At 32.0% G+C, this 72089-nt stretch overlaps 2 protein-coding genes and 1 long non-coding RNA gene across 4 annotated transcripts; 1 reads left to right on the top strand and 2 right to left on the bottom strand.

Annotated features, from left to right (window-relative positions):
* Nucleotides 1-14601: 14601 nt before the first annotated feature.
* LOC111701460 (uncharacterized) lies at nt 14602-26788 on the bottom strand. Of its 2 annotated transcripts, XM_023472750.1 has the most exons (11): nt 26493-26788; nt 24083-24130; nt 23593-23660; nt 21911-21997; nt 20434-20511; nt 19433-19506; nt 18713-18796; nt 18073-18132; nt 17449-17575; nt 16776-16859; nt 14602-16448 (listed from the first exon to the last, which is right to left on the bottom strand). In XM_023472750.1, exons 1-11 carry the CDS (start codon nt 26561-26563, stop codon nt 14809-14811), a joined length of 2421 nt encoding a protein of 806 aa, XP_023328518.1. In that variant the 5' UTR covers nt 26564-26788; the 3' UTR covers nt 14602-14808. The 2 variants fall into 2 exon arrangements, with proteins under 2 accessions (XP_023328518.1, XP_023328519.1); XM_023472751.1 differs by lacking the exons at nt 21911-21997; nt 23593-23660; nt 24083-24130; nt 26493-26788 and having other exon boundaries at nt 20405-20492.
* Nucleotides 26789-29188: 2400 nt separating this feature from the next.
* Nucleotides 29189-31669, top strand: LOC111701465 (prisilkin-39). The gene is made up of 3 exons (XM_023472757.1): nt 29189-29295; nt 30406-30722; nt 30783-31669. The coding sequence occupies exons 1-3, from the start codon at nt 29251-29253 to the stop codon at nt 31549-31551; spliced, it is 1131 nt and encodes a 376-aa protein (XP_023328525.1). The 5' UTR covers nt 29189-29250; the 3' UTR covers nt 31552-31669.
* Nucleotides 31670-41531: 9862 nt separating this feature from the next.
* On the bottom strand, nt 41532-51978 carry LOC111701462 (uncharacterized). The gene is made up of 5 exons (XR_002765196.1): nt 51766-51978; nt 48036-48105; nt 44470-44572; nt 42765-42822; nt 41532-41645 (listed from the first exon to the last, which is right to left on the bottom strand). It is a non-coding gene; the product is annotated as an uncharacterized LOC111701462 (long non-coding RNA).
* Between the last annotated feature and the right edge of the window lie 20111 nt (nt 51979-72089).

The raw sequence follows: 72089 nt of genomic DNA, 5'->3' as shown, positions 1-72089 counted from the left end.
AGCAAACAAATATCCATAGTCATACTTTTATTGCCGATTTATAATAAATTAAATAAATCATATTAATGTTACAAATTCTAAAATATGGCCATAAGGGGCCCCTTGATCAAAAGCGGTAAAATTCGAAAAATGGTTAAATTAATTAAATTTTTGATTTCATCGGCCAAGTTTTTAAAACCAATTTTCAGCTATAAAAATGAAAAAAAGATTTTTAAAAATCTGAAAAAAAATATTTTCTTGTGATTGTTGATTTCTGAAATTGACGTTGTTTATGTGTGATAAATGATTAAGCATACCAAATAGAAATCCTGTACAAATTCAAGCCATTTCTCAGCCATATAACAATTCTTCAGTCCCACCTATACAACTAGCTTTCTGTCTATCTATCTATCTATCTATAGCCAAGTTAGTTTATTTCAATTCAGCAAGATATCAAACGGATCTCAAATGGCAAATTCACTGGTCATTTTTTAAATCTCTTTGTAAAAAAAAACTGAGACTTGTTTTAATCCCTTTATTTTTCAAACTTTGGATATTTTTAACATAAAGATCTAAGGACTGTGACATCAAATATAGAGGGATAGAAAATAAGAGTAAGGAGCGAGTTTTATGTTACTTTAGATGGATCTGTTTACTATCCTCATTTACATAGTTTTCCTGATCATTTCTTATTTCTTCGTTTGTCGTTTGGATCTGCAATTCCACTGCATTTTGTTGATTTTTCTATTTTGAAATAGGCTGTATATTATTACTATATTTTCTGCCCTATAGTCCAATTCTTTAACTGCTTATTTATCCTTTCAGCCTTTTGATGTGTTTAAGTTTTTGGAATAATATTTTCATAAAGAATTGGCATATTAAACCGCAGCTCTTTCTTTTGTATACTTAATTCATTAGCACATTTTCATTACACTGCATAATAAGGTTGAGTATTTTTAAAGGTGAAGCAGACAGTTTTGTAAACATGCAAAACATGTGAACTAAGATTTACACATTGTACATTCTAACTTCTTTCGCGAAAATCTATCAATATTTTGAAAATTACACATTTAAAACTTAAGCTAAAAACAACCCCTTTACTTCTCAAATACTAGGCTTCCAGGATAATTTACGCTCATCTTTTATTTTAACTTATAAATTGTTTTTTTTTTTTTTTAATTCTGGACATTCATAAACCTTCCCTGGGGTCATGTGAGGTCCCACAACAAATTTTGGTCGGATTGGTTGAGTCGCTATGTCGTTTATTAGATACAAACACCCTGACGCCCAGACAGACAAGTGAGTCGAACGGATGAAAATCAGATACTTAGAGTTCCACCCGGTCTTAACAATTGATGAATAATTTGTATTTCTGTGTAGAACACTGTGCAAAACATGCTAGAACAGTTTTTGTCTAAGCCGGAATTACATTTCAATTCAAAATGAAAAATAATGTTCATAAAAGAATACTATAAACTATCATACCTTCTAACGGTTGTCTAATATCTATCGACTATTATGTTTCTCTTTTATTGTTCTTTTGTCTGTTTGTGAGTTGTTTGTGTGTCTATATTTCCTATTAAAGATTAGCTCCCCTCCTGGCTAAGTATAAGTTTAAAGCATAAAATGAATATGTACCCTGAGTTGAAAATTACCCTCGTCTCTTGACACTTTTCATCAAATTTTCTAAATTTTATTTTTTGACTGTTTGGATTTTATTGAAAGGTCAAAATCTTTGTTTTCTGAATAAAGGAGGGAACGGGTTAAAACAGGATAATCCAAGAAGAAGAAACAAGTTAGAAAAGAACAACTGTAAAAGAAACAGCACTGAGATCCACGCTGAAAACTTTAGAATGGGATATCCTTAATCCCAATCGGTTAATTAATCTGGAGATTAATAACAAGAGGAGAACAAGCATTATTTTATCTGGAGCTGTAGGAAAAGAGAAGATCAAGCATTGATCTCTATATCCACCATTCAAAAGTTCCCAGCTCCAGACAACTCTGAAACTAAGTCATCAAATGTTTTGACAGCCTCGACTTTAAAGTGTCGCAAACTCACTAGCCCTAGACAAATACATTTTAAAATATTGATATTTCTGGCGCCAAGATATCAAATTAAAGAATAGTATGAATCAGAAATATGTGTCAAAATGAATTTGTCCCTTGTCAAAAAAAAATCAGATGCAAGAGTATACAGAGTTCAGAAAAAAAAAGAAAGCAAGATACTCAGCAATTTCAAATTCATGGCTCAGAAAAAAAGCAAGATCATTTAAAAATAGTTCTTACTTGTAACACGGCAAACTACAAAGACATCCAACAAAATTCTTTCTTTTTATTTTCAAAATTAGCCGCAGTATGATTGAAGGATGGACCAACAAGAAAAAAATAAAGAACAAGAAATATAGAAATCTCAAAATATTTCCATCTGATATCATATAAATATTTAAAAGTATTGTATAATTTAAAAAAAAATTATTAAGGTTTTAAAAACATTTTAAAATTCATCGTTACTAGCTTAAAATTGAAATAAATAAATGCCAAAAAAAAACTGTCCGATTTGTGCGTAGATCTTGCATCTATAGATTTAAAAGACGAGGGCAAATTTAAGCAAGATTATATATTGGTTAGACATTCTGACCTCGAAAAATTAATTTTATTATGAGACACGATTAATTGGTTAAATACTAGAAATTCAAAACATTTTTTTTCTTCACAATATCTTTACAATAAGACGAGTTGTTAATATGTCTTATTTATTGCAAGACGGTGTTTAATGTGTAATATATTCAAATTTTATAAACAAAATAGAGTCAATCAATTAATTTTAACCCTTTGGTCTAAAAACAATATGAAATCTCCAGGAAATCCTTGTCAAAATTATTTCTTAGAAAAATATCCAAATCATTTTTCGAAAAAAATACAGCAGATTCTGTACAGGTGAAACATAAATATTATCCGGGGGGAGGGGGGCACCCCCACGGCAGCCTCACGTAAAACTACAACAAAGTCCATCTGTCTGTATCGGCATAGTTCTAATTATATTTTCATCTCTTACTAAAAAAAACCGTCGAAAACTGCGAAAAAGGCTTTATTTACTTTCACATGAATTTTTAATCTAGAACAATCTAGGATTGGTTTCAAAGTTTAGTCTTTAATACTTTTTGAAAAGAAACTTAAAGTTTTTCAATTTTATAGAAATTATAAAGACGTATTAAGCTAAACATGGGATATTTTAGTTTAAGAGGTTTTGTGATTTTATTTAAAAATAAACTAAGACCTGGATAACACACAAAGGATATATGGATACCACACAAAATATAATGGAGACCATAAACTAATATTGTTTATCAGAAAATTTCCGTATAAAAGGTTTCGTGATTTCTTTCACAATACATTTATTGAATATCCACAAAGAATAAGATTATAATGAAGACCTTAATATGTAATAAATACCGTAGCAAATCCCATATTTATAAACTGGAACACACTTAAATAAATTACGTTTTACATTGTCTGTAAACCTAAATGCGCTTGTAAATAACTACGTAAAACCTTTACTATGATTAGCTTAACTACTCTTGTATATAACAACGAATAACTTCATTAACTTAACCTGTAACATAGAACTCAAAATAAATGTTAGTTGGAATAATACTCCGCTTTGTTTACGGTGTGAGAGTAATTGTTTCTTGGTTAGCAAACAAGAAGCATCCTGAATCATTTTCTTAAAAGATAGATTTTTAGATTGGGAATTGTATTCGTGATGAACCTTTAGTTCTAGACTGAGTTGTAACTTTATTGATACTGGTCAAGAGTATTTTTCAGAGTAGGGCATTTACTACAAATATGGTAACTGTTATGTAAAGCTAGTGAGATGGAGAACCAGGAAACCCTGAATACAAGATTTAGGAAACCCTGGATACAAGATTTAGGAAACCATGGATACAATATTTTAAAAACCATGGTAAAGATTCAGTAAACCCTGGATACAAGATGTAGGACACCCTGAAAACCAGATTTAGGAAGTTCTATTTCAAATGTGATTCAGGAATCATATTTAAGATATTTAAAGATCTATGCAAACGATGAAAACCTGAACTGATTGATTTTTAAGCTGTCAGTAAAACAATTTGGTTTGTAGCAACATCAAATAAGCTCTAAATATGGCTTTAATGTCGTTTTCCTATTCCACATTTTTTTTGTTTTCACTTTAGAAACCCTGTTATATATATTTATATATATAATATATATATATAAGTATGCAAGATTCTTTGCGTGAACATATTTTTAGAATATGATGATGATAGAATAAGTGTTGGTTTAAGAAAACAGGGTTTAAGATGGACCAGACTTTAGGCTTTTTTGGTAGATAACCGAGGGGTTTGAGTTGAAAATACCCATGTTTACTTAGCAGTCTGAGCATGCAAATTCAACCTAGCCATATATTTTCAATTTTTACTTTTCTGCAATTTTAACACTCGAGGTATAGATCTTTAACAGCCAGCATTTAGAATAAAGAATTAGATTATTTAATTCAAATAGGGAGGGGGGGATACGGGTGAAGGGATTACAAGAGTTTGCTGTTTTCTAACGAAAATCTACGGTGAAAAATCAAAGTCCGTATTCAAGTGCAAATGTTATTTTGTAAAATTGCAAAGTAGAAGATTTTTTGGTAAAATTCGACATTAAGAAATGAAGAAAACTAATATTAATTCAAGTTCATCTGCAAAAGTGTTGGCATTGGTCAAGAACAAAACACCATTTACCTAAAGTGTGATATACTTTGTGTACTTCAGTTTCTGGGTTGAATGTAAACAAACAAACGTTAGCAGGTTTGCAGTACCTACTTTTCTAAACAATCTTGTGTGACTTTCTTGACACCAAGCACCCTGAATTGTTGACAGACAGACAGGGAAACAGACAAACAAGCTTAAGCTCCCATTATATCCGGTAGTTTCACATCACGGCTCAGGAATCCTTTCCTTGGAATAGTTTCATAGAGAAGAAATAGAAATAGAGATGGTTTCATGAAGAAGGAATATAAATAGAGAAAGTCTACTAGAGAAGTAATAGACATAGAGATAGTTTCATAGAGGAGGAACATAAATAGTGATAGTTTCAAAAAGAGAAAAAATTGAAATATGAATAGTTTAATGGTGAAGTAATATAAAAAGAGATTGTTGCAAAGAGAAGGAATAGAGGAAGGGATAGAAGAAAAAGAAATAGAGATTGTTGTATAGTGAAGGAATAGAAGAAGGGATAGTTTCTTAGAGAAGAAATATAAATAGATATAGTTGCATAGAGAAGGAACACAAATAGTGATAGTTTCGAAGAGAAAGAATTTAAGTATTAATAGTTTAATGGTGAAGTAATATAGAATAGAGATTGTTGCAAAGAGAAGGAATAGAGGAAGAGAAAAAAAAAATAAAAATAGAGATAGTTTCATAAAAAGAAATAGAAATAGATATAGTTTCATAGAAAAAATTAGAAATAGAGATAGTTTTATAGATAAGGAATTCAAACAAACACAGTTTTATAGAGAAGGTATAGAAATAGAAACAGTTGCATAGAAAAGACATATAGAAATAAGGATAATTTTATAGAGAAGAAATAGAAATAGAGATAGTTTCACAGAGAAGGAATAGAAATAGAGATAGTTTCACAAAGAAGGAATAGAAATAGAGATAGTTTTAAAAAGAAGGAATAGAAAAAAGATAGCTTCAAAAAGTGGGAAAAGAAAAAGAGAAAATTTCACAAAGAAGGAATAGTAATAGAGATAGTTTCAAAAAGAAGGAATAGAAAAAGAGATTGTTTTATAGATAAGAAATATAAATAGGGAAAGTTTTAAAAAGAAGGAATTGAAATAGAGATAATTGCAACCCTATGAATTCAAACAGTACTGAAATCATTGAGGAAATGTGAGTGAAAATAAAGTGTAAGAATAGAAGCAGTTGTTTTGATTGAAATTCATAATAATTTGCAGCATTCTATGCGTAAAAGGGCTCCTACAGACTGATCGTTTTTGGAGCATATTAATATTTTCTCAGATTTCAAATTTGTAAGCGAAAATTTAATATCTCATCTATTCCCTATGGTAGACAGATTTTTAAAAAAAATATTCTTATCTTCAAGGATTGAATATGGATACTGAAAAAAATATTTTTGATAGGACGAGGATTTCGAGGTGGCTCGGACCAGAAAATGAGGATAATGTGGCTCGGACATAGTTATGGTTGGCCTTACTCCCCTCCTTTAAATGACACCTACAGTTCCTTTAACTTTTCTTCTCTTAACATTATTTATAAATACTCCAAGAATCCCTTGGAAGAATTTGGCATTTGCGATCCATTTAACATTGTAATATTCAGGGGTCAGGGAGCACACACACTTCACATACAAACAAATGAGGGGGGGAGGGGTAAAATGTAAAAAGTTTATCACAAAAAAAAATAACAGAACACTTAATTATGACTGTGGAGCTAAATGTCTGTAAAATATCTCAAACTTTTTGTTCTATCAGAATGTTCTTGATTTACAGTTGCTTAACCTTGTTTCTCGAAATTACTAACAATGGTAGGATTTCTTCAGACAGTAAAGAATAATATTAAAGGGACTGAAAGCTTAATTTCAATTGACCCTCCATGCAGAGATGTCAACGCTCTATTCACAACAATCCCATTAAAAGCTGTGTCTAATCAAGTATGAAAAAAATCGATGTTTGTTATTTGGAAAACTATTTATTTTCAAATGTGGTTTCTTCCCATTTTTACTGCAGGAAAATATATTGGAATTATCAGAATTAAACACCTTTAATCCTAGAAAAACGACAATATCATCCACATTATTGATAAAATAAAGGTTTCCGTACCGTTAAGAATCCGGAATTACAATCTTAGCATGCAGGGTCACCTAGAAAAGCTTTAGAGCACTCAAAAATCCCTAAATATCTGTCACCAATGAAAAACGATCCAATAAACACGATTTATGGACAAATCATGTAATTTCTATTATTATACAAAATAATATTTATTCTTCATGAACACTTATGAAAAATAGTTTTGATTAAACAGAGGTGTAAAATATATAATAACAGGAAAGCGTAATATCTTTAGGATGTTCAGGGGTCCATTTTGGAAAGGGGTGCAGGGGGGGGGGAGGTTGGGGGGTAAACATTTGGAAAGTGTTTCTTGTGATTCATTTATGAAATACTTAATTTATTTCTAAGATTCTAGAAACCTGAACTGTTAACAACCCCCCCCCCTCCCCCCACCTCCCCTAAGAAAATTATGTCCTGGAAGTTAAAGTGGTGGTTGTCTATTTATCTTGTAGACACTAGACACGGTGTCCAACAAATACAGACAATAAGCATGTGTTCTGCTAATTAAAAAGGGGGGGGGGGGGTTGCTTACTATGTCATAAATAATGTCAAAAAAGATATTTTCTCTATGATTTCTCCATTGCATTTTTTTTGGACACCCTGTCTAAAAGACAGTAAACGAGATAATAAATCATAAGAATAAATATGAAATGGCAACCATGAATTGAATTCTAACAATAGACATTTTTAAAATGTGTTTAAACCAAAGAAATGGTGTGAACACGATTTTCAGACATATTTTATTATTTTTTAGCTGACAAATTATCCGAGACAGAAGCCACCGGCCATTTTCTTTCTTTTTAATAATAATAATACTAACGGCATTTAGGAATAAAGAATAGAATAGTAGTTAAGATTATTGCCGATTGGAAGGTGGGGGGGGGGGGGACTCGAGGATTTAAATATTAACATTTTGAAAATGTAATACAGATAGAATTTTAAAAAAATAATCAAAGTCATATAATTTGTAATTTAAAGTACAAATGATACATACTTCATAATGAAAAGTCACAGAGACAAATATTATAAATAATAGAATAATACGATAATACAAGGCAAAATAATTGCAAACTTTGGAACTATTTTTATGGCATCATTTTTTTAATAAGCTTGTTAAAAATAGGTTTTCATTCAGTAAAATGACATAATTAACTTAGGACAAAACTATTGATCAAGGGTGAAACTGATACAAGATACAATGAATAATGATCATGAAATGTCGCTATAACGATTTTTTTAAATTTATGAGGCTATTGAAGCAAGTTCTAAGCTTTGCATTAAATTTCTTTCTAATTTGTGTAAAATTGACCTCAACACAGATCTTGACAGAAATTTATTTTCTATTGCAAATGATTGTTTTGTAAATCCTGTGGATCTTAGTAAAATGTTAGTTAAGAAACAAATGAAATATTTTGATGTCCCATTGGAACATGGAAAGTTCCGGTTTTACAAGAACTTTTAAGTACAAGAATGAATAATTTATATGTTGAAGGATTCGATGATTACGTAACAACTAAAATGATAAATATGTTATGTAATGAGTAATAATCAATGTTGTCTATTTGTGCATAATTTTGCATATTTTTCTCTTTTCTTTATTTAAACAAGTTTAAACTACACCATTTATATATGTATTTATATCTTTGTGTGTGAATAAATCTTTATAATATAATAATATATGCAACTGACGTATTTAGAAAAATATGACCTGAACTATTTTAGAGATCCATCAGTCAGAACAATTGCATATTTCAAAATATAAGTGAAAGTAAAAATGATTATGTTTATTCTAAAATTTTATGGTTCTTTCTCACTGTGATCTTGCAAGGCTGCATTTGTTGCATAAAAAGGTATTGGGTCGACTCTCCACGGGGTAGCCAATCTGAGCTCAAAGCTTAAGACAGGTAGTTTTGTTGAATATTTTTGTGATGATATATTATTTTATTTTTTTTCTTCATATTCTCCATTTTTAAAATCTCTTAAATCAAAATCTGCACAAATGTTGAGACCCCAAAAAGGAAACTCGGGAGTTTCGTTCAAAGATACTCTTTAAACTTCCGGGCTCTGGACATAACCTCGTTGGTCTGGACGGTACAACCATAGAGAATAGAATATATATTAGAGGGGAATTTAGAGAATCTCTCGGTATGATTTTTTTCAGTCCCTTTCAGTCTGAAAGGGAGTTCAAAGTGTACAAATCATGCAAATGTTCTCAAATTATATGCAGTAGAGTACAACAGTATGTTCCCTACACTATCCATTTCAATTTCGAATTTTTTAAAGCTGTTAAATAAACTTTATAATGAATTAGGTAAATAAAAACATCATTTGAATTATAGTTATAACGAGAAATCATCGTTTGTAAAGTGGAAGGCATAGAGTCTATGTGAAATGATCATTGGTCAATTATGAAATCAGCCTATTTCGTAATTTGGTTTTCTTTTAACATTAATTTTAGATTTTCTATAAAATGGTATTCCAGGGCCCACCAGGTTATATTGCATGAATATGTGAAGTACACCTGCAGTATGGAAACAGTACAACAAAATGGCCGTTTTACACTTTTTTCTACAGTGAAACCCTTAATAACGAATACATCGAAAGAATTCATCAAATGTCGTATTCTTCACTTTCTGATAATGGAATGTTTCAGATATTTAGTTTTTTAATTAAATGACTATATGGAACTATTTAAAACTGTTCCCGCATACGCATGGGCTATTTATTTATTTTCGAAAATACTGAAATTTACGTAATATAGTATAAAACTCATTGAAAAATTGTCAAGACGACATTTGATAAATTCTTCCGATGTATTCGTTATTAAGGGTTTCACTGTAGTAAATTCACCTCTAATATATATTCTATTCTCTTTGGGTACAACTGAGTGCATATAAACTGTAAAGTTTTAGTACGTGCTGTACCGGAGAATTTATAATTTCTTAGATCAAATGAAATATTATTTTCTATCAGAAGGACTACTGAACTTTAAAATTAATTACCATGGAGAATACTTATAAAACAACATATTTTTTTCAATTTTCTGCCACGAAACCTCACACCAACTTTTTCTTGAGAGGTTTGGTGAGAGTAAGACGACAAACACATGGCGTCCCATATCATACAGGGTGTCACACGAAACATGACAGTTGCTAAATAATTCGGAAAGTCTTTTTCCCTAAACTGTAATAAATATTAAAGTTTTTTTTGCATATTTTTTTATTCAATAAAATCTTTTACTAAAATGTGTTTAATTTGAAACCAATTTTATTATCATACAGGGTGTCCCAAAAAACATGGGAATTCAGTGACGAAAGCGATATCGTCTTTGTTATGAATTAGTATTGTAATACCTAATTTCAAAAGCCATAATATTATTATGTCTGCTTGAGTTTATTTTATGAAAAGGGTAAAAGACTGTAAAGATGTGTCTATAATGTCTCCGCAAGATGAACAGTGAAGACGGACTCTGTTAATGTATACTGAAATTTTCTTGTTTTACAACCGTATGCATCAAAAAATAAACAAAAAATGTAAACATAGCAGACGAAACTCTTACAGATTACAGCTTTCTCAGTAGGTATCACTATCCTAAATCAAAGAATTATTTATGAAGACGATATCGAATTCGTCACTGAATTCCCATGTTTATTGGGACACCCTGTACATAATATATATAATACCATAATACATTGAATATTCTTACAATGTTCTTTTGTATTAAACAACTAAAGTAATAATGGAAGAAGACATTTTAAATTATTCACCAACTGTCATGTTTCGTGGGACACCCTGCATTATCATATTGTAATCTTTCCAAGCTAATTCAAAGATTATACATAGATAAACATCTTCAAGCGGTAGAGTAGGCTAATAGTTGTGCTACAAAGTTGAATTACAGGGTGTCCCAAAAAGCATGGGAATTCAGTGACGAATTAGATATCGTCTTTGTTATGAATTAGCATTGTAATACCTAATTTCAAAAGCCATAATATTATTATGTCTGGTAGAGTTTATTTTATGAAAAGGGTAAAAGACTGTAAATTTCTGTCGATAGTGTCTCCGCAAGATGAACAGTAAATACGGACAAGTTTACTCTTTTTGTATACTGCAATTTTCTTGTTTTACTAAGTACAACCGTATGCAGTCAAAACATAAACAAACAAATTGTAAACATAGCAGACGAAACTCTTACAGATTACAACTTTCTCAGTAGGTATCACTATCCTAAATCAAAGAATTATTTAAAAAAACAATATCGAATTCGTCACTGAATTCCCATGTTTATTGGGACACCCTGTAGTTAATTATATGTTTCTAATTGGTGAAATCTTTCTAAAAACGAACATTTTTAATTAATTTAACTTACAGTGTGTCCCACATTATATCAGATCGTTCGTTGGTCTAAATTGATCATTTAAAAGACTAATCAGAAAAAAGAATCATTTAAAAAAGTGTATATGGCTAATAACAATATTGTCCTGAAGAATTGACCAGGTTTTTCTTGTATTTTGTGCGTATTTTGGCGATACAGTCATTATTTGAGCCAAAATGTCGTCTTCCAAATATAGAATTTCCTGATTTTCACTGTATGCGTTTGAATTCTGATTTACAGAAGACATGTTCCTTTCTTGCAATGTTCGCAAAAAAATATTTGTTTAGCGCATTTTTGAACATATGTAAATTTAATATATCTTATCATCCCCAAACGTTGCAACGTAACCGTTTGTAAATGTATCTACGAAACCATCGAGGATAAAAGACGACATAGATGGTTCTTGTTTGTCTATATAAACCTCTACTTGAAGGGTGGACTAGTCATTTATTTTTTAACCATTGTAAACCTTCACCGTCCTGTATTTTATTGCACTACCCTCTTATTTAATATTAATATTATTATTTCCTTTAAAGTCCTGTCTTGAATCCCATGTTTGCTGATGGTGCCTGCCTCTTTAAGAAATAAAAATGTCAACTTGTTACCCTGTTCCTGTGTAGCTGAAGCAATTTCTTCCTCATTTCGTATCAATGGAAAAGAAATCAAAACTTTCAAATAATTTCCTTTGTTATCGAATATTGCTTAGCCCAGCACTATGGAATAATAGAATACAGAAAATCCGCAAAATTACAGAAATATTAGAACTCCACAGTACAGATTTATTGGAAATATTAGAACTCCACGGTACAGATTTATTGGAAATAATAAAACTCCTCAGTACAGATTTATTGGAAATATTAGAACTCCACAGTACAGATTTATTGGAAATAATAAAACTCCTCAGTACAGATTTATTGGAAATATTAGAACTCCACAGTACAGATTTATTGGAAATATTAGAACTCCACAGTACAGATTTATTGGAAATTATGTTCTTTAAGCTAGGTGGTTTTGAGTTGGATACTCATAACCTCAATCACTTGACTTCGATATCCATTGTGAGCACTTTTAATTTGAGAATCATTGCTTAGTCTCTTCATGTCAAATTTCCGTGTTCATTTAAAGAAAGAGTGATATCATTCATATTGTCAAAACAAGTTAATATTTTGAGGTTCTCTGCAGGTTTTAAAAATTTACAAAAATTATGGTACATGAAAGAAAAAAATGAGGTAGGGTGCCACACGAAGGGATTTAAGCAATATTTTTTGGATGCAACAGGTTCTTTGGGTAATGTGGCCCACTTTGAGCAATTTGTGAACATTTTAGGCATCTGGTGCAAGTCATTTTCGGTTTTTCAGAAAACCCTGGTCCTAAATTTTCTTTGTGATCCGTGTAGAGGACCACATTTAGAGTCTATCAAGTTGGATAAAAAAAATGTTTTTTTTCTTCATTTTAATACAAAGGTTTGACACCGGCCATCGAACCTGCAGTGGACCTTTCGATTTTATGAATTTCCCTTTTTTGTGTGTTTCCCTGTCAATGTTTAGTTTAGATAATCAACCTTTCCATAAAAAGTTATTTTTTACCCGTTGCCTAAAATATTAAAAAGGGTTTTTGCTATTTTTAAGTATTTTGATAATTGTAACATGTGCAATGAGAATGTTCCTTCATCATCTAAAGGGGTTAAACAAATCTAGTTAGAAAAAAATTATAAAACAATAAATCTGAATTCTGGATTATGGCGGCCATTAAAAAAGCAAGAATCCTGGAAATTGAGTTGAAGTATCAAAGAAGCAAAGAATGGGAGAATTATTGCGGGTCTCAGCTAAAAAATCCTCCAGTTTTCATCCTATTCCAACATTAACAATAATCTTCTTCTAGATCTTGTAGAAAAACTAACTTTTAACCTTTTAATCGTATCCCGATTGGGCTATTTTTTTTCTTATGTTGATTGGGGTGGGGGTGTATTACCCCCCCCCCACCCAATAATTTTGCCCTTGGAGTTGAGTATAGGGGAGTGTGAAACATGTCCGTAGTCCAACTTTTCAAGGCCTGCTCATTAAACACAATTAGACCTTTATCTTCAATAATTAGAATGCAAGGTAGGATTTTAAAAAAAGTTCAAAAAGTACATCGGAAAAATATCAAAAATAAATATTTTTACTTTTTAATATGTGATGAAACCCATGTTATTAAATCCATTTTTCAAGGGATTTCTAAATATATAAATTTTAGGCCTGTAGCTTGATTGATAAAAAAGTTATTAACCTTTTCTGATTTTCTTCAATCACTGACCCGCCTTTTGACTGTCCAACATTCCACCCTTCCCTATGCATCAAAAAAAATTTGTTACGCAAAATTTGTTCACAACTTTGAAGTAAAAAAGGTGAAGAAGTTTTAACGTGAGAATGTCTGCCGTTTTTAAATTTAGAAACAACGACAGAGGGACGGTAGACCCCCCCCCCCCCCCCATCTTGATAGGGTTAAATAAACATCTTATCACTTACCTCTACTCAGATTTTCTAATCTGAAAGTGTAGACCTTTGATATTTATAACTACAAAGGAATTGAGATTTTGCCATAAACTTTTATAATCCTTTGCCACATAATGTTTACAATATCGAGTTGCAAAGTTATAGGGATTGGAAAATAAAAGTTAGAAATTATAAATATTTTTTTGTCTCGATATTGTTTCTATGAACTTGACTTTTGATGCTTTAATATTTTCAAAAAGGGTAAATTGTATTTTTAAGAAAGTTAAACTTTATTTAAGAAATGTCCAAGGGATGGGTTACACAACGCACCAAAACCTGCACATCAAAGAACCTACCTTGTCCAAATTGAAAATGTAAAATAGGTAGGATGGTTCAGAAAAATCAAACATTATTAGACTTAAAATGAAATACCCTTCAAAGATATTTTTCACTTAACATAAATTATTCAGTCCTTAACTATCAATTTGCATCAATTATTTAATCCCCATCTCTCTCATTTCATATGGATTTTAATCCTTAAACTGATAATTTATATAAATACGTCTATCTAAACAATAAATATAATTTAATAGAATCTAGGAAATAGTCCTAATAGCGGACAGGATTGGATCGAAAAATACATCGCATTTAACACTACCGAGGTCGGCAGCTCACTTCATGGCTCACAACTGGCTCATCAACCCTTTCACCCCACTAGACATAAAAAAGACTCTATTAATTTTCTAATACAATCATTAGGTTTGGTGCGCTCAAGACTTCAATTAGATTGGTAAAGGAAATGAACCAGCTACAGTCCATTATCCCTTTGGTAGCTTAAGTTTAAATAATAGTTTGATGAGGTTCAGTCTAGTCGCTAGATATGAAAACTGAGCTAAGTAATGGTTAAAATCTTTATTTTAAAATAACGTTCGTAATATTAAAGATTTGACACTTTACCCAGCAGGCTGGTTGGCTCATTCTTAAAATTGTGTAACTAGAAATGTGTCTATGTGAGCTAGAAGAAGCCTAACACAACACTACAGGAAAGGCATAAAAACATTGAATATTGTAAATAAATACTAATCGACACATGTTCTGTTTTAAATCTTTTGATAAAAATCCAATTCATCATAGGACTTGATTGCAACTTTGCTTGAGTCACTTTTCAGTATTTTCTTGGGTGAATTCAAGCATGAAATCACAGTTGAGATTGAAACAGATCTATTCCTAGATATCCTTGTTTCATCCTCCGGGGGCAAAGAGCTTCCAGAAATTGAGGCAAATCTGAGTCGCTTAACTCCAATACGTGAGGTGTCGGTTTCATTAGATTCTTTGCTACACATTCCTTCTGTATCAGGTTCTACAGTTGTATTTGAATGTGTTTCAGGAAGCTCATTTCCAAAGACATCAGACAATACAGAAGGATATTTAAACCGTTTGAACCGAGGATCTAGCTCAGTAGTTTCTTTGCTAATCATATCATCGCCTTGATAAAACGTACTTGATGATCCTAAGCCCGATAAATCACTGCGTTTCAGCTCATTGATAGATCCTATGCTAGCAAAATCCCCTCGTTGCAGCTTTTTAATGGATCCTACGCTAGCGCCATCACCACTAATCAACTCATTTAATGAGTCTATGCTAGCTATATCCCGGCCTTTTAACTCATTAATGGATCCTTTGCGAGCCACAGCATCTCGTTTTAGCTCATTAATTGAGCCTATTCTGACCTTATCACCACGAATCAGCTCATTTAATGATCCTGTGCTATCCACATCACCGCCTCTTAACTCATTGATTGATCCTATGCTGATCTTTTCACGACGAATCAGCTTATTTAATGATCCTGTGTTAGCCTTATCACTGCTTCTTAGCTCATTAGTTGATCCTATGTTAGTCTTATCACCGCATTTCAGCTCGTTTAATGATCCTATGCTAGCTGTATCCCCAGATGTAATCTCATTTATTGATCCATCATCATGTTTAGTCGTCAATGACTCCAGGTGTCCTTTCCAAGCAGAAGACCTATTACTTAATGACTGCTGGATTACGGTTGCAGGATGAGGCATCTTCAAAAGGGCCTGTCTTCTTAGGGATTCAGAGGCTGAAATTTTCTTCTTGTTGGACGTTGAGGTTTCATCCTCAATATGAGAAAGAGAGAACCTCCGGAGGGAACGGTGAGCCATGCGGGGAGATATTTCTGAAGCTGAGCAGTTCCTGGTTAATCTTGGGATTTCTGTGTCAACAAAGCTCGGATTGTCACAACCATGAGCATCTTTCTTACAGGATTCTCTTTTATCACAGCTAGTTTTTTTGTGCTTTTTGGAGCAAACCTGTTTAGGAGTGTAAAGAGTTTTTTTCAAGGACTTGTCACAGGTTTCAGTAGTTGGATGTTTAACTTTAACTCCAGTGCATTCAACAGCTCCTCCAATAGGATTATCTGGTCTAACCTTTATCGGAGTCAATAGGGAAGAAAAAGGTAGATTTTTCCTTGACTCAAACATGTCATTGTCGAGATCTTCCCTCGGTTGGTTTATAGGGGTTAAATTCATTAAAATATCACTTTTTGTGCTAGTGCTAGCATTTGTACTTTGTGTACTGTTTGAACCCGGGGAACCGTTTGCACGCATAGTGGAAGTGGATTGAAGCCTCTGCTTCGACATCTCAGCAATGGCATCCTTATCCCAAGGAGTACCAAAATCCACTTCAAATGAGGTTCTAGGATAGGCTCCCAGCAAAACTAAACATACATGTCTATTATAAAGTAGTAATCTTTTGTACAGACTTTCATTAATATGTACACATGTATAAAATATATTTGGACAAATGCAGATAATAAATTCAAAATTCTCAATTTCAAATCTTTAGGGTTCCCAAAACATGGCAATCAATCAAGTGAAATAGTTAATTTTATTAGTTTTCTATAGTTACTTTAGAACCTTTTTGTTAAACCTAGACCATAAAGATATCCATGTGTGGGCCACGTCTCATATTTTAGACACGGCTCAAATTCTTAAATTCGGCTTCTGGTTTGTTTTAAATCTTAAAAATATCCAATCATGCTTACCTAGAACTTGAGGAATAGTCTGTAAGAATGCGGATACCATCACAAAATAGATTGATCTGCCCAGAGTGACCTCCACTTTTCGCCCTGAAAAATATAAATATGAAAAAAAACCATGACAATGCTGTGAGAAATGATTATTTAATCCTATTTTTAGCCAATCAAGCATTTTAATTGTTGCAAATTAAAAGTTGGAACAGCGCTAATATACACAGCATTAACCTTAATATCCACTATGGTAACTTTAATTTGAGTTTGAGAAGTAAGTGTTTTAATCCTGAAGTTTTGTGATATTTATATAAGAATTAATCTAGTCCTGAGAAAGTAACATGACGAACCTTCTATTCTTATCTTTATAATAAAACAAGACCTTCGTATATATGTTCCCCATGGCCGGCCAAACGGCTGGATCGAATGGGCTGAAGTATTTTTGTGGACATCATGGGTAGCCTGGTAGTGATAGGCTGATAAAATAAGAATTTTTTTCTTCAAAAATTTATTTTTGTTTAAAATTTTTTTCTTTTTCGGGGGCAACTTTTTAGTAAACATTTTCCATTCAACCTGTTAACAACTACCGTCTTCTTTGCTTCTGAACCCCTGAAGGACAGGGGGGGGGGTCGGTAAAGTTAAGATACCCCCCCTCCACGCAGGCATAGGGTTAACCATGAAAAATTACCTTCAACATGAATACAAAAGGTTGTAGATTCCAGTAGGAAAGCATAGAAGAAGACAGTTAAAGCAATAACAATTGCATTAATGAAGGAAACTTTAGCAGATAGTTCTGGAACCATCAGGAAAACTATCTAAGAACAATTTTTATAATTTTGTTTGTCAGTTAATGAATATATGGAATATGGAAAGAAATCTGCAAACACTTATCAAGAAAAAGAAGTTTGATCATCAAATACAATTCAAGCTGTCGAGCAGTGTTAAAACTCGAAAAAAAAAGTTTAAGTAAATAAAATGAAAAATTAATCTGTTATTAACTATTAAAAATAATTATATGAATGCTTATTTTAGATCAAATGATATTTTTGAATGAAATAAAAACAGGCAAAGAAACCAAAAAACTAGTAAATTTAGAAAATAAGACAAAAATGTTCTAAATAATTATAGAGACACTGTAAAGTTAAATTTCAAAAATTATTTTTGATGATCTGGAGAAAAAAAGAAAAATTTTATATCAAAGAGCAAGTTTTTTAATCCTTTTACATACAGAACATATGGGGATTTTCAAGGAGAGGGGGGGGGATTAACAAGTAATGACTTGACAAAAAAAAATTAGCAAAATATATTTTCCCTGATTGATAAACCAGACCACTAGGGCAGCATGCAGGAAATAGGAACTGTAATAACCAACCTAAACGAATAATTAAAAAAAGTTATTGTTCGATCATGTTTAAAAGAGTACACACTTTAAATGTTGAAGAAAAAATCGCTAAATTTTGCAGAACAAATCTCTATTTTTTTGCTGAAAAAAATCGCTAACTTTTGCAAAAAAAAATGTTGTTGAATATATGCAATTTTTTTCTTTTGAAATTTAGAGTTCACATGATTTACACTTTTGAACCTCGATGTAAAAAAACCTTCAATGAAAAAAATGAGCCCACAAAAAAAAACTCAGCTCATCTCTAAATAAGGTAATAGCCAGGCATTTTTAACATTTGATATCTATTTTCACTCTTTTTATAAATAATGATGAACTTTTATCAACTTGTTTTCAGTCTTACTCTGTCCTGCTTCACTTTGAATAAAAATAAAATAAAAAATGATCATTTCGTAATGAGAAACTGAGTCTTCAAGTTGCGACTTTTCGAATACAGTATCCATGAACGTTTCCAAAATTTGGAGTTTTACAGAATGTTGATATAAGAGAATAGGACAAGTTGAAAATTGGTCGACCCGACTTTTGAAATTCCTAAACACAGTGCCATCAATACCTCCTCCAGTGTTCGACTGCTTTTATTCTCCAGAAAGAATTCCATTAGAGACAAGATAGGGTTTGGGAGACCACGTCCTAAAGCCTAAAATCCAACCTAATTCTTCATAGAACAAAAAATTATTTTAAATTTTAAATTTGCAATTTTGGCCTTTGATTCAGGTGAAATGCTATATTGAGTCGGGTTGTTTATCTTTTACTTTTATGTAATATCAAGATTTACTCAAGTGTGATTATTGTAAAAAGTAAGAATTTTACAAATAAAAATCCAAAACCTTGCAACAACAATAAATTAAAATAAACCTAGAAACGGAGGTAACTTTAATTGCGTTGATTCTCAATTTTATTTAAAAATCCTTTATTGGATATCGAGATCAAACTTTCACAAAATTTCTGGCTTCAGCAGTTAAGGGGCCAATAGGAACATTGGGTGACAAATTGTAAAACCTATTTATTTCACTTGTCAGACCAGCCGGAAGCCGAAATTAAAGAATTCGAGCCTCGGCTTAAATTTAAGCCAAGGCTTTTTCAAGGATTTAAGCTGGTGCTCAATTGAACCCGGTTTTGGAGGAATTTGAGACTCGGCTTAAATTCATTAAATTCGGACACGGGAAAATATAATTGGTTTTGAAAACTGTTAACGGAATAAGTCAAAAATGAGAGGATAAGTAACGGAAATAATTTAACCATGGATATAAAAGAATTAAGTTTATAATCCTGCCTCTAACAGCTGACTTTTTTCTTGAACTAGTTTAGGAACTAGAACTATGATCTCATTATAGCTAAACTCCATTCCTAAAATAAATATCTAACAATCATTGTCATGGTCATTTTTTTTGGAGGGTTTCCAATTAGAATTTCGTCCCGCGAAATTGCGTGGGTATCCCAGAATTGCTTAAAATTACTTGGAATTGCGTGGAATCAAATGGCTCGCACTTGAGTTGGAAATCTTACTTTTTAGTAAATCCACATCATTCCATTATTTTCTCGAAACTAAGCCCAACTTACTACTAAAATTGAAACTGGGATCCCTTGATTTGATTTGCTACTTTTTTCCAATATTTTGTCCAGTATTCCATGTTATTACATTTTTTCAAAGACGTTTCATATAAATAAAGTTAACCATGTACAGGCTGACGGAAGAGGGGGGGTCCCTGAGAACCCCCCCCCCTCACCTCTAAGACTAATTCCTTATTGTGATAAAAATGTATATCACTTAATACATTTTTGGAAAGCCTTTGGACGAGGAAGGGGTGGCTACTCTCAGGGTTATGGAATTGGAGTTTTGGAGTGCTCCCAGGATTTTGGAGTTGCTCCCAGGGTTTGGGAGTAAAATGTGAAAATTTATCTGACCTTTTATAAAAAATCCTTTAAAAAGGGTACTTGAAAACCGAAAATTAAAAAAGGTATGCTACCTTTTTTTACCTCCTTTGGCTCTACTTTGATGATCTGCAAAATTTGTTTTAAAATTTGCAAAATTTCAAACATTTATTGCAATTTTAAGTTTTGAAGCAAAAAGTGCGCGAAATATGATACATTTTTGAAAAGCCCTTATCACAGCATATTCAAAATAATATGCAAAATCTTCAAAAGCGATTTTTAATCTAGGAAAATTGAAAATATTTTTTATCAAAAAATCCCATTCCGAAGCAAAGTAAAAGAAGAAAAGAATATTATTTCTTAGAATTACTACCTATTGTAGAAAAAGACGACTTTACCAACCTTCTCCTCTGGACTGCAGGGTTATGTTAATCTGACGGAGGCCAATATGAACAGTTAGATCGGTGGATACAAGCATATCTAGTTACATATATTTACTGCAAGCATATCAATAGATAGAAATATTCATCATACAAGCATATCTAGGTAAATATATTTACTGCAAGCATATCTATAGATACAAATATTCACTATACAAACATATCTAAGCACATATATTTACTGCACGCATATCTATAGATACAAATATTCACTATACAAGCATATCTAGGCACATATATTTACTGCAAGCATATCTTTAGATACAAATATTTATCATACAAGCATATCTAGACACATATATTTACTGCAACATATCTATAGATACAAATATTCATCATACAAGCATATCTAGGTACATATATTTACTGCAAGCATATCTTTAGATACAAATATTCACTATACCAGCACATCTAGGTACATATATTTACTGCAAGCATATCTAAAGATACAAATATTTACCATACAAGCATATCTAGGTACATATATTTACTGCAAGCATATATATAGATACAAATATTCACCATACAAGCATATCTAAAGTACAATTACTTATTTAAACGGCCTGAAGACGTAATTTGCTGTAACCCTATAATTACAGAATAACGTGATGGATTCACAACAGTTTTCTTTAAATATTTGTCTGAGTAAAATGGGCATGGATTTATCCCTATTTTTCTGTCATAAAGTCGACTTTTTTCTATTGCAGTTCTCTAAACCGAGATGGAATTTAGAGAATTTGAGCCGCGGTTTAAATTCGACAAAATCCGCCAAAACCCGGTTTAAATTTAGCGCCGGCTTAAATCTTGAAACATTTGATATGGAACCAACCATAATTAAGCCGCGGCTTAAATTTAAACCGCCGCTCAAATTCTTTAAATTCGGCCACAGTTGTTGTAAGAATTAAACAATTTTCACTCAAGAAAAAGTGAAGATTTTTTTGTAATTTTAAAAAAGGTTAGCGTTGTGAATTTTTGTTGTTAGATCTACAGTCACCATTAATTTGTTAAATATTAAGACAAAGACTAAAGCAAAAGGAAAACTAAAACTAACAAAAGCTTGACAACAATTTGCAAAAAGAACACAGGACATTGCTAAAAGACTGGAATTGGCATTAAACAATTTATAATTTTACGTCTTTATGCAAAAATGATGTAAAGCAAAAGGCAAATTGTCAACAAAATTGACAACAAATTTAAAAATATCTTCATGCTCGTGAATTAGTCTTGTCCATAAATATAGAACAAAGGAAATCATACAAAGACAATGACTGATGACACTGACAAAAGACAAACATGACGGTTAAAAAGTTTAAAAATATACCTTCATGCTCGTGAATTAGTCTTGTCCATAAGTATAGAATAAAGGACATCATACAAAGACAATGACTGATGACACTGACAAAAGACAAACATGACGGGTAAAACGTTTAGAAATATACCTTCATGTCCGTGAATAAGTTTGGTCCACCTTGAATAGCTCCCTAGAAGGTTTCCATATCCGGTCATCCAATTTATATCCGCTATACCTGGAAATAATACAGGGTGTCCCATATCATATTGGATCGTTCATGGTTCCAATTTGCGATTTTCGGGAGATATTGGAACTAATCAGAAAGTTTAAGAAGATACGAATCATTTAAAAACAACTGTACAGGGGCAACGTAAAGTTTGCTTACTAGGTTTTTAGAGTATTATATGAGTATTTTGGCGTTAAAGCTTGGAGATAATCCAATAGGATATGGGACTCTCGGTGCGAAAAGATGAGAAAATTGAACAAGGTTTTCGATCATCATGTAGTCAAAGGAACTGAGTTCTCACCACAAACTCAGATTTTCTAATCTTTTTTTTGCAACCGAATGTCGTAACTCGTGGACCTTTGATAACTCAAACTATGTTTTTTTAGATCCGTTTCTGCTCGAGTTTAAAATCTCAAAGGTTTAAACTATCAGGTTGCAAATATATGTAATTTGTCCATTAATTGTTTATCTTGTATATAAATCTATTTTCGTAATACGTTATCCGTATCCTAACAATGTTAGTTAATTCTTAGAAAACCTTTCGGTCCATAAACTATAAAATACCCATCATTACTTTATAAATAGTTGAACAAGATCCTTTGTCTCATGTTAGAGAACAGAGTGTCAGCTCGAATTGTACCTTGAAAGTATAGATACAGATTATTCAGGAACCTTTGTAGTAAATGCCCTACTCCATAAGGTAGTATCAAACCTGTATCTATCCAGGTACAACTCAATTTCAATTTACTGAAAATGTCGAAACCGGACACGATCTCGTAAACTATCAATTCCAAACCAATGTACAACGTAATTTATCTAGATTACTATGGGGCCTCTGTACTATTACACATTGAGAGAACTTGATGGAGTAAGGTATTTTCAACTTTATATATATAACACAGCTTCTTTAAGAAATATTTTTGTAAAGAATAATATATAAATATATTAATAACCAGTCCCCCTCTATTAAATACAGTACCCTTAAACTTTTTTTCTGAGTAATAATGAATAGTATTTAAAAGTGGTTTTATACATATCAATTCCAGTTTTTCTTACTTACATGGATCATGGATGTAATAAATTTGATCCAGGTTTGCAAGTTTTTTTATCGCAGATTTTTCTGGATTGACAAAAACATGAATGTTGGCCTTTTTTCAACTTCGACCTGGGTCCATGTGAATGTCACTTGCCACCAACATTTTGGATCTGCTCGGTTCAGCCGTTTTACGTTTATTAAATACAAACACACAGAAAAGCGAAGCAAAGTAAAAATATAGAACATTTCATAGAAAAAAAACATGTCACTTAATTGCTTAAAGTAAGCTACAGATACATTTTAAGTAAGCTTTACGTGTAAATTATAATTTACGCGTAAAGTTTACAGTTTTCAATTGCAGAATTTCAATTGAGTGTTTTTTAGATAAGTGACATCACGCTGTAATAACAAGACAGGACATCAACAATATAGGAGGAGAACATATCCTCCTTTTTGTTATCTCATTTGAAGGTTCGGAATGATACCGTTGTAAATTTGACATGATGACTCTAAAATGTTAGGTCCCTTAAAATTATGCCTACAGTCCCTTTAACTAAATAATATTTACCTATTGATAATAAAGCTCCTGAGAACAGAGTTAGGTTTCCCAACCAAAAAGTTTGCTTCTTTTTCCTCCTGTCATCAATTCAAGAATAAAATACCAAACTATTTTTAAATCTCGATTATTATCTAAATAAAGTTTCCACAGAATCAATATGATACAGTGAATCCCAGATATATGAATACATAGACCGTCATAAGTTTTTTGATATTCTAAAGAAACTTCCTTTTTTATTTTAATTCCAGGTAAATTAATAGCCCTGAAATATGAACGCAATTCATATATTAATATTAAACTCATTTTTCCGAGGCATTTGATCTTAAATATGTAATATGACATTACAAAAAAATCTTTTTATGTATTCATATATCTGGAATTCACTGTAACAAATTTGAATTACAAGAAATATCTATGAAACAATTTATACTTCGTGAGGTTTAAGTTATGTAAAAAATGTTATGATATAAGTGAATGTTTATGGGGTTTCTTAGAATTCCTTGATGTTAAGATGAACCACAAGAAGACGATATATACGAGCAGCCAACTAGAAATAAAATAAAAAAATTAAAACAAATCACTAAAGGACTGTAGGCATTATTTTAACTGACGCTCTACAGCACCATGCAAAGAAAGCAATACCTGATTCACAACGATACCTTTGTAACATTAATCGAATAAAAAATTGGGAAAATAACGTTGTTTATCTGACTATTTCTGTAAATTTATTCATTGTTTCTTACAATGTTTGTTTACCCCTATAATCATATTTATAGCCCCCCCCCTTAAAATATTTCTAAGGGGGGCAAGAAAAATGTGTATTATACTTAACCCTATTCCTGCTGGGGGGTCCCCAGCATATCCTGGTTTTCAAGTACCCCAGCAGAGATAGGGTTAACCTGAAAATTCAATTTTTGTGGGGCAATTTTATTTTTCAGCTAGGGGAAATCATCAATCTTTGTTTTCGGGACAAATTTTGATGAAGGGGGCTTTTTTCATTTTGACAAATTTGTGTATCTTAAATATTTATTTGAGGTAAAATTTTATTATCTAAGGGCATTTTCAAAGTATATAAAGTTATTTTTTTAATCAAAGGTTTATTTTTTTGTTTGGCGTAAAAATTCTTTATTTTGGAGTAATTACCTTAAAGTTGGGTGTATTTATAAAACTTTTAGGGATAAAAATAAATTAAATTTAGATGCAAATTATAAATATTTGGTGGCATTCTAAAACAGGGGGCAAATTTATGTCTGGTGGGGCATTTTGAATAAGAATGTGTGAGTATAATTTAAAAATCCAATCTAGGGGCATTTTTTAAGAAAGGGGCAAAATAAAAAAAATCTCGAGCTTATATTGAAAATGAAATCGAACTTCTTGCCCTCCCTAAAGAGGAGGGAAAGCTTTCTTTGGGGGGAAGCCCCCCCCTTAATCAGGCTAAGGGGGGGGGGCTGCCCCCAACCTAATTGCGCGCCTGTGCGTGGGCAATCCCTTTCTGAATTTAAAACAAGGTTTTAAATTTACGTTATCATTTAATTAACTTAATAATTGTAGATAATGATGATTGACCATTTTATGTTTATCGACAAGGGTGGGGAATTTTTGCACTAATGACCCTACATTAAACCCCCCCCCCGCACTAAAAACAATCTCTAATACCTTCACCAATTTTGACCGCCGTTTTTTGGATTATAGTTTTACAACCCGGTTTCATTTCATGTTAGAAAATAAACTCCTGTAATGATAGGTCTGCTATCAGGGGCGTAAACAAAATTGTTCAGGGGGGAGGTCAGCGCCCGTTGGCAGCTAAATCCCACCTGGAAATCATATTTTTTTTAATGAAAGGTATAACCCCCCCCCTGTATATGCCCCAGTTAGCTATAATAAATATGTAGGCTCTAGTCACAGCTAGAAACCATCATCGATCTTTATTGTTGAAAATAGACGGTTAGGGTAATATGGGGGGGGGGGGTGGAGACACTTGGGAGAGATGGGGGGTGGATATCAATCTGTCTTGGTTATTTAAACCCCAAGGGATACCTTGACAGGTATTTATATAAAGAATGTTTATGAAGAGGTAGGAGAGGGTTTCTATAAATATTCAAACACCTGGATTAAAAGATATCCCCCGGGAAATGCCCGGGAATCAATAAGCGGCCGGCTATAGGTCAAGTTTAATAGGCTATTTCCGAACATTCTAATCTACCCGGCCATGTTCCAAAAAATCAACAAAAGTTCTGGTTTATTTGATACTTTTGGAAATGAGAAGTAATTTCTAGAAACTTCATTTAGAATATTTGCAACGGTACCCTTTAAACCCTTTAAACATTCAAACCCATTGGAACTTTTTTATTTTTTATTATTGTAATTGTGGTTTTTGTGGTTTCTCGATAACAGTGGCTTGCGGATTTAAGAAGCATACATTTCAGAATAAGGTCAAAATTTAACATTAATTCCAGAATCAGGCCCTTTTATATTACTGCTTAAATAAAGACTAAGGAGTACCGTTGTGAATGAGACAAATCTATACAAATGAAGGCTAACTTAAAACCTATACAATTTCAATTAAAAATCCGGATGGTTTCCTAGAGAACGATTTTTGGACCCTCCCCCCCCCTATCAATTTTGTCTGTCCTAGCCGCGGCGCTCGGCCCCCGAGTCTGTCCTAGACGCAGCGCTCAGCCCCCTAGACTGTTCTAGCCGCAGCGCTCAGCCTAGAAATATGTCTTGACCTAACCTAACAATGAAATAATAGAAAAATAAATAAAAATAATTTTGCTGAAAAATAAGTGGTCATGTACAAAATTGATAAAGGGACGTGGGGGGGGGGGGTCCAAAAATCGTTCTCTAGGACAGGCCCAAAATCCGTTTTAAATAATCTAGAATTAGAAATAAATTTAAAATATAGTTACCAGGCTACAATCCAGACCAGCTGAATATCAACAGTTGCACAAGTAGTATTATGATATCCAAACCACTGCATGGTAAATTAAATACTTTTACTCACTTTTAAACTTATATTTCACGTAGATTATTCACTGATATTTTGTATCACTTGTTGTTCAGCACAAAGTACACATATAATGGCAGTACGATTGTACACAGTACATATTAAGTAGAACTGTACAGTGTACACAAGAACAGGCGTTTACAGAAAAATGTATTCACTAATATTACAATGTTTTCATTGCACTGTCCAAGATGAGAATGAGATCATCCCCCCCTCTACCACCACCGACTCAAGAGCCCCTTTCTTTGCAAATACGTATTTATACATTTAAAAGTGTAAATATTGCATTGAATCAAAGACACTTAAATTATCCTTTGGCATTTTAGAAGAAATGAAACATTACAAACACGTGTACAAAACTTTTCTAAAACTATATATTTATATTTTCCGTTTCTTTAAATGTTTACAATTGTATTACATAATCAATATTAAATATATATAACATTAGATGGGTTACAGAAATAGGTTTTAAATATTTTTTAAAAAGAATTAATTATTGTTAAATTGGAGTAGAAAATAATAAACAGTTCATCAGTGAATATAACATGTTACAGTTGGATCAGGGTGACATGTATCGAAAATGCTTATAAAAAACATTCCGAGAATTCTCTAAATTATATTTAGGACATTTTTAAGAATAGTAAAATAAGTCGCATATGTTATAGACACATCTTTAGAGAGACATGATAATTTGTAATATGAGGAAGAATATCGCATGTAAATATTTTTGAAAGACGCTAATATTTTTCCTTCAGGAAGAATATCAAAAATGTTTTAAAAAATCATTTCGAAAATGCTATACTTTATATTTAGGACGACATTTTTGAAGAATACCATGAGATTAAGATTATCGCATGTAACAGAACCACATTTTAAGCGAAAATTCCGTAAAAAATATGGCCGGAGCTAAAATACTTCCACTTTTGATCGTCTCATCGATCTCCATGGATAGGGGAGGATGGCAATCGATCGGTATTCTAATAGTCGTTATCGCCGATCATTAGAGAAAAGAAACTTTATCAAAAGTTTCTCAAATAAAACTCATGTACAAAACTCCTGCAATCTGTTTTCTTACATTTTTGCATTTGTAGACCTGTCAGTTGTTAGTTCTTAATAATTACTGATTTTACCAACTTCAGATTTTGGTCTTCATTTAAGTCTCATCCTTTGTGGGTATCCTGTACTAGTTGGCAATGCCGATTTACAAAGGTACTCTTGAAACCTAAATCTGATCAAAAATCTGAAAGATACCGTCAATGATCTGACTCAACAGTGTTCATTTCTGTGAATTTCTCCTTTGCTTCATATTAACAAGAAATACAAAATTCTCATTCGTAGAGAAACCGCAAATGAAAACAAACAGTTTAAAGAAAAAAAATGTTGATGTCTAATTCATTCTTTATTAGCAGAAAAAGCTTCAAGGGTACCGTTGTAAATCGGGCATTGCAATCTTAGCATGGAGGGTTGATGAAGGGCTACATGAAATTACACTTACAGTTCCTTTAATATGCAATATATAGAGCTAGAAATAGAGTTTACATTTTAAGAAAAATAGATGATTTAGTAAAAAACTCAATCTGAGAATTCTCACTCGATCAGCGTGATGAATAACTTAGTAAATTTCGGAAATCCATTCATTAACAAAGTTAACAGTAAAAATACAAAAATTGAAAACATGAGTTAAAAACGGGATATTATTTTGTTGAATTTCTACTTTTTGTTTGTGAAATTTGCACTAGTTTACATAAAACTATGAATATTATTTACATGTTGATATGTTTACCACTATATCCATCTACAGATCTATATCTAAACTGAATGATGAAGATGAATTTGGTCCGAATTCAAATTATCTTTACATGTAAATAGATGGCTCATATCTAATTAATGGGACTGTAAGCGTAATTTCAAATTACCTTTTATTTAAAGAAATGCCCCATATCCGTTGTTTTACATTTTTTAATTCACATACTATCAATTTATTTGAGCCCAAGACAAGTCTTCTCAACTTTTCAGGGGGAGGAGATGTATCTTTTTCTTCTAATACAGTGATAACCACAAAACTCTGAGATAGGAAGACGGCTTTATAGCAATACAAGTGTAATTCATGTTGTTACGAAGCAAATAGTTTTATAAATAACTTGTTGTAAATTCGGGTTATATATGTTTTCCTACAGTAGAATTTTCTAGAGAAACCACAAATGAAAGAAAAATCTGTTTTTAAAATTACAAAAATTGATATTGAAATCATACTTGATATGAAACAAAGCTTTTAAGGGTACTGTTTAAGGGTACTGTTTAAGGGACCATCTGAACGATAAATTCATTTGATTTAATCTTATTTTTAACAATAAGCGAAAATCACAGAAAAGTTTCAAAATGTCTAAAGCCCCCCCCATATTTAATAAAAAAAACAGCTTTCAATAATAAAAAATTCAAAAATATTAAAAAAGCAAAAAATTGATCCTCTTATCTTGCTAGATTAGTGCTACTTTTAAATTATTGCAGTACACTAATATTTAATTCCTTGCAGTACACTTTATTTATTATCCTTGCAGTACACTTTAACTATTTTCTTTGTTTACAAATATATGTTTACAACGTAAAACCTGGGTATCTTATTAGATAGTAATAAAAGCAGTTTGAGTAAGTTTATAACCATGCATTACTTTGTTCTTGGGTTAGCACTTGTTGTTGGTTGTCAGGTAATTTATTTATTTTATTGTGAAGTTCTCTTCATTCTTGGATTTGTGAAATCATCTACGGAATAAGAATTTAAAACCTTCACTTGGATTTCCTTTTCTTAAACTTACTTGGAATTCAGTTTTTTATCCTCAATTTGATTTCAGTTACTTATCCTCAATTTCAATTCAGTTACAAATCCTTAATTGGAATTCTTATCCTCTATTGGAACCAAATTAATTATTCTTATTTGGAATTCAGTGACTTATCCAATTAGAATTCCGTTACTCCGTTGCTTGCTTTTATTATAAATCCATTACTAATCCCCAATTAGAATTCCGTTACTCCGTTACTTGCTTTTATTAGAAATCAATTACTACTCATCCTCAATTGGAATTGAGATACCGTCCTCAAATGAATTTCACCTACTTATTCTCAATTTGAACTTGTTCATGTAGCCTGATTTTGCAAAAAATTGCGTTAATTTGATAAATTATACATTTTTTAAAAGCCCTTGACCCAGCGAATTCTAAACATCTGCAAAATTCGTAAAACCTAATTGTGTTAAGAAAAATTGAATGCGCAGATTCCCTTTAAAGGTGCAAACTTTCTCTGCAAAAATTGCACAATATAGATTTAGTCTGGTATAGGTAAAATAAGGCATTTAGGCAGTTTGCCTGAGGACTCAGACAGTAGGGATAAAAGCCCAGCTTTCAGCCTTAAGTGGGGAGGCAAGAAAATTTGAGCTTCCTAGCTAATATACCTTTTGTATACTCGCAATAAAACTAAAAGGGAGGGGGTCAAAAAAAAAACCCCATACCAAATAGGTTTAATATATGTGAGGCAGAAAACTTAATTTTACCTTTGGACCGTCTTATTATTTATGAATTTAAGGTCACTTTTACAGTCTCAACCTTTGACGGTTACCCTATATTTTCTCCCAACTTCTTTTTTTTCTTTGAGAATTATATTTAGTAACTCAAAAAAAGGCAAAATTACATTTTTAATTTGAGCTTTTCTGCTTGTTTTGATTGAACTGTAATCATTTTCTACACCTTAATAACATTTTCCTATGGGAAAGTTTGTATAGCTTAATGCGTATTGGTTTTAAACTAATGCTTTGATTTGTACAGGCAAGTGGATACAGTGGATATAATGGATACGGATCCTCAGTAGGATATGGAAGTTATGGAACAATTCCAAAAGGATATGGAGGATATGGTTATGGAGGAAATTCTGGATATGGGTATAACACTGGTGACCATAACATTGGTGGGTATGGATACAACCAAGGATATGGATCTGTTGGTTATGGACAAAAGCAAGGATATGGATCTGTTGGTTATGGACACAATCAAGGATATGGATCTGTTGGTTATGGACACAACCAAGGATATGGATCTGTTGGTTATGGAAACAACCAAGGATATGGATCTTCTAAAAAGGGATAGTAAGTATCCTTCATTATATAATAATCATTATATTATATAATAATTAATTTCTGTTTCAGTAGGAAGAGACGTGATGTTTCTAGTGTAAATATAAGCGGATATAATGCTTATCCTAAGGTCTACAGGCCACCCTATGGGTCTATTGGTACTGGAGGATTAGGTGGTAGCTATGGAAGATATGTTCCAAGTGTTTCAACAAGTCCCTACGAGCAGATATACAACAAATACTCGTATGGTAAAGGGGCTAGGCCTTATGGTCCTGTTCTTGTACATGCTTCTCATTCCTCTGCCTCTTATGGCCCTGCTCCTTACGCCCCTACTCCTTATGCTCCTCCTTCCTATGATCCAGCTCCATATGCCCCTACTTCCTATGAACCAGTTCCATATGTTCCAGAACCATATACTCCAGCCCCCCATACCCCTGCTTCCTATGAACCAGCTCCATATGCCCCTTCTTCCTATGAACCATCTTCCTATCTCTCAGAGCCATATGTTCAATCCTATGATGGACCTTATTCCAATGAACCAGCTACCTATGCTCTTGGATTATATTCACCTGCTGCTTATTCTCCAAGCCACTCTACTCCTGTGCTCTATAGACCAGCTGCTTATTTTCCTCGTTCAAGATATTTTCCAGCTCTTGCATATGAACAGGAGTATGTCACTCCACCACAGGATTATGTCACTCCACCACAGGATTATGTCACTCCTCCACAAGATTATATCACTCCTTCAAAGGATTATGTTACTTCACCTCAGGATTATCTCACTCCACCACATAATTATCCTATTTCCCCACCGAAATATGTTACTCCACCTAAACGCTAAGATTCTCTGCCATGGTGTATTATAACTGCAAAACAAACTTTAAGAGGGAGTTTTATTAACCTATTTACTTATTATTTTACATGGTTTATTTATGTATGAAAATAAATTTGAAATTGAAGTTTTCGTTTACAAAACTAGTTATTTGCACTGTTAGAAGAAACTCTTATATAGTGTTTGCAATAAAAAATGAACTGCTGTAAGCTGTTAAAATTATATTATAGGTTTTAAATTAAAGTAGTACCATTGCACAAGTAAGCAAATTGAATGAAAATATTCCAGTGGTGAACTGTTAAACAATTGACCGTGCTAGGAAAAAAAAATAATCTTTCCCCTTTATCTAACTATTAAAAATTCCAAAATTGATAATATTTATACCATTTTTCTTTAATTATGACATTTCTGTATCAGTAAGACAGTCTTGTATCACTTTCTCTGTTTAATTCAAGGAAAATGAATAGAAAGTTGATATAAGGAAGGGTCTATATAAGTTTATCTTGCCATGGGATCCGGGGTATAAAGTACATTTCAGGATGTGAAAATACACTCTGTTTAATTATTGAATTTGGAAAGAGAGAGAGCAATTAATGATTTAATCCTTTTCCTGCTGGGGGGGGGGGGTAATTTGCCCCCCCCCCATGACTCAAAGGATTGGTCTGTGACTGTTGAAATTTATGACTTTTTCTTAATACCCATAGGCCTCCTTTAGATCTAAAACGGGGCTTTTATACAAACTGAGTCCTATATTAACATCAAATAAAAACGAGACATTTGATAAATTTAGCATCTCTAAAAGGCCCATAGCAATGCCAGTTTTAAATATGAAAATATGAAATAATATTTGTGAAAATTTTAAAAACTCGGTGTAAAATCAAATATGATGTAAAATCAAGTATGATGATGTAGAGATTCACTATGAATGAAGAGAACATCGTGGTTGGTTTACAAAGGGTACAAAAGCTCTAAAAGTGTTAATTTCAGATTTTAGTCCCCACGCTTTAGTTTGTATAAACCTCATGTGAGGGGGGGGGGGGTATATTTGTTTGAAAATATGTTTGTATATTTAATTGTTTATCTGTTTCTGTATCTCTTTTTTGTCTGTTTTTGTATTTGTTTGTGTATCTGTGTGTTCATGTATTTGTTTGTGTATCATGATGTGTATTTGTTTGTGTATCTTGGTGTACATGTATTTGTTTGTTTGTGTATCTTGATGTGTATTTGTTTGTGTATCTGGGTGTAGATGTATTTGTTTGTGTATCATGATGTGTGTTTGTTTGTGTATCTGTGTGTATATATTTGTTTGTATATTTGTTTGTGTATCTGTGTGTATGTATTTGTTTGTATATTTGTTTATGTATCTGATGTATATATTTGTTTGTATATTTGTTTGTGTATCTGTGTGTATATATTTGTTTGTATATTTGTTTGTGTATCTGTATGTATATATTTGTTTGTATATTTGTTTGTGTATCTGTGTGTATATATTTGTTTGTATATTTGTTTGTGTATCTGTGTGTATATATTTGTTTGTATATTTGTTTGTGTATCTGTTGACATGTTTGGACAAATCTGGGAATAGTTTAGTATAATACAATAGTTTTGTGACAGATAAAACTTTAAAGTTCTGACCGCTGCCATTGGAAGAAGAAAATTTTACACTTATAATTATTCATTGGAGTCCAATCTGTATTTATGAAATTTATCTTATTGTGACCCTCTATGCAAAAATGGTGATGTCAAATTTCAAACGGGTACCCTTAACGGGTACCATTTGCAGTTTCTCTGCTAAAGAGGAAAACGACCTTATTTTCCAAAACTTTGATCAGATTAAGGTTGCAAGGGTAGCGTTGTATATTGGGCAGTATACTATCTTTGCCTGAAGGATTACTTGCGCTTACAGTCCCTTTAGTACTAAACTACTAAATTCTATGCTACTCTGTGCACATAATACACCAAAAATACACATAAAACTTTGCATTTTGTTCATACAAATTTTAAGTTAGCTTTACATATTTTTTTTAATTTTACTTAATTTTGCTATTCACTCTCGTAAATCCCAATTTAGAAATATGCCACGATTGATAGGAGATAATGTGACACACCCTGTTTTAGAAATTAGAGTCTACAAAGAAGCCAAAGGAAGGTTGATTTTCTTTTTTGCCTTAATCTTAACAAAAAAAAATTTATCAAAGTTAAAACTTTCAGATATGCATTGACTTATAAATGTGAGTCAACTCTGATAACTCATTTAAAAAAAAATTAATTCTTAAAAACTTAAGCTTAGTGCTAATTTAAGTACATTTTTTTCTAAAACATCCATGTCTCGGGCTAGAAAAAATCCTGAGTTTATTAAGTTAAGTCAGGGGGGATGATAGTTCTCTACCTGTGTGCACAGTTATCTGTACTGTACACTTACAACTGTTTACTTATAATGATTTACTATAGGTAAGGTCAGAATCTCCTTATAATAAACAAATATTCAGTACGCTCTCGGTATAGTTCATGGCCTATACAGTTAATAAAAGATTAGCGTACATAACCACTCTATACGCTATAATCTCGTTGGGTAAAGTCAAAGATCAGGGCACTTAGTGACATTTTAAAGTCAATCACGTCTTGAAAATCGATGCAAATTTGTCACATAGCTTTTTGGATCCATGTCTCCGGTTAGTAAATGAAAACTTCCAGCACCAAATAATTCCTCGAACTTTAAGACAGGGGAAATATTAGAAAGCTGTCTAAGAATAGTAGTTTGGTTTTGTTAGGTTTGGTTTGGTGTGATTTGGTTTGGTTTGGTTTGGTTTGACATTGGGTCGTGGTACGTTTGGGGGGGGGGGGTTAAGGTTGTTATATTTATCAATACACAGCAACCTAAATAATTCTGGGAGGTGTGGAGTATTCGCCGACTACCACCCCCCCCCCCCCCCCCCCCCGATCCTCACTTTCTTATTTTTGACGCTATCGCAGTACAACTTTTAATCAAGAAGGATTTTATGAAAAACTGTTTTTTCTGTACAGTACGGCTTTAGAGGTCCAGAAAATAATTATATTAACTTTAACTTTTCCCGTCTTTAAAGATTGGTATTCAAACTATTTAAGATCTTGTCTGAAATAAACAATGAAAATTCTAAAAATATATATATTTTTGAACCCTTTCCCGATTCGGCTATTGTTTGTAATATTGATGGGGGGATGATCCCCCCACACCGGACTAACCAGAGTGAGCAGCATTCGGTTTCTTCTATTTGAAATCAAACGTGTTTAGGTCTTCAACTCAACAATCATTTACTTTACGGATTTGTTATCCATTTTCATTCAAAATGTATATGCAAACAAAAAAGTATTTAATAAAAAAGGCTTACAAATTATGTTTAATGATTCAAATTGTGATCGAAAGTCACAGCTTTCTGGAATATTGACAGAACCGTTAAATCCACGTGCCTCATGATTTTGCCCTTAGTGTTGAGATAGGGGAGCGTTATACATGTCCCTTCCCAATCTTTACAGACCAACTCATTAACCAAAATTGGACTATAACTTCAATGGTTAAGGTACTTTTGACAAATATTAATCCTATCCCGGTTGGGGTACTTGAAAACCAGGCTGGGGAGGTCCATTTGACCCCCCCCCCCTAAATCCCATGTTTGATGTCCAAATATGACAAATGATACATCATTGGTAAGCTTTTATTCTCTACTTTAAGAATCTGCAAAAAAAATAGCAAAAATCAGTTACGCAGTAAAAATGATAGCAAAAAATGTCCAAAAATGATATAAAAAGCATCTTTGAAAAGCCATTTCAAATTTGCAAAAATTTATGCAAATTTTTAAATAGCCTAATGTGTAACTAAAAAAACTACTTACTTGTTACTTGAAAAGTTATCCTCAGAGCTCTGGTAGGAACATAGACGAGGATGTCTTTAGGATCATCACGGAGTATTGATCAGTCTTCCTGGTTGGGCTCCACAGTACTCTCTATACTCAAATACTCCTTGCACAGTTTACAGTCAATAGAGTCCAGCAGAGTCCGAAATATGTTTAAAGTTCTTGTCTCTTTAACTTCTACTGGAAGTTTATTCCATTTAGGAACAACACGATTTGAGAAAAAGTTTTGCCTGACATCTGATCTTGATCTTTTTGATATCAGATTGTCATGATATGCTGTGTGCCTGGTTAACCTGGTGGCATCAGCTCCAACCTTACTGAACCAAGTGTCGTGATCTACTCTGTCTATTCCCTTCAAAATTTTGTAAGTTTGGATTAGGTCTAGTTTGGTTCGTCTGTCCTTCAGTGACAATAAACCTAGTTCATCAAGCTTTTCCTCATAGGCCCTGCCGTTTAAACCAGTGATCAGGTTGACCGCCCTGCGCTGCACTTTCTCTAATATTTCAATATCCTGTCCAGTCCAGGGTGACCATGCCAGGACCGCAAACTCTAAGTGGCAGCGGACAAATTGAGTATATAACCTCAAAAAAGTGGATCTGTCCCAGTAAAGAAATGTCCTGGTTATTAGACCAAGATGTGTAGATGCCCTCCTCGAGGCCTCTGCACATTGCAGAGAGGGTTTAAGGTCTTGGTTTACCATCCATCCTATGTCTCTTTCTTTGCTTTACTGTCTGTAGTACTGTCATTGCCATAATGTATTCACAATTTGGGTTGTTCCTACCGACATGCATAACTTTGCATTTTTTAACGTTAAACTCCATACACCAGTCTTCTACCCAAATTAATAGATTGTCTATACAACTCTAAAGTGTTTCCCTGTCTTGGTCAGACTCTATCTTATGTCTTAGTTTTGTGTCGTCGGCAAACTTGTTTACAATTGTCAGTTGCTTTATACAATCATCTAGGTCGTTTATAAAAATGACAAAGGCTGAGGGTCCAAGAATCGACCCTTGGGGAACTCCTGACTCAACCTTGGACCATTCTGAGTAAGATCCATTAAGTACAACGCGTTGGTAACGGTTAGTTAACCAATTTTCAATCCATTTGAGCAGTCGTCCATTGATACTGTGTGCCTTTACATATGAACTCCTCTGTCTAGGTTTTCTGTCACATTCTCCAAAAACTCCAATAAGTTTGTAGTGCAGGACTTTTTTTTGCATAAAACCATGTTGATAATTCTGGATAAGTTTGTTTTCTAACAGATGTTCAACCATTTCGTCCCTCATGATACACTCCGTGATTTTATACGTTAACCGAGGTTAAAGAAATGGGTCGATAATTATCTGTGCTACTTTTCGCACCTTTTTTTTAAAGATAGGAGTTACATTTGCGTCCTTCCAGTCTTTAGATGGACAGAGGAAGGGACAATATATCAGAATCTTGGCGTAATCCCATCCGGACCCGGGGCGCTGTTTGATAATAATTTGCAAAAATTTCTTTGCAAAACTTGTGCAATCCGTTTCCATATGTAATTGGTTTTCAAAAAAGCTAAAATTTATTAAAATCTTACAACTGAAAGTGGGTCAAAACAAAGATTTAGTTTGCAGCAGGAAAAAGTAGTCATTCAGGCAGTGTGCCTGGGACTCAGACAGTTAGTATAAAAGTCCGGCTTTAGACCTAATGGGAGGGCAATGGGTATTTAAGAAAAGTCAGAAAAGTTCAACAGCCTCAGACCAATACTTTTTGATTTATCTAAAAAAAACTGCAGGGGGGGTCAAATTGACCCCCCCCCCCCAGCAGGAAAAGGGTTAACATGTGACTCAGGTTGTAAAATTTATTTTTCAAGGGCTTACCAAAATACATGAACCTTGTGTCTGTATTCTGTATCTTATCGACATTTTCGTAACAAGTTAAGAAATATATTTTGTTTAAATGAAGAAGTTTGAGCGTTCGTGATTGGTTGAAGCAGAAGAAATAAGACATTTAGAAAAAAAATCTTGAATTTTATTACCAATATTGCAAAAAATGATAGATCACAAAGGGAGGCTAATCAAAGTTTGAAATGTAAAATGTTTATTGTATTAGGCTACAAAGATAGGGGAACTAGCAAATTTAAGTTTGTGGCAAATACTCAATTCCTGTCCATTATTCAATCAGTTTTTTGTCTGTAATTCGTTCACATTATAATTCTGATTTTTACGATTTTAACATTTTTGAATTCAGTGGTTCAAGACGAACGTTTTATACCCATTTTTTATATATCATGAAGAAACAAAATGTAACCTAGACCAAAAAAATTAATTTTTGCAAAAACGTGATTTGTTAAATAAAGTCAGACAAAATATATAGTTTTTGTCTCACTTCATTATTACAGAAACCTTTAAGAGGCGTGCCGACCCGAAAGGATCTGACCTAGGGATGTTAACGTTTTCATTTTGAAAACAATCGTTTCGTTATGAAAAGACGACGAAAAATCGAAAACTAAACGATCGTTTTTGGAAAAACATCGTTACTTAAAATTTATAGCTTTTATAAAACTCGTTGTTTCGTTAACGACGACCCTTCTTTTACGATCGTTAACTACCCACCCTTGTGATTCTTAATTTAGAACAATGAACATGAAACTTTATAATCTCTTCTTCCAAAAAAAAACATTTAACATTTATTTTCAACAGTTGTTACGTATAGACAAAAAGTTTATCCAATATTAGTTTTTTATTTCATAAATGCAATTTATGTGTTTCTCAAAGGAATAAAAAGTATTACAAAAAAAGTTTATATCTTAACTGAAATATTTTTTTTAAATCATTGGAAATAATATAATTAAGTAAATTTTTAGGAGAACTTAGCACGGTTCATGCAATTTGAGATTTTACAATTTTTATTTTAACAATATCTTTAATCAATACAAAGTTTAGTCTTTGCCACAAACTCAAATATTCCAAACCCTATATCTTTACAACCAGCTCATGGTTTAAACCTTTGATCTGTTGCGAAGATATTGGGAAAATCAGAGTTTGTGGAAATTCCTTGCATCAGACTCAAAAAAAAACAATCTAAATTTTCGGACTTCTGAAAAAATAGCAACGCATAAGAGAACAAAATCTGATGAAAACGTTGTAAAACAATAAACTTACAAAATAGAAATGGTAAAAAAGTGTTGCAATCAAATATAATTTCTCAAAGATGATTTTATTTAATTTTTTTTAAAGGAAATGACGTTGTAATTTCAACACTGTGTTGGTTGCATAAAACGTGCTTGGCCAACTTTACACTGGGTAGTCCAGACTGGATAGTAGAACTGAATCCATGTTTTGCCGGCTCGGATCATGCAACTTTCAGAGTGAGGTGTCAAGTGATCCTTGAAAAAATGGGTTTGCCAGATTCACAATGGTATCCTTGAAAAAAGCGCATGTCACTTTTGTAGAAAAACCACGATCTAAAATAGTTAGTTTTCAAAAGCACAAACAAAGATATATCATTCTACATTTATCAGACATGCCTCTTTAGAAACAAGTGGTGACTTGAAAAAACGAAAACAGTCTCTTTAAAGTGAAAGCTCAATTTATACTTTTCTAACAATTATGAATTTGAATCCTGACTAATGACGTAGAAATATTGTAGAATGGAAAGCGAGTTTACAATTTATAACGTTGTGTACAAGCACATAAACTACATGTAAATACATAAATAAATAACTTATAAAATGACACAAAAAATTTTTTCTCATATTATTTTAAAACATCGATCCAAAAATAGGAATTTTAAAAACCCAAACTGGTTCTGAGAAATCAAAAAAAAATTTCAAGATTATATTTTTCTAGCAGTTGAAAAAATTGGAATTTTTATTTAACATAACGTATTGTATTGAAAGCTATAGCGTAAGCATTTGGAAAGCGAGGACAAATACTAATCGTTAAAATAATTTGTTTTTTAAATTAATCAAAATGTTTTTTTAAGCCCCTCCTCTTCCCTTTTTTTCCTTATTCTTAAAGGGACTTAAAAAGACTTAAAGGGACTTAAAGGAACTTAAAGGGATTAAAAGGGACTTAAAGAGACTTAATGGGACTTAATTTGACTTAAAGGGACTTTTCCATAAATTAAAGCAACTCTCCATCGAAAGAGGGACCTGTCATATTCACAGCAATACCGACCTCTAAAACTTTTATCTGATCAATAAAATTGAAGATATTCTCGTTTTTCTAGCTTGAAAAGTGTTTAATTCTGAAATGATCTTTAAAGTTTCTACAGCAAGAAACCCGCACGTCATTGTAAACAGGAACTAAAATTGAAAATAACCAATTTATTCAAGAGATATCTTTGATATCTCATTCTGTCTTGATCATAAAAAGCATTCAAAGATACTATGTGAATTAGACACTGAACTTGTCAAATAGAGGGATACTTCTAATATACAAACAGTCCCTTTACTGTAATATATTTCCTGCCCATGTACACCATGTAAAGTGTACATATTGAAATTATACAAACAGTCCCTTTACTATAATATATTTCCTGTCCATGTACACCATGTAAAGTATACACATATTAAAATTATACAAACAGTCCCTTTACTATAATTTATTTCCTGTCCATGTAACACAATGTAAAGTATACACATATTGAAATTATACAAACAGTACCTTTACTATAATATATTTCCTGCCCATGTACACCACGTGAAGTATACATATATTAAAATAATACAAACAGTTCCTTTACTATAATATATTTTCTGCCCATGTACACCATTTAAAGTGTACATATTGAAATTATACAAACAGTCCCTTTACTGTAATATATTTCCTGCCCATGTACACCATGTAAAGTGTCCATATTGAAATTATACAAACAGTTTCTGTACTATAATATATTTCCTGTCCATGTACACCACGTAAAGTATACACATATTGAAATTATTCAAACAGTCCCTTTACTATAATATATTTTCTGCTCATGTACACCATGTAAAGTGTACATATATTGATATTATACATACAGTTCCTTTACTATAATATATTTCCTGCCCATGTACACCATGTAAAGTGTACATTTTGATATTATACATACAGTTCCTTTACTATAATATATTTCCTGCCCATGTACACCATGTAAAGTGTACATTTTGATATTATACATACAGTTCCTTTACTATAATATATTTCCTGCCCATGTACACCATGTAAAGTATACACATATTGAAATTATACAAACAGTTTCTGTACTATAATATATTTCCTGTCCATGTACACCATGTAAAGTGTACATATTGAAATTATACAAACAGTTCCTGTACTATTATATATTTCCTGTCCATGCACACCATGTAAAGTATACATATATTGAATTTATAAATCGCCTGCCTCTACTGCTACCGACATTGCTGAAAGATGAAAAAGAAGTTTAAATAAAAACCATTCCCCCCCTACCCCCCCCCCCCCAAGCAATCTCCCATACATTTAAACATTTTAAATTAAGTTTTAGTTGCACGTGTCATTAAACATGAATTAGTTATGCAAATTCGACATTTTCTGCCTAACATTTTTTAAACGTTATTTAATTTAAGCAGAGATTATATAATTTGCAAAGCGAGAAATATCTAAAGCAAGAAAAACACGTTTTTGACTTTCCGCAAAATGTAAATTTTGAGAGAAAAATTTGAGGTTTAGAATTTGAAAAATCTAAGATAATAATTTTCTTTACGGTCATTTTTTTAAATATATGATGACAGATAAAAAAATACAATTATCAAAATTTTAAGATTTTGCTGATTATAAGTAGAATTCTTCTGTATGTTGTTATCAAAGGTTTTGAACCATCAACTTGTGCGTAAGCAATTCTCATTTTCCACGTGAAGACTTTATCCAAAGTTCAATAATTCATCATTCAAAGAGAATTAATTTTCACCACTAAAATGAAGCAAAAAAAAGAAAAAAAAAGAGATACCTAAAAGAGGACAATCAGTTTTTATTGAGAATATTTAGTAATAATTGTTAATAATAATAATAATAATAATAATAATAATAATAATAATAATAATAATAATAATAATATTAATAATAATAAAAAATAATAATTATGATAATTATCCTCCCTAATACTAGGTTTGTAGTCCTCCCATGCTAACGAACACAATGAGAACAATGAATCCAATAATAATGGAAATAAAAACTCCCATCAGACAGTAGGGCTTCAATCTACTCAGAGAGCAACCTAGAAATACAAAATAATTGATATTTTCAACTACCCTTTCATATTTAAAGTCAAATTGGTCTCGCGAAAAAATCTGAGATGTTTGCCAATTTCTATATAAAAACTATTTTATAAAATATACATTTTAAAAGTTAGGCATGTTCTTAAATATATAGAAATCCCGACATATTTACAATTAAACAGTGTTTTCCCTGTACATTTTCTTTTGTCAATATCAAGGGGCAAGTGCTTTCCCACCCCTTCGGAAACCAGAGAAAAGGGATACGCGTAGGCTGTGGTAAATCAAGGTTACCCCTTCAGCTTCAGCGACTTAAAAAGGTAGATTATCTCAAAAAAAAGTTTGAAATCCTAAACTAAAATAGTGCCTTTAAACCTGTTGACTCTTAGTGCCTTGCATATTTATGGGCAATTATACTTGAAACTTAATTAAAACAGTTTAAAGAAACACTCTGTTAATGTATACTAAACTACTACAATTGGCTTCCATGCATGTTCGATTTTAACTTTTAATCATTGCTCTATCTGCGGCAAATTCTCTTCTTAAACGATCAAACAATAAAAAAGATTTCGCGGATTTTTCGATTTTTTCGTGGATTAAAAAAATCGGATGGGGTCATTTGAGGTCTCACAAAAAAATTTCGACGTTTATTGTATACAAACAAACAAACAAACAAATAAATTATATAATATGTTTATTCTAGATTCTAAATACGAATAACATTAAACAGTTCAAAAATAAACACTTCCGTAAATTTTGAAGCAAATCGTCATTTATCATCATATAAATGAAACAGGGCCGCAGAATATATATAATTGCGTGTAAATATGTATGTTACCTTAAGGCTAACACTTAGAAAGTTGTAACACAAGTAAAAAAATGTTGCATTTCTATTTTGTTTAAATTAGGTCGGGTGGCATAAATCAAAAAATTCATACATATTTGTCAAAAATGAGAATACCAAAAATTGGTTTATTAATTATATGCAAGAATTCAATATTAAATTTTTTTAGGCTCATCCTGTAGTTAGCAATAAATTCGGGAGGGGGGGGGGGNGGGGGGGGGGGGGGGGGCTGATTTTTGAACACATTAATAATTTTTTAATATAGTTTTGAAATTACCAGTATTTTCACATGGTTTCCCTTCTAAATCCAGATGAACTCTATCTCGCAAATCAGTCTAAAAATATATAAAACGAGTAAGTGCAATGGCGACGAAGTTATCATCCATCTGCTAGGCAATTAAAGAAAATGTAGAAGTGAAAACTGTTGTTCGTAAGAAAAATATAATTCTCCGCTGTAGATAATAAGACACGAGTATAATGGGTACTGTTGTGAATTTAAAAAAAACCGCTATATAAATAGAGGTTTATTTGAAATGACGTCAAAGTATTGATGATTAAGTTAGTCATTGCTAGTCAAGAATTATAAATGTCAGATAAAAGAACTTCAGAAAGAAATACCTTTAACCCTATTCCTGTTGGGGGTGGGTCAATTTGACCGCCCCCCTTTAGTTTTTTTTAAATAACTCAAAAAGTATTGGTCTGAGGCTGTTGAAATTGTCTGACTTTTCCTAAATACGCAAAGCCCTCCCTTTAGGCCTAAAACCGGGCTTTAATACTAACTGCCTGAGTCCTCAGGCACACTGCCTACATGACTGCTTTTTCCTGTAACAAACTAAATCTTTGTTTTGACCCACTTCCGCTTTTCAGATTTTGATAAAATTTAGCTTTTTGGAAAGCCTTTGACATAAGGAAACGAATTGCACAAGTTATGCGAAAAAAATTGAAAATTTTTTGCAAATAACCTGTCACAGGAAATTTGCACTTTTTTAGTTTTTCTTGATTAAAAATCAGGTTATTTAAAATTTTTGCAAAAATTTTTGCATATTTAAAATGGCATGGTCAAGGGCTTTTCAAAAATGTATAATTTTTATTTTTTGGACAAATTTTGTTTGCAAACATTTTTACAATATGACTGGATTTTGCGATAAAAAATTCAATTTTTGCAAATTTGCAAGTTTTTTGCAGATTCTAAAAGTAGAGCACAAGTGCTTTCCGATGATGTATCATTTGTCATATTTGGACATCAAACATGGGATTTAGAGGGGGGGTCAAATTGACCCCCCCCCCCCAGCATATCCTGGTTTTCAAGTACCCTAGCAAAGATAGGGTTAAATGAGTGGGACAAGATACCTTCAAACTTTTTAAAATTGTTCTTAAGATAAATTAGCGAAACAGACAGCTCATCAAGAAGCTGTTCGTTTTTTTCAGATCTTAATCATATTGCCGTTCGTAAACGATCTAAATTATGGAAGATATTTTTTTATGTTCAATAAACGTCTTTTCTTTGTGACTAATGATCTATTTTTGGGTTAAAAAGTCGAGAGTCAATCATTGCAAAGTAAAATCAAAACCTTTATCTGTGTATATATGTATTGCAATTTTAACCATAATAATTCACGATGAAAAGGGTTGGATCGTTTTCACTTTTTTGAAAAACGATCGTTTATAAAATGACGAAGAAAAAATGAAATCGACACGATATTTTTTAAAAACGTTAGTTTTTAAAAGCTATAGCTTTTTTAAAATGGTCGTTTTCAAAAATGATAGTTTTTCGTTTTAAAATAAAAAAGTATCGTTTTAAAAAATAAAAACCTTTTTTTAAAAACGATAGTTTTTCTTAAAAACAGACCGTTTTTCGTTTTTATTTTCTTCGTTAACATTTACAAAATTAACGGATTTTTTAGTTGGTTGAGGAAACATTTCTGAACCCGATGCTTAATTAATTGATATCTTTTGTTACTATTATGGAGGATCATCATTACCTTTGAATGATGATGATGATGGTGATGATGATGATTGACATCGTATTTTTCCATTTCATGTAAACTATGTTTACTTCCATACTTCTTCATGCCTCCCCCCTCCCTAAACATTTCATGTAAACTATGTTTACTTTCATACTTCTTCATGCCTCCTCCCTCCCTAAACATTTCATGTAAACTATGTTTACTTCCAAACTTCTTCATGCCTCCTCCCTCCCTAAATGTTTCGAATTTAGTATTATCCTATTATGAATATATAAAGCATACATGTACTTTTTATTAGTCACATTTTAAATGACAGTGATATCCAGAACATTCTGGAATAGGAAGACGACTTTAGACTCAAGTCATTACTTTAAACAGGCCAATGAACATAAGGCACGTCGATTATGTTGTGCACTGTGTAAACACACCCATTTCACCCAAAAGTGATTAAATAACTTACTACAGGGAAACCCTTAATAACGAATACATCGGAAGAATTTATCAATGTCGTCTTGACAATTTTTCAATGAGTTGTATACTATATGATATAAATTTCAGTATTTGCGAAAATAAAAAAATAGCCATAAATATGCAGGAACATTTTAAAGAGTTCCATATAATTATTTAATTAAAAAACTAAATATCTGCAACATTCCATTATCAGAAAGTGAAGAATACGACATTTGATGAATTCTTTCGATGTATTCGTTATTAAGGGTTTCACTGTAGTAAAACAATTATCTTTGTAACAGCATCAAATGTACTTCAGAATTACATTAATGTCGTCTTTCTAATCTACAGTTTCATGGTTATCACTGTAGATTTGTACAACACTAATTAAGATTAATCCCCCCCCTTCTGTAGCTTTATATCTCTGAATTCAAGAAAATACACTAAAAGAAAGGATTTGAAGTGTCCTAGAAGAAAACTATTAACTGTCTAAATTACTTCTAAAAATGTGTAGATGAATGTTACTCAGATAAAAGCTTGAACCATAATTTCTTCTTCATTAAATCAATAATCATTACAAAAAACTAAACTTTTAAATTCAGATAATGACTCTAACATATAGATACAAAGGCTTTGTGGCATTTCACCGTTTTCAAAAGGTTGTAAATAGGGCTGTGCGTCGTTCCTGGGGAACGATCGTTATTTCACGACAACGAACTATTATCAAGAACGATCCCGTCGTTACGAAAAAAAGAGCTAACACATACGACGCCATTCTTTAAGATATTGGAACGATTATTAAAAAAACGAATGTGGAACGAACGGAAATTGGTTGAAAAGAACGTTAAAATGAGGAACGCCTTCTTGTCGCTAGGAACGGAGCCTGGGTGCACGGGCCCCCCTACGCGTGGAGGGGGGGGGGCTAATTTAATATTACATCTGAAGATTATTAAAAAAAAACTCTACATTTTTTTCAAAATCATTTTATAAATTTCTTTTTTCATTTCTTCTAAGTTCCCAAACCTTAAAGGGAGTGACCGACTATGTAAGGTACATAGTTGAACTGAGGACGCAGTGTTGTGGAAAACTTCTTTAGGATTCATTTGAGACATATTTCACTTTTTAAAAGTCTGTAAATCCTGAGTTTGAGCGCAAATTCAACGTTCAAAACTCCTGATTTGGGGGTGGATACGCTTTCAGAATTAGTTTTTTTAAATTATTAATTAACGACGACATAAAATGTAAAAATATTCTACAATAAACTACAGATGTCATGTTTAGGAACATTTTGAGAAAATAAAAATTAATCTTATCATTGAAAATAAGTAATCTTGCTCAACTATTAGTTTCTATTATCTCATTGTTCTAGTTTCTCGTTATTCACAAAGATGTTCGCAGATTTTCTATAACTATTATTGAAAAGACGACATTTAAAGAATTTGAAGAAATCTGCGAATAAATTCAAAGAAAATTAGACATTCAATATAATAATGAAAACGAAATAATCGATTTTAGCATTGATTTATTGACAAATTTCTTTTGTGAAATATGTTCCTAGCCATCTAATTAGATTACTGTATAATTTTTACTTTATTTTTCGTTGTCGTTATTTAATAATTCTGAAAGCGTATCCACCCCCAAATCAGGAGTTTTGAACGTCGAATTTGTGCTCAAATTCAGGATTTACAGATCTTTAAAAAGTGAAATATGTCTCAAATGAATCCTAAAGAAGTTGTCGACAACACTACATACTCAGTTCAATTACCTGACATAGCCGGCCACTCCCTTTAAAAGCAGTTTAATTAGTGTAAAATCAATTGAGAGGTTTAAAGTGACTGCAGATATAATTTCAATTCTGATTCACAACAATACCCCTGTAAGCTTTGTCTGATCAAGTATTGCATTAAATATCCATGTTTCCTATTTTGAAAGATGATTATTTTCATTTGTGGTTATTCTGCAAAAGTGACTCGAGCATTTAAATTGCTTCAGAAACATCGGACATGCCACTCTATAAATTGAGGGTCGCTTGAAATTACACATTTAAGCATAACTACATCGTATAAAAATCTCACTTTTGCCCTTAACTAAAAAAGTTTCAATAAAAAAAGCATTAATCAATTCTGTCTTCAGTGTAGATTTTGATTTGATCTCATTATTTATGTAATAAAAATAGATATTTTTTAAGAAACGTTTCCATCTCTATTATTCACCCCATCTCTATTATTCACACCACAGTTTTGAGAGGGAGTTTCTGATGAGTCCACTTAAGAAAATTACATAAATAATTTATTGACACTTGGGATGGAACCGCTTTCGACTGTAAAAACACCAAGAAGGAAATGGAACGGGATGGACCGTGCATTGACTGTAAAGAACACGAAAAAAGAACGGACCAGAACGTGGATGGAATGATTTGAAAAAGAATAAACGAGACCGGAACGATCTAGCAGCCCCTCATTCTGGAACAATTTTAAAATAGTCGGAACGTGCCCAGCCCTCGCTACTGCTTTCGCTCAAAAATCTATGAGAATTTTGCTTATTACTTCTTATTACATACTGTTCCTAAGAAGAGAAAGTAGCAATTATAAATTAACCTTTGTTAGACTGTTTAAAGGTATTTAAAAGTAGCATTATATAAACTGACCTATATTGACAAGGCCAAATTAGTAATAAGTTTTAGCATATATAAACTGACCTATATTGATCAGGCTGAAAGATAGTAAAAAGTAGCATATATAAACTGAACTATATTGGTATGGCTGAAAGTAGTAAAAAGTAGCATTAATAAACTGACCTATGTTGGTCTAGCCAAAGGTAGTGAAAAGTAAACTGAACTTTTCTGATCTTGTTGAAGGTAGAGAAAAATAGCATATATAAACTGACCTATGTTGGTCTGGTCTAAGGTATTAAAAAGCAGCATATATAATCTGACCTATGTTGGTCTGGTCGAAGGTATTAAAAAGCAGCATATATAATCTGACCTATGTTGGTCTGGTCTAAGGTATTAAAAAGCAGCATATATAATCTGACCTATGTTGGTCTGGTCTAAAGTAGTGAAAAGTAGCATATATAATCTGACCTATGTTGTTCTGGTCGAAGGTATTAGAAAGCAGCATAAATAAACTGACCTATGTTGGTCTGGTCGAAGGTAATGAAAAGTTGCATGGGTTCCAGCTGTGGTGGCACTAAACATCCTGCCTGAAAACAGAATAAATCAACCAACTTCATGCATTTTTTGAAAAATCTGATTATTCATAAACCTTCCCTTGGGTCATGTGAATTCCCACACAAAATTTGGGCCCGATCTGTTCAACCGTTTTGAAGTTTATTGGATACAAACGGACAAACACCAAGACATACAAATACACAAACAGATACACAAATATACAAACAGATACACAAACACTCAGGCAAGGAAAGTATATGAATAGAAGATAGATAATGATCTAATTAACCTTTAACCCTGCAGTACGCAAACTAATACAATTGTAAAATACTGTACGTTGTCCAACTAGCATTTATTGAACCATACCTCAAAAATACCTCCCCCACCCAAACACCTTACCATTCGAGCGGGGGAAGGCAGGTGGCCATGAGCCACCACTATTTCCTCTTCTGTGCCACATATTTGCTTTTTTCTCTTCCTGCAGCCATGAGCCACCACTATTTACCCTTCCGTACCACCACATTTGACACTTTCGGGAAAAACTACTTTTTTTGAATTCTTAAACTGTTTTACAATGAAATTTTTGACAAATTTGACTGGTTATTGCATCTTGAAATATCACAAAGGCTAATGATTATTCAATTAGTGACTCATATACTAAATCCATCTTAAAATCACTGATTAACCAATAATCATTAGACTTTTCAAGATGCAATACTCGTCAAATTTGTCAAAAATTTAATTGTAAAACAGTTTAAGAATTCAACACACAATGTATTAATCTTAAATAGAATTGAAAAAATGGTTTGAGTTGTGCTTTTTTGCGTGACGCGGCTAGATTTTTAAAAATCACACTTTAAAGGCCCTAAATATACCATTTAAAAAAGTAGTTTTGCCCGGAAGAGTTAAATGTGGTGGTCCTGAAGGGGAAATAGTGGTGGCTCATGGCTGCCCGAAGAGAAAAAAACTAATATGTGGCACGGAAGGGGAAATAGTGGTGGCTCATGGCCCCCTGCCTTCCCCCGCTCACCATACCGTACAGTTTTGTGGATATCAATATTTTTGTTATGAAACATTTTTTTATTTAGTTTTTTCATATTCTCCATTTTTTTCGAATCTCTTAAATCAAAATCTACAAAATGTTAAGACACCAAAAAGGAAACTCGAGAGTTTCGTTCAACGATACTCTTTTAAATTTTGGGCTCTGCAGTTTCGTACTGTACAACCTAAATTGTATTCTAGTTGGCTGATTAAATTGATGTGAATTGATGTGAATGTGTCAGTACAAGTGAAACAAAATACAATTAGAAGCATTTTCTTCAAATTCTTTTGTGGCTTGGAAACTTTTAAATATATCTAGAAGCAATACAAAGTATTCTTTTTCAAAGAGGGCTGTTTTGTTTAAAAGAAATTAATTTTCAGGATTTTGATATTTTCTTATCATGTATTATTTTTGTATACTATAAAATGAATTTTTTGATTATTTGTAAATTGTATGACAACATCTTAAAAATATCTCTGTTCCTAAAGTTTGTATATCAAAGTTCTAAACAAATTAAGATTTACTTAAGGTTTTAATTTAGACTTTCAGTTGGTGCTTAGTGCTACTGACTGAAAATGTCCTGAATGCAAAAAATTCCATTTTTAGTTTAAGCTATATTATCAAAACGTATCTTGAACTTTCCCTAGTTTAGTGAAACATTGTTTAAGAATATGAATTTAAAAGTTAATAACGCTGTAAAGTTGTTTTCAACAACAGTAGGGGGTGTGCTTCCCCAACTGCTTAGGAAAACAAGTTTAGGGAAATTTTAAATTTTTTACATTAAAATTTATAATTTTAGTACGTAGTAGGAAATTATATCAATATAATGAAGACGACTTTTTTTATTTAAGTTTTAATTGTTAACAAGCTTTTTTTGAATTACAAGCTGACAAGGAAATAAGGAGAAGCTTTTTTATTAATTGTCAGCGTCTCTTTATTTCCCTGTTTTGTGTATTTTATACTGTTTAAAGCTTAATTTAAGTCAAAATTGACATCGAAAGTTGTCATCATTATATTGATATAAACCATCATTATATTGATATAAACCATCATTATATTGATATAAACCACCGTAAAGGCCCGGATGTTCCATATCGACGGATGGACGTCGTTTTCAAAAAGTATAATGAAACAATAGTTTTTAGTTTTTTATAATATTAAAAACTTTTTTTTAAAACAAACTATACTTCATGTTGAAACTATACGATAGTTTTAGGTTTTTAAAAAAAAATATTTAAGTCTTTTTTTTAAACTAACTATACTTCATGTTGGAACTATACGATAGTTTTAGGTTTTTTTTAAATATTTAAGTCTTTTTTTAAACAAACTATACTTCATGTTGAAACTATACGATAGTTTTAGGTTTTTTTTTTTAGATATTTAAGACTTTTTTTTAAACTAACTTTACTTCATGTTGAAACTATTTTTGATAACCTGTAGTATACGTTTTAAAAGCGATCTTTACATTTTCATTTGGTTTCATTGTTAAATAAACGATTAATTAGTCATTTTTCAAAAAACAGGAAAAACTGCCCATCCCTACCTACATTAGATTGAAATCAATATAGTTTTTTAGAATATCTAGATCTTTTTTATTGCAATAAAATATGAGTCATCCTAAAAAAATAGGAAGACACTCATTTTAAATTTGAACATAAATATTTTAAGAAAATTAATCTATTTTTAGAATCAGCTTTTTTTGTGCTTTTAAGATAGTTTAATAGGTATTGTGTGAATTCATTATTAAAAGGGTCTAACCTTAAATAAAAGGATAAGTTGACAGAACTTTACAAAATGTAAATATTAAACTGCTAAAATAAAGTATGGTCCTGGATATTAAAGCAAATAATAAACTAACCATACAAATTTTAAACACGGTAATTTCTTTATTATGTCGTAGACCTTAGATATTTCAAACTATGAATTCTGGTAGATCAAGTAATTTGAGTTTGAAATATCAAAGTTTTGCACTATCCAGTTGCAGATATTGGGTTTAGAAAATCTGAGTTTGTGACAAAAACTCAGTTCCTTTGTTAAAGCTTTAAAGCTGTTAAGCATTTTTTCTCAAAGAGAAAATTATAATTTCAAGAATTTAAATACTTAAATAGGAATGTAAGGGGGAAACGCTGCTTGGCTTTTTATATACAGTTTAAGAAGTTTCTCGACAATTTTAAAGTTATTTGTAGAATATTGAAATGGAAATAGAAAAGATTTTAGCAAATTATAATGAATCATTTTTGCACATGTTTTTAAGTCTCGGGTCTGTACTATGTTGCTTTGATTTTTTACTTGGAAATAAAATGTGACTTAACCTTATAGGAATATTTTGTGTCAATTCATTCATACCTAATTATTCTAAGGACTTTTATGTACAGGGTTACCCACAAAGGATCGGACTTTAGAGACAACTGTACAGATTTTATACTGTTCTTCATTGCCAGGTCACTAAATAGGCTATTAAAATACAATATACAAGGCAGAAAACTAACCTTGCAATCGTCATATTTTAAGTTTTATGTCGACTGTGGTTAACTCTGCATAACAGTCAATATACTTAGATTCTAACCCCCTTCGTTCTTTTTAAAGTTAAAGTTTAAAGGTTTAAAATATAGAGTTAAACTTTAAATATATCCCTTTTATTGCTGCTTACCTGAATTGGGGTGTTCGCAGAGTAGAGATAGATTTGGAATTTGAAATATATATTATCAGTATATATATCAGTATATATATACAGCCTACTATATAAACACATTTAAGCTCATGTTGTTAGAATAACATTCATTAAAATAGAATGGATGAAGTTCCGTCTTATTCACAAGACTAAGCATTCTTAAACATACTTTCTGAAAATAAAAAAGGCATTTTATAATGATCCAGGACCCATGTATATGTATACAGGACTAATCAGGTGTTGGAAACAATGAGGTGATATTAAAATATAAAAAATAAACGAAAAGATCCCCCAATGGTGGATAAATGAGGTTTATGACTAAAATTAGGTGATATGACTATTTAGGTGTTGGACAAATGAGGTTTATGACTAATTAGGTGATATAACTAATTAGGTGTAGGACAAATAAGGTTTATGACTAATTAGGTCATATTACTAATTAGGTGTAGGACAAATGAGGTTTATGACTAAATAGGTGTAGGACTAATTAGGTGAAAGACAGTTTATAAATAGGGTAAATTACGTGTGGGTTTAATTTAGTGAGGTGAAGGATAAATTAGGTGTGAGATAATTAGGCGTAGGAAGGACAAATGCGAAGTTGGACTAATAAAAAGCAGGACAAAAAAAGATGTAGGACAAGTAAGGAATATAGGCCAAATTAGTTGAAAGACTAATTAATTATTGGTATTGGATTTAGTACTTTACAAAATGTACTTTTTCTATGCTATAGGTTAATATGTATTAACATATTCAAAGTAGTAATCTATGTTTGTTATGTTTGTATGTCTGATCATAACTCATGAAACCCTTGACCGATTTGCCCTTAAAATCAGCAGTTCTAGGGGCAATCTAAACTCATCAGATCTAGGGGCAATCTAAACTCAACAGATCTAGGGGCAATCTAAACTCAGCAGATCTAGGGGCAATTTAAACTTAGCAGATCTAGGGGCAATCTAAACTCAGCAGATCTATGGGCAATCTAAACTCAGCAGATCTAGGGGCAATCTAAACTCAACAGATCTAGGGGCAATCTAAACTCAGATCTAGGGGCAATTTAAACTTAGCAGATCTAGGGGCAATCTAAACTCAGCAGATCTAGGGGCAATCTAAACTCAGCAGATCTAGGGGCAATCTAAACTTAGCAGATCTAGGGGCAATCTAAACTCAGCAGATCTAGGGGCAATCTATACTTAGCAGATCTAGGGGCAATCTAAACTCAGCAGATCTAGGGGCAATCTAAACTCAGAAGATCTAGGGGCAATCTAAACTCAGTAGATCTAGGGGCGATTTAAACTCAGCAGATCGAGGGGCAATCTAAACTCAACAGATTTAGGGGCAATCTAAACTCAGCAGATCTAGGGGCAATCTAAACTCAGCAGATCTAGGGGCAATTTAAACTCAGCAGATCTAGGGGCAATCTAAACTCAGCAGATCTAGGGGCATAAACTCAGCAGATCTAGGGGCAATCTAAACTCAGCAGATCTAGGGGCAATCTAAGGACATATTATTAACTTAGCTTACAATTCAAAGGTGAGCGGGTTGAATTTTATTAAACTGCCAGACAATCCTGGGTTTCATTTTTTTTATTGAAGAAGATTTAAGTTATTTGTTTTCACTTTGTTACCAATCAGAGACGAACAGCATTGATTCTTGCAAATAAAGAGAAAAATATCATAAACTGTTATTTACATTTCAAAGCAAAGCAAAGTGTTCAATATTCCAACTTTTCTTCGGTTTAAAGCGATATAACACAATTGCAAAAAATTTTTTTTCATTGTTAAAATATAAATATATATTTGTCTTATTTGGACACAAAGAACCAGACACAGACTGCTATAAAAAGTTTCTTCAATGTTTAAGACTAAATATTTAAGCACTTTCTTTTAGCTTTTGTTTTAAACAACTATTTGCAAAATTAATGAAATTTAATTAATCTATGGTGAATGGGAATAAAAGAAATTCCGGAGGAAGAAACAAGGCAATAATAGAGTGAGTTTGCTAAAAGTAAAAACCCCCCAATATCCAATTACTAAAAAGACATGTAAGAATGCATTTTACATTTTCCGGTGCACTGCAGAAAACAAATATGCAACATAATCAAGTCTAACTTTTTCATACTTTGAGAAGAACCGAAATTTTGTAAATTTTATAGAGTTTTTAAGGATGAAATGAAAATATTTTTGAAAAAAAATTTGTTTCATGATCATTATTTTTTTGTCATGTAAATTACAGTTTTTATCATCTATGAATATTTTCAAAGGAATTAAAGCCCCCGCCCCTGCCCTCCTTCTAGTTGCGCCTCTTCTTGTTGCACTAAACCTAGTTGAAATTAATTTAACAAAGTTAAAATCAATCTAAATTAATGAATGGAATATCAAGATTTAAATCAAAATCTAATGAATGGAATATGAAGTTTAATTCTAAAACTAAAATTAATTTGATATCAATAGAAACTATGAGAAGATTCAATTTCATTAATTTAGATTTTCAAATATAAAAAGATTGTTTTATGGAAAATTAAACTTGTTATTAGCCCAAAATGTTTATCTTCAAAAAGAAAAGAAAAAATCATCGATGAACTTCTTTTCTTTCTGAAATGACGATTTAACCTTTAAAATTAGGCCTAAAATTCGAAAATGTGCTCGATCCTATTTCCGAATATATTAATTGCGTTTTGACCCACTTGACGTTTGAAAAGTGACAGAGCACATTTTCGAATATTAGGTCCCTGTTTGAAGGTTAAAACGGTATTTTAGAGGAGCGATTTTTGTCGACGACCCCGCAATTTGTGGTTATTATTTGTACATACTAGACAAATCTTTTAACACATTTTAGCGATGTTTAGTATAGCTGAAAAGCTTAAACACACTTTTTCCAGAGACGCTCTGTATAAAAACTAAAAATTGATGTAAAAGCACTGGCAAGTTATGTACCACTATGCATAAAAACTGTAACAAGTTATGGAACACACTATATAAGCACTGACTAGTTATGTACAGCAATGTATAATCAATGACAAGTTATGTACCACTTTTGGTACGCACTAACTAGTCATAAACAACTTATGTTATGTAAGTTATGTTAAGTTATGTAACTCTATGCTTAAGCATTGTCAAGTTATTTACCACTATGTACGTATAAGCACTGACAAGTTATGTAACACTATGTATAAGCACTGACAAGTTATGTAACACTATGTATAAGCACTGACAAGTTATGTAACACTATGTATAAGCTCTGTGACAAGTTATGTACCACTATGTATAAGCTCTCTGTGACAAGTTATGTACCACTATGTATAAGCCCTTTGACAAGTTATGTACCACTATGCAAAGCGGAGAGTCTACAGTGGAGAATAATGTGGAGGATGTGTGGGTGGGGGGGAGGGTGCGAAAGGGGAAGGGGGGTATGCTAACTATAACAGACACACACCCAGACATACAGACACACAAAGGATCGATTGCTCTGGTATAACCTAGTTACTGGGAATTACAATGAAACTTTTAAGAATCAGAAGTTGAGAAAGAAATAAAAGAAAAAGATCTCAGATATTTCTAGAAAATTATATAAAAAAAAAGAAAAAAAACAATAATTCTCACACGTCTTTTAATATCTTTTGGAAAACAATGGTGTCTTTATAGTGTAAACATTTGCAAAAATTAAAAGTTTTTGTGGTTGAAACTGGAAACAGGTTTACTGATATAGTTTTTTTTGTTTTGTATGCGTGAGCTTTGCCCTCATCCCTTAACTCAAATAGATCATTTTTTAAGTCCTTGGAATTTACAAAGCAAATAATATCACAAGTAAGTTATTACTTATTGGATGTCTAATTATAACGCAACATTGCTGTGTTATTTATCCATAGGACTTTTTAGAGTTTCAATTTGAAACCTTCCGTCGTCTTACTCTTCCAGGGTTTTTTGGTTCTCTCTGTATGTTATCATTATGATAAATTATAGAAAATATGAATCTTGTTTTTTTTTATCATAAAAACCGGCTTCACGTTGGAGTACTTAATTATTCTTTTTAGAGATAATGTAAATAAACAAATTGAACTTTATTATTTATGAAACTATTGTGTACTTTATCAATCTTCCTCACTTCATCGTAAATTTCATAATAAAAAAATAATTTAGAATATTTCAAAAATAATTTTTTTAATTGTAATGAAAATAAAATTGAAATCAACTTTTTTACTTCTGCTTTGTTTCAAACCTTATTTGACTTAGAAATAGCCATGGAAAAAAGACAAATACATAAACGTTTAAAAAAATTACCTATAACACTATCATTTTGGCACGACGTGCTATAAAGTTTTTGAACTTAAATTTTCTCTATATCTCTAAGGTTCTTGCCTTTTTTGAATTCATTTCTGAGGTCAAAATAAATATTCGAGCATTCTGACCGCCGCGCCAGTAGCCGGTAGTTACATTATGGGTCATCCTGTCATATGTTTTACATGTAGTATGTTGATTCTAGGGTATTAGATACAAGGATTCTATTTCTTAGGTAAAAATGAAGTTTGATGACTCTGATCAGCTCGCTTGCATCTTCAGATAAGTAGGATTTAGGATGGAGGAACCTGAACATTTTAGTACACCAAGGTTTTTTTTTAATAATCTGAAAAACCACAGATGTTTTTGATGTTGATTATTACATTAAGATAATTTACGTTCCCAAAAAAGCAGTACCCTCATAAAAATTTAAACGTGTAATAGGATGTTCAGGTTCCTCCATCCTAAATCATATTTATCTGAAGATACAATTCGATTAATAGTGTATTAACAATGTTTACAGTTAACACATTTTACAGAAACATTTAGACATGTCCAATGTTCTTTACAGATAAAGGTTATCACATTTACTGGTTTGAACAAGTAGCAAGTAAATTATTGAGAATTATCATCACATTAGATCATAATCACCCTGCAAATGGAGACATTTTCCATTTCAAACATGCATTGTTTCTTATGGTTTCTTTTTAGATTCTTGTGACCAAGATTCTAAAAATATGGTAACATTTCAGTTTGAAGATGTTTTTGGTATGTCATAGATTTTGATTGGATAAACCAATGCTAGTTGAGAATGCTCTGCTTGTGATTTACTCCACGTAGATGGATTCCTCTGGTCTTAAACCTAAACCCTGATATACAACCTGAACAAACTATGAAAAAATATGACAGGATGACCCAGAAGGTGGCTGCTGGCTGCTAGCGCGTCGTTCAAAGTGGTCTTACCAAGGTTTTTACCCAAGAAATTAACTCCTCGTGCCCAATCGACATACAACATGTAAAATCTGTGCTAAGATGACCCATAATGTAATGGTTGCCGACTAGAGCGCCGGTCAGAAGGCTCCAATGTCTATTTTGTCCTTGAAAATGTAATCCTTGTCCCAATTTTGCTATAGTTTGATGTATCTCATGCTAGTTTTATTCTAACCTAGCAAAACTTTCAGGAGTATCAGGATAAATGTTCGAGTGCAAGTAATGAGGTTAAGATTGATTAACTGTAAAAAATGTCGTATTTTTCACAAAAAGCGCGTGCGCGCGCAATTTTGCTCAGATCCGTTCAAAACCAAAAAATGCATGTAATATACATAATCTTAAGCTCGCATGCAAAAAATCAGCCTACTACGACCTGTAAAATCAGTAGGCTCGAACATTAAATTTGACCTCAGAAATGAATTCGTCGTGCCCAATAACCTATAAATTGACATACAACATGTAAATATGTGGGAAGATGACCCATAATGTAATGGTTGGCTAATAGCGCGCTGGTCAGTATGCTCCAATATTAAATTTGACCTCAGAAATGAATTCCTCATGCCAAATTACGTATAAATCGACATACAACATGTAAAACATGTACTAAGATGACCCATAATGAAACTGTCGGCTACTAGCGCGCCGGTCAGAGTGCTCGAATATTTATTTTTACCCCAGAAATGAATTCCTGGTGCCCAATTACCTATAAATCGACATACAACATGTAAAATATGTGCTAAGATGACCCATGATGTAACTGCCGGCTACAAGCGCGCCGGTCAGAATGCTCCAATATTTATGTTGACCTCAGAAATGAATTCCTCGTGCCCAATTACCTATAAATCGACATACAACATGTAAAACCTGTGCTAAGATAACCCATAATGTACCTGCCGGCTACTAGCGCGCCTGTCAGAAGGCTCCAATGTCTATTTAGACCTCGGAAATGAATTCCTTGTCCCAATTTTGCTATAGTTTGATGTATCATATGCTACTTTTATTCTGACTTAGGCCAAACTTAGCAAATAAGTAATCAAAGATATTTTCTTTTGTAGCGCGCGCGCGCGGACATTTCAGGCTTTGGAGGTGAATTTTTTGAGCGCATATTTTTTTTAAGAGTATCAGAATAAATGTTCAAGTGCATTTAATGAAGTTAAGATTGATTTACTGTCAAAAAAGTCGTATTTTTTCACTTTTGCTCAGATCTGTTCAAGACCAAAAATGCATGTAATATACATAATTTTAAGCTCGCATGCAAAAAATCAGGCTCCTAGGACAATTTTAAGTTATGTTTGTACACTGTTTAAATTTCCCGGAGAGTAATACGTGTTATGCCCCCCCCTTTTCTGCACAAATAAATTATTAATTTAAAATTAATCATTAATCAGATACAAGAAGTATAATCAAACATGAAACAGATACAAGGAGTCTAATCAAACATTAAACAGTTACAAGGCATCTAATCAAACATTAAACAGATAAAAGAAGTACAATTAAACTTTAAACAGATACAAGGAGTCTAATCAACCATGAAACAGATATAAGGCATCTAATCAAACATGAAACAGATACAAGGAGTCTACTCAAACATTAAACAGATACAAGGAGTCTAATCAAATATTAAACATATACAAGGATCAAAAACTTTATAACACTGCGAACCAAAATAACAGTGTTGTAAATAGATATTATAACAAAGGCCATTTAAAATATGAACTATAAAGGAATTGAGTTTTGGCCACAAACTCAAATCTTCTTTGATATTTCAAACTTAAATTATTTTATCTATAAGAATTAATAGTTTGAAATATCTAAGATATACGACATTGGGTTACAAAGATATAGAGATTAGAAAATTAGATTTTGTGGCAAAAACTGAACTCCTTTATCAAATACAGTTGTAACCAAAAAACAGCGAAATGACTTTCCTTTTCGTTTTTTTTTCATTTACCCAGATTTGAACTCACTTTTTTTTTGACCCCTCGTGACATTTTATAATTTAAAGAAATAATGAAGACGAAATTCACTCCACTATTTTATGGTTATCACTGTACGATTAAACCTTTATATTATACTATACAGCTAAACAGATTTATTATTCCTCTTTAAGGTTGAAAAGTCGGCTTGTCAAATTGTGTAAGTAGACAACAATAGATTTACTAAATACCTAGTTTTCCAGGCATACATCATTTCTCAGCTTTCCTCGCAAACATAAACAAAACTTACTTTTTGCAAGAGAGTGTTTTTATTTTAGACTTGCACTGCATTGGGGTTAGATATAAATAAAATATTTTTTTCCTGAATTTTACAGTTTAGGAAATGAAATAAAACAGTCTTTAAATGATATTTGAAAAGATTTGACATATAAAGAAACAAGTTTACAGTTGTTGTATGGGTCAAGATATTATCTTATTTAAAAAACTTGAAACCATTTAAAAATGACTTTATACTAAAGACCCTTGGACATTTTTTTTAACAAATTTTTAAAAACGAACCATATATGTACCCCTCCATTATTTTACTCCAACCCCCCAACCCCTATTTCCTAGCTAAGAAGCGTGCAGAACATACAGATTTTTATATCTGATATATCTGATATATCTGATATATCCCATTCAATTCATGAAAAATAATTTCTTTTTAAAAAGTAAAGTTGAATGTTTTTGTGCAAATAAAAGGGAAGCAAGCCCTTGTAAATTCTCCGAAATTTTTATTCTCACTTTAGAGTTATTTCAAATATTTTATTTGAATAAAGAAATTTTCAAGAAAAAAGTTAAAATAATAATGAAAATTCAAACTATAAAGTCAGAAACAGTATTATAATTGAGCGGAAAGTGTATTATAGTAGTAAGACATATTAGGATTCATTTGATATCAATGAGATATCTTTAAATAAGAGTGTACAATCGTTAGTAATATTTCACCAGCTGTTTCAGTCAGCTGAAGAAATGTTTTTTACAAATATTTAATCAACCGGTCAAAGCATGTAAAAAAAAATATTTTTTAGACTAATTTGTTATTTTTTTAAAAATAAATTATCTATGGCAGCCACAATAGAACCGTAGAATCGATTCTTTTAATATCATCATTTCCTTTGCTGCTGTTTCTTGTAAAATACGTTATTTCTGCTGACTGAAACAGCTGGTAAAACATTACAAACGACTTTACGCTTTTATTTAAAAATTGCACACCTTTAAAATGTCTCATTGGCATTAAATTAACCCTAAAGTTTTTCTCTGCAATACTGCACTTTCAGCTCAACTACCAGGTCTAGCCGGTCTCTCCCTTTAAAATCAATAAACTGTTCTACATTTCAATCGTAATTGACATATTTTTTATAAAAAAAACAGTGAGCTCTTTGTAAGTTAACTAATTTTAGACAATGTACAACTAAAGAACTCAAATATTCTAAAAGCGTTTATAAAAGATATATATTTTTTTTCAAATGACAAAATTCATTAAAGAAGTAAATGTAATAATAAAATAATTGTATCAATACAAATAATTAATCAGCCTAACCCATCCTATTGATATCAATCCAAATTGATCATGTCAAACTTATAACTTTGTTTTGCTTGTCTGGATGTTTCCAAAAAATGTTGTCAATCGATTTATGTATTTAATTATATCGCATTGAAAACATGCAATCCGCACTATAGCATCCAACCAAAATAATGTGCAGCACCGAAAAAACTTCTCTCGTCTTCCACCAACATCTTCCCACCAACATCTTCCCACAAACATCTTTCTACCAACATCTTCCCACCAAAATCTTCCCTCCAACATATTCCCACCAAGATCTTCCCACCAACATCTTCCCACAACATCTTCCCACACCAACATCTTCCCACCAATCCTCCATACCACCATCTTTCCACCAACATCTTCCTACCAACTTCTACCCATCAACAACATGTTCTCAAACCAACATCTTCCCAGCAACACCTTTCCACCAACATATTCCCACAACATCTTCCCACACCAACATCTTCCTTCCAACAACCTTCCAACCAACATCTTCCCTCCAACATCTTCTACCAACATCTTCCCATCAACATCTTTTCACCAACATCTTCCCATCAACATCTCCCTCTAACATCTTCCACCAACATCTTTCCTCCAACATATTCCCACCAACATCTTCCAATCTATATCAAAAGGTTTAAGAGTTATGATCGGACATTTAAACAAATAAACAAACAACCACAAAGCAGACAAACAAGGATTAGTACTTATCTATATATAAATATATCTTTATATATATAGATATATATATATCCAAGACAAAACAAAGAACAGGAAGATAATGTAGAGATGACAGATGAAAAGATAAATCATTCTTCCAACATATTATCAGTATTTTCCATCTAGACAATACTTTTATTCATCTCTTTTCTAGCCTTATTTATCAGAAAAACACACACATATAATCTATAAATGTTAAGTAGTAATCTCTGTTTGGGTGTCTGTTTGTTTAGATGTACGATAATACCTCATGAACCCCATGACCTATTTGCCTCACATTTTGATTGGGTTTAATAATTCTAATTTAAGTGGGAAGGGCTCCAGGCAAATCTAGGTTCCCAAGCTAGTTTTCTGTATCCATTCAATATTTATAGGATGGTTGCATAATTGCTGTCACACTTAGATTTGTTGCATCCTCAGAAGTGCATCTACTGCATGAATGGTTCCCCCTAGAACGTCCTGCTTTAATGCAGCACTTATAAGTATTGGTCTAGAAATTATTTTGTAACCCCTATATCTTTGCAATCTGATGTCGTAGATATTCGATCCTCTCGATTTTAAATATCACCGGATCAAAACAGTTTAAAATATCTAAGGTTGGCATCATCAAGTTGCAAAGATATAGATACTAGAAAAATTACCGTTCCTTTTCAAGAGCTTCATTTCAGTCAACATTAAATATTCAAATTTTTCGAATTGAATTCTTTTGAAAGTAATGTAAAACATGATAATTAAGTTTGACAGAATATGAATATTAAAAAACAAGTTGATTAATTTTATTCAAAACTTGGAAATATCATTCTTTAGAGAATTCTTTGTTTCTAACTCTTGACTTTGCAAAATAAGAATCTATTTCGCATTTACAGTGAGCACTTAAATCATGTTTATTTTATTTCACTTTATTTTTTTACTTAAAGGGAATGTTCGCAAAAAATGAAAGGGGGTATAGGCTTAATGCGATAAAAAAGCGCTTTTGATCGCTACTAATATTACTTCTATCTGTTGCGTCTATAAGGAGAAAATTGTTAAAGACGTCTCATACTGAATAACTTAGCGGCCATACAAATTGAGAAAATTGCAACATACGACTTACAGCGTGAAAAATAAATTTAATTTCAAACAAATCATTTAGATATTACAACCTATAGTCATCGATTATCTTTCGCCACATTTGTATATAGTTTATATTTTATAATATTTTATTTTTCTAGAAAACGTTTTCGACGGATTTCGACAATTGTGAGTGGTGTGCGGCCTTCTTAGATAGTTGCGCAAGCGACGAGAGAAATAAACAAATTAATAAAAAAAAAACTAAAATGGGTCTGTCTACACTGCACAATTGCTGTGCCTCATGCAAATTGGACTTTTTACAGTTAAAACTTGATTTTTAAAGTTGTTTCCTTATTTCAAAGTTTTCTGGTTATCACTGTAGGTGAAATTACTTCAGCTCCCTTCTTCCACGAAGTATTGTAAATTGAAAAAGCTGATACTGATGCCAAAATACATGACTTGCTAAGCTGAAAACCTGAAACAGGGCAATGGCTATATGAAATGTTTTTTTTTGTGTCGAAAAAAGTGAGCTATCATAAAGCATTTAAATTCAAATAAGTATTGTTTCACTGTTATTTGGAAATTCTTTGTTGATTTTAATTTTGTTGTTAACAACAGGATTTTCAATGCTAAAACTGTTATGTAACTTGGAGCTTACATAATGATTTAATCCTGTTATGTTCAAGTTTAAGTTAATCTTGTTGCAAATCAAGTCAATTTAAATTCCTCCCAGACACCTCAGTAGAAAATTCTAAACAGACTATTTAGTTGTTGTTGAGCTAAAATAAAAATCTACATAAACATCAAAATCAATTCCAACGCACCAATAGACTGGACTATTTTGTCGTGCCAATATTGTTTTGAAATAAAAACATAGCAAAAAAATTGATTGACCACATTTTGGAAATACCAAAACTGATCTGTAGATTCCAAATCCCTGGGACCTCTTTCTCAAGCCGAACTATATTTAGCTTTCCCCCCCCCCTACACCCTCCTTTTGGACCTTTTTATAAATAAAATTGTAAACTGTACTATGTTTGTTTGTTTATATGTTCATTTATAACTCATAAACCCCTGGACCGATTTGCCACAAGTTTTTAATAGGGAACTCTGGAGACCCATTAGAATGTGCTTAGATTTCTAAGATTCTAAGTTGAGATTCTAAACTCGTAGTTTAAGACCAAGTGCAGGTAAACGGTGGGAGTAACTTTGAGTATCCTAGACAATGCTGGATTCCCAAGCATATAGTGATAAATATACTTTTTAGAATGTTGTTCAAAGGTTTCCTTATAAGCTGTGTTTATTTACTAAAGAATACTTCTAATCCGCTAAAATGAATGGATTCAAAAATTATACAAGACCCTCTTTGTGCAAACTTTCAATATTTATTCTATGTGGGCTAATAGATGGAACTTTAAAAGGACTGTACGCGGGATTTTAAGTGGCGAATTTTGGGCGACTCTCCATTTAGAGATTAACATGCCAATATCATGCCGTACTCTTTGTATTATCCAAGGTTATAATGCAAGGAAAGTTAATTTCTGTCGCGTATACTCTGCGTACATATTGAAACCAGTTCTCTTTGGGCGGAATTTGTAAACAAGAAAAGATGCATCAGTGATCGTTTAGTATCCGAGGAGGTTAAAAGCATTAAATTTTGATAATTTTGATAATTCACATAATAGGTTCCTATGACCAGAATATTTCATTGATTTTTTTATGTGAAAGATGGATCCCATGTCAGGCTTCGAAATCCGTCTTGTGTTTACATTAGCGCCCAGAGACAGTACACTGCAGTACAAAAGATGCGAACACTTCTGAAATAACTTTCCTTGCATTACAATCCTTGGTATTATCTAACTTGATTTGAGAATATCCCTGTTTTTATTAAATATGAAAATTTGCCATTTTAAATTTCAGTAAAACTCTAAAAGTTGTTTGCCGATATGTGTAGCAGAGAAATTATCACTTTAAAGGGAGTTGTAGTAAATGCCCTACTCCTAAAACTGCTCTTAGACCCGTATCAATCCAGGTACAACTCGTGAGCCATCAATGTCAACACGGACACAAGCTCGTAAACAAAACAACGACGATATTACCATTATTTTTACTCAGATAAAATTAAGTTTCAAGTGTTCGAATTTAATGAATTTAAGCCGCGTCTTAAATCCGCCAAAAACCGGTTTCAATTAAGCGCCGGTTTACATCTTGAAATATTGAATACAATTTTAAGTGAAACTTTAAATTCGGTCTCAGGGAAAAGTTGTGAATCGAGTATGTCGTTAATAAAATAAATTGTCACTTAAAAATACGATAACAGACCCTTTGAACATTTCCTTTCTTCTGTTATTGATAGCTAAAGAAAAAGACCCAAATCTGGAAGTATTTTAGAAATGTTCTATTTAGACAAAAATTCTGATTTTAAGTGATTTAGAAATTAAGAGAAAATAGCGAATAGCAATGCTTTAAATACACAAAACAAGCCGTGCATACTGAATATTATTCTAATTAAAAATACTCTAATAAGTACATTTGAATGAAGATTCTTCTTAAAAAATACAATTTCGATTCAAATTTAGAGTTTAAACAAATTTAATATTGACAACATAAAAAACAGTTTACCTAGATAAAAAAGAATCCCAGGAAAAGGTCGTATAAAAGAATTCTGGAATTGATTTCTATAGTGTTAATTTTGAAATATCCATCCCTTCCTCGCTGTCCTCGAAATATATGCATCTCAATTTATAGAAAGTTTGTTGAAAATCTTAATTAAAACATTCCTTCTATCTCCTCTATCTTTAGAAGAATACACATAGTTTGAAGTAGGTATAGAAATTTATTTAGAGGGGGGGGGGGGGATTATGGGAGTTGGAAAAGAAAAGGGGGGAGGTCAATTTTCCAAGATATTTCAGTCAAAATGATGGATTCCAATAACTTGTTTTTTTTAAGAATAAAAGCAACAACAAAAAATTGTAAGGTAAAAAAGACCTTATTTCTTTTTTAGTACAGATTCGACAAGATCCGAAAATGACTAATTTGGACACCAAATTTTAAATTTAAAGAACTGTTCGCATGGCTTACAGTTCGGTGCGTTCAAAGTATTTAGACTCAGTCTTTTTCTGCAAATGAAAGCACCGTGGGGCGACATCTGTAGATTTTACCCCCTGACAGATAAATTTGAGATGTTGTATGATGAATGTTTTCACGATTAGGCAATTAGCTCCGGCCATGAAGGGTTTGATATACAAAAACTAAGTCAAGTAATAATGTTTGCAAAACGTTTTCAAAATGTCAGATTGTCAAAACAGCAAAGAATTTATTTATATATGGATACATAGAAAAGTTCCCATAAAAGTATATGTAGAAAGAAAAAAGTTTATTTCTTGTCTTTATTTTTATTATTAGTAAACATTAAAGGCATATGCAAACCTTTAGATTGGTAAATTTTTAATCTTTGAATTCACCGTTATTATTCCCAAAAAATTAAAATTAGTATTTTGTATGGTTTTTTTTAGTAACACCCTTTATATCTATCTTTATAATAACACAAAACATTCGTATATATTTTCCCTATAGCCGGCCAAACGGCTTAACCGAATGGACTGACATTTTTTGAGGGAACCTTGTACCCCGGGGGTATTATAGGCTAAAAAAAGTCGAAATTTTTTTCTCTCCAAAAATTAGTTTTTTTCAAAAATTAAATTTTGTTTTGAAATATATTTTTTTTTAATTCCACGGGCAACGTCGGGCCCTTCAGCTATAGTATTAAATAATAATTGATTATCGTAAACATAGTTTGGAATTCTGAATAAATACCTATAAGCTGTTCAAAAGTTTTAAGTACTACTCTGGCGTTTAATGGTGTAGTTTTTTAACTAAACGTTAGTAAAAAGAGAGGATAATACCTCAAAACAGAAAATAAATACCTTAAATGAAAAAAGATAAAAGTAATTAAAAAAAAAATTTTTGAACCTCTGAAAATAAAACAATGCCAGTAATGAAATTCACAATTTGTTTAAATATTCAATAGTTCATTGGATCAGTACTTCCGATGATAGTTGTCCAAATTTACAACCATTAGTTATTTAAAATGTCGTCGTCATTCCCTCAGCCTTGTGTTCGTAGAGTCTGGCCCCACAATTTTACGACCTTAGTTTAACGATAAGCTCAGATCTAGTTTAGATTATGTTTTCATATAGGCCTATAGCATAACTTTCCCCATGCACCCTTCAATTCCTTATAAAATCTTGTTAAAATTCATTAATTTGTGAGTCCTATCCCATCAGGTTCAAAGATTTAGGGATTAGAAAAAACTGAGGTAGGGGCATTCCTTCACTGTAAATAGCAATATAACTTTGGATATAAGTCACCCTCACTCACTCACTCATCGGCCCTTAGCCTGGACAATTATAAACGTTAAATTCTGGAGGTAGAACAATTATATCTTCTCTGAGTTTGCATAATAAATAATAAGTGTTGAAATATCTATATATAAATTTGGCTTGTCTGTCTGTCTGTCTGTTTGGGTGTTTGTTTGTTTGTTTGTATCCAATAAACGTCAAAACGGCTGAACCGATCGGGCCCAATTTTTTTGTGGGACATCTAGGGACCCCAGGGAAGGTTTATGAATGATCAAAANTTTGTAAAAATCCGCGAATTATTTTTGTTTTGTTTTACGATGTACACAAAGAGAACATGTTCACCACTAATTTAGAAGATGGGCGCGAAGCGCCCTCTAAGGCTAGAAAGAAGGGCGCGAAGCGCCTTGAATTTCTAGTATTTATAGATGATATTATTAATTCTTTCTTCAGAGAAATCGAAAACGTAATGTCTGTATTTTACCTCTGAGCCCAAAATTTAAAAGAGTATCGTTTTGGGGTCTAACATTTGTGCAGATTTTGATTTAAGAGATTTAAAAATGGAGAATATGAAGAAACTAATTCAAATAATATTTCAAAACAAAAATATTGATATCAACAAAACTGCCTTACCCCATTCACGAAACCCGGGTTTCAAAACTGGTTTTCAAGTTTTGGGTGTGTTGTACACATAGCAGTAAATTTCTTAGCTTAAAAATAAAACAAAAAACAATGTACTCTTTGACCCATATTGGTTGCACCACCAGTCGCCAGACAATTCAGCTGACAAACTATCAAACCAAAACTTTTGCGGATTTTCTCAACTATTTTTCGGTGTTTATATTATACTCACTGATGAAAAACGCGTGTTTAGAACACAAAATGCAACCTACATTTGCATATAGTCTCTCTAGGTCTCGATATAACACTGAACTCAAATCTGTTATTGTGAAAGCAAGGGAGAGTTTGATAGAAAGATACATGTGTGAAAGATAGACAGATAGATAGAAGGGTAGAGAGATAGAGATACGAGAGAATATGTACACTCTGGGAGGTTTGTGAGTAGGGGGAAAGTCTCAAATCCATTTCCCTCCCCAACTAATTGTAAACAAATCCACCAAATAAAGAAATATATTCTCAATCTCTTCCAATATGTTTTGAGATTTTTTCAATATTAAGAACTGCTTTCTCTTTGACTTTGTGTGTGTTCTAAAAAAATAGGAGGCTTGAGATTAAAATCAAATTTAGGGGGAACAAAGAAAAACGTAAAAGTTCGTAAAATGTTACAAGAAGAATTTTTTTTAGACGAGATACATTTTTAATGCTTTGCACAATTCTCTATAAAACATACAATAAAGACTTAATTTATAAGAAACAAAAATATGTTTCATTATGTTAAATGCAGCTTTAAGCAAACAATTTAAAATTAGTTATTTAAACTGTGTTTTTCCCGATCACTATTGTGGGAGGGGGAGGACAATGATGACCAGAAAACAATGGAATAGGAAGACGACATTATAAATACAAGTGTAATTGATGTTGTTACAAAGAAATAGCTTTACTATACAAATATTAAATTACTAATTTAGTATAAATGGGTCTGTTTACACTGCACAAGTGCTGTGTCTCATGTTTATTGGGCCTATGAAAGTTATAACTTGATTCTTAAAGTCGTCTTTCTATTTTAGAGTCTTCTGGTTATCACTGTATGTTTTTTCTCCATAACTTTAAAACGGCTACACTTTTCCAACTTAAAATTTTGCATAAATCTATATAATTATAAGTGAAATAAAAGTCCCAATCAGGATTGGATTAACTATTTGATTACAGTTTACAATTGGTTTTGGTTCTGGTATGCTTGTTGGTGGGGGTGGAGTTGCGTTACAAGTGAGGAATTTACGTCAACGCGGGGGTGGGGGGAGTGTGAGAGTGAGAATGTCACAATTTTCCATTATAAATAATTGTTTAACCTATATCCTACCTAGCCATTAGGTTTAGAAATATGATACTAACATAACATTAGCTAAGTATGCAAAGAGGATTATATTAAGATTTATGATAATCTATTTAGCAGAATATATCTCCAGACTGTTTAATCAGTACACGCACCTCTGACCCTTTAGTAAAAGTTAATTCAACGTCTGACCGCGTAAACCTTGTTGCACCGGCTAGTCCTACTGAGTTCCTGCTTTATTTAGCCAATGTCCGGGCGATACAGTACAAACTGGGACCGTAAAGGTTGACCCGGCTAGGAAATTCAAATGTACTACGGCTTCCCGTGAGTAGAGAAGGATCCAAATATATTAATAAAAAAAACGCAGTACTCACCCTGTCACTGAGAATCCTTTAAAAACGGTAATTTTGACCCTTCGTTAATTCTTGTGTAAAATAATGCATTACGACACAGATAGTGAGTTCTTGCCACTAACTCAAAATTTCTAATTCTGATCTAAAATGACTGAAAGTTGGTTCGAAACTTAAAAAAGAACTGTCCTTGTAATTGTAATGAACCTCTATTAATAGAAAGGCATGTCCGATTCACGACGGTATCTTTTAAACCCAATATATCGGCATGTACAGTGATAACCAACCAACTGTGGCATAGGAAGACGACATTGAAGCAATATTCAAAGCGTAATTGATGTTGTTACAAAGCAAATAGTGCACACTCCACAACTGCTGTGTCTCATTTAAATTGTACAATTTAAAGTTTAAAAGTCGTCTTCCTATTACAGAGTTTTCTGGTTCTCACTGTAGAAAATATCGTCGTTTTCTCCCTTAAAAAGTGTTTAGTTGAGACATTCAATTTGCAAAACAATCAACTTAATTATTTGTGTAAGCAGAAATATGCTTAAGTCACTTTTAGAGAATAACCCAAATAATCAAATTAAAAACTAACTGAATTTTAGAAAATAAACTTATTTCTTCAAGGCTTTTTAAAAAAAATGTATTTGAACAATATAATAAGAAAAAAGCTTAAAAATTTGTTAAATATTAACATTACATATTATGCAAAAAGAAGCTTTCCAAAGTTTAAAATATAAATTAATTTTTAAATGTTTTCATTTTTTATAATTCTTTTTTTTCCGCTGACAATTCTTGGTGAATTTCCTCCTTAAACATGAATATTAAATTGATAACGATTAAAATAATTTAAACATTTTTTTATGCAAAAGTTGTTTTTTAAGATATTACTTGTTACTTTGTCACAAACTTTGACTTTTCAATCTCTATATATATCTTTTTTCAACCCGCGTAGATCTTTGATATTTACAACCTTTGAATTCTGATTTATTAACACAGCAAAGGTTTACATCATCCAACTATAAAGGGATAACAAAATTTTAGTTTGAGGCAAAGACTCAATTTCAGGAATATTTCAAAATTTTTGAAATTTGATATTCTGCCTTGATTGGGTCTAATACAGTGGCTAGGATAGCAAAATGATTGTTCAGCATAACATCTGCTCTTAACCTCGCTATGTACATCTGAACTTCCTTAAACAAATTACAGTGAGACTCAAAAAAATTTAAATTTAATCAAATGAACATAAAGTGACGGGTGAACAAAATTTAAGCCGTGGTTTAAATTGAAGCCGCGGCTCAAATTTTGTTGGTTCCACTTAAATTTGTATTAAATTTTTTCAAAATTTAAGCCGGCTGTCAATTAAACTCGGTTTCTGTGTAATTCCAAGTGAATTATCAGAATTTAACCTTTTTTAAACATAGAAAACCCGAAATATATATATCAGATATAAAGGTTTAAAGGGTAGAATTGTGTTTTGTGCAAAGCCATCTTTGTATAGAGTGTCACTTAAAATTACGCTTACAGTCCCTTTAATGATTTAAATAAAATTTACCTTTATCAATTGAATTTTCTTTTCACCATCTTCCATTGCAAAAATTTTGCTGCTCAAATTAACAAATTCTGGATAAAACAACTCAAATTTGGCATTTTTAGTTGCCAAGAAAAACGTGAAAGTTATAATAAACTAGTCCAAACATAGCATATATAAATATTTTTTAATTTTTTTTTTTTTAATGAAGTTTACTTCATGAATGCATAGAATTTAATTCATATCATCAGAAATTTCATTTTCAATTTAACTTATTTAACACAGTTTCCAGAGTTTCTTTTCCTTCTAGTCACAAAACGTTTGACTAAATTTTAACAAAATAAATTTGTTGAATTTCCTGAGAACAAGGTCTATTTCTAGGTGAAATTTGTCTGATATTTGACCAGCCAGAGTACCAGACAACCTATGCAAGGAAAGTTAATTGCGGTCGTGTATACTCTGCGTACATATTAAAACCAGTTCTCTCTGGGCGGACTTTGTAAACAAGAATAGATGCATCAGTGTTCGTTTAGTATCCTAGGAGGGTAAAAGCATTTAATTTTGATAATTTTGAAAATTCGCATAATAGTTTCCAATGACCAGAATATTTCAGAAATTATTTTTGTGAAAATGGATTTCATGTCAGGCTGTGACATCCATCTTGTGTTTACTTTTCCGCCCAAAGACAGTACATCGCATCGCAGCGTACAACTCTAAAATAACTTTTCTTGCATTAGTACCTTGACCTAAACGAACCACAATAAATTAGACATAAGGCCAACTTTATATGGAACATTACTAGAACGACATTGTGACCTCGTTGCTCCTCTAGTTTGGATTTTAAACACAAGTATGAAATAAGCAAATTTATCTGGTTACATAAAAGAAACTCAAAACGTTTTTGTTCTTCTCAATAGCTCTTCAACAAGGGGAGTTATGATTAAAACCAATTTGAACGTTTCTAATTCTTACTCCTTAATGACAGGTTGCTCGAATTTACAAATTTCTAAACAAAAATGCATGTGAGCCTTTCACCATGGTTTCAGTAGTAGTAAATATTTCCATTTACTGTTATAGCGCCAATTTAAGGATTCAATTTAAGGAGTCAATGACCCCTGGTTTTGTTTTGGACGGTAAAAAAATGAGTTCCAAACAATTCGATTTTAAAGTCTTAAGAATTCCACCAATAATAATACTCTAACCTGCGAACTTTTTTAATTTTTAATGCAAAAAGTGTAAGTTTATTACAAAATTTAGAATTTTTCTATAGAAAAATGGTGTTAACTTAATTTCTAATAATATCGCTATTAGCATGACTTTTATATTATGATTTTATAAATGAAATCAAAGTCAAAGTAACGTTTGTTATAGTTTTTGTTAAATATTGTACGTGCATTTTGAATAATAATAATTTTAATATTTTTGATCATGAAGTTTTTACCTGTCAGTTCCTTCTGGAGTATGTAGAGAAAATGTGGAAGAATACCTTAATATGGAGGGTTCAGATTTTTCAAATTATAGGATGTTAATTTGCTAATTAAATAAAAAAGG

The sequence above is a fragment of the Eurytemora carolleeae genome, unplaced genomic scaffold (assembly GCF_000591075.1).
Source record: "Eurytemora carolleeae unplaced genomic scaffold, Eaff_2.0 scaffold410, whole genome shotgun sequence".
Classification (NCBI taxonomy): Eukaryota; Metazoa; Arthropoda; class Copepoda; order Calanoida; family Temoridae; genus Eurytemora; species Eurytemora carolleeae.
Note: the sequence above shows the minus strand (reverse complement) of the source record. Positions and strands in the feature narration are given on the sequence as shown.

Excerpts from the sequence above, each read along its gene's own strand:
- LOC111701460 (XM_023472750.1), bottom strand. The coding sequence starts at position 26,563 with ATGCAGTGGTTTGGATATCATAATACTACTTGTGCAACTGTTGATATT. Across the intron at positions 18,133-18,712 it reads GCAGTCGAACACTGGAGGAG|GTTGGTTATTACAGTTCCTA; the intron begins GTATTGATGGCA and ends TTATTCGTTTAG. Across the intron at positions 16,449-16,775 it reads GACTATTCCTCAAGTTCTAG|TTTTGCTGGGAGCCTATCCT; the intron begins GTAAGCATGATT and ends ATGTATGTTTAG.
- LOC111701465 (XM_023472757.1), top strand. The coding sequence starts at position 29,251 with ATGCATTACTTTGTTCTTGGGTTAGCACTTGTTGTTGGTTGTCAG. Across the intron at positions 29,296-30,405 it reads CACTTGTTGTTGGTTGTCAG|GCAAGTGGATACAGTGGATA; the intron begins GTAATTTATTTA and ends TGATTTGTACAG. Across the intron at positions 30,723-30,782 it reads GGATCTTCTAAAAAGGGATA|TAGGAAGAGACGTGATGTTT; the intron begins GTAAGTATCCTT and ends TTTCTGTTTCAG.